We start from the raw sequence: 72,089 nt of genomic DNA, 5'->3' as shown, positions 1-72,089 counted from the left end.
TGCTGTGATTCTATACGTATTGTGATTCTATACGCATTGTGATTCTCAGGATTCTATACGTATCGTGATTCTATACGTATAGTGATTCTATACGTATTGTGATTCTCAGGATTCTAAACGTATTGTGATTCTCAGGATTCTATACGTATAGTGATTCTCAGGATTCTATACGTATAGTGATTCTATACGCATTGTGATTCTCAGGATTCTATACGTATTGTGATTCTATACGTATTGTGATTCTCAGGATTCTATACGTGTTGTGATTCTATACGTATTGTGATTCTCAGGATTCTATACGTATTGTGATTCTCAGGATTCTATACGTATTGTGATTCTCAGGATTCTATACATATTGTGATTCTATACGTATTGTGATTCTCAGGATTCTATACGTATCGTGATTCTCAGGATTCTATACGTATAGTGATTCTATACGCATTGTGATTCTCAGGATTCTATACGTATTGTGATGCTATACGCATTGTGATTCTCAGGATTCTATACGTATCGTGATTCTATACGTATAGTGATTCTATACGTATTGTGATTCTCAAGATTCTATACGTATCGTGATTCTATACGTGTAGTGATTCTATACGTATTGTGATTCTCAGGATTCTATACGTATTGTGATTCTATACGTATTGTGATTCTCAGGATTCTATACGTATTGTGATTCTATACGTATTGTGATTCTCAGGATTCTATACGTATTGTGATTCTCAGGATTCTATACGTGTTGTGATTCTATACGTATTGTGATTCTCAGGATTCTATACGTATTGTGATTCTCAAGATTCTATACGTATTGTGATTCTCAGGATTCTATACGTATCGTGATTCTCAGGATTCTATACGTATAGTGATTCTATACGCATTGTGATTCTCAGGATTCTATACGTATAGTGATTCTCAGGATTCTATACGTGCTGTGATTCTATACGTATTGTGATTCTATACGTATTGTGATTCTCAGGATTCTATACGTATTGTGATTCTCAGGATTCTATACGTATCGTGATTCTCAGGATTCTATACGTATAGTGATTCTATACGCATTGTGATTCTCAGGATTCTATACGTATAGTGATTCTCAGGATTCTATACGTGCTGTGATTCTATACGTATTGTGATTCTATACGTATTGTGATTCTCAGGATTCTATACGTATAGTGATTCTCAGGATTCTATACGTGCTGTGATTCTATACGTATTGTGATTCTATACGTATTGTGATTCTCAGGATTCTATACGTTTTGTGATACTCAGGATTCTATACATATTGTGATTCTCAGGATTCTATACGTATTGTGATTCTCAGGATTCTATACGTATTGTGATTCTCAGGATTCTATACATATTGTGATTCTATACGTATTGTGATTCTCAGGATTCTATACGTATCGTGATTCTCAGGATTCTATACGTATAGTGATTCTATACGCATTGTGATTCTCAGGATTCTATACGTATTGTGATTCTCAGGATTCTATACGTATAGTGATTCTATACGCATTGTGATTCTCAGGATTCTATACGCATTGTGATTCTCAGGATTCTATACGTATTGTGATTCTCAGGATTCTATACGTATTGTGATTCTCAGGATTCTATACGTATCGTGATTCTCAGGATTCTATACGTATCGTGATTCTATACGCATTGTGATTCTCAGGATTCTATACGTATTGTGATTCTCAGGATTCTATACGTATTGTGATTCTCAGGATTCTATACGTATCGTGATTCTATACGCATTGTGATTCTATATGCATTGTGATTCTCAGGATTCTATACGTATTGTGATTCTCAGGATTCTATACGTATTGTGATTCTCAGGATTCTATACGTATCGTGATTCTATACGCATTGTGATTCTATACGTATTGTGATTCTCAGGATTTTATACGTATCGTGATTCTATACGTATAGTGATTCTATACGCATTGTGATTCTCAGGATTCTATATGTATTGTGATTCTCAGGATTCTATATGTATTGTGATTCTCAGGATTCTATATGTATTGTGATTCTCAGGATTCTATACGTATCGTGATTCTATACGTATAGTGATTCTATATGCATTGTGATTCTCAGGATTCTATATGTATTGTGATTTTCAGGATTCTATATGTATTGTGATTCTCAGGATTCTATATGTATTGTGATTCTCAGGATTCTATATGTATTGTGATTCTCAGGATTCTATATGTATTGTGATTCTCAGGATTCTATACGTATCGTGATTCTCAGGATTCTATACGTATCGTGATTCTATATGCATTGTGATTCTCAGGATTCTATATGTATTGTGATTCTCAGGATTCTATACGTATCGTGATTCTCAGGATTCTATACGTATAGTGATTCTATATGCATTGTGATTCTCAGGATTCTATATGTATTGTGATTCTCAGGATTCTATACGTATTGTGATTCTCAGGATTCTATACGTATCGTGATTCTATACGCATTGTGATTCTATACGTATTGTGATTCTCAGGATTTTATACGTATCGTGATTCTATACGTATAGTGATTCTATACGCATTGTGATTCTCAGGATTCTATATGTATTGTGATTCTCAGGATTCTATATGTATTGTGATTCTCAGGATTCTATATGTATTGTGATTCTCAGGATTCTATACGTATCGTGATTCTATACGTATAGTGATTCTATATGCATTGTGATTCTCAGGATTCTATATGTATTGTGATTCTCAGGATTCTATATGTATTGTGATTCTCAGGATTCTATATGTATTGTGATTCTCAGGATTCTATATGTATTGTGATTCTCAGGATTCTATATGTATTGTGATTCTCAGGATTCTATACGTATCGTGATTCTCAGGATTCTATACGTATCGTGATTCTATATGCATTGTGATTCTCAGGATTCTATATGTATTGTGATTCTCAGGATTCTATACGTATCGTGATTCTCAGGATTCTATACGTATAGTGATTCTATATGCATTGTGATTCTCAGGATTCTATATGTATTGTGATTCTCAGGATTCTATACGTATAGTGATTCTATATGCATTGTGATTCTCAGGATTCTATATGTATTGTGATTCTCAGGATTCTATACGTATAGTGATTCTATATGCATTGTGATTCTCAGGATTCTATATGTATTGTGATTCTCAGGATTCTATATGTATTGTGATTCTCAGGATTCTATATGTATTGTGATTCTCAGGATTCTATACGTATCGTGATTCTATACGTATAGTGATTATATACGTATTGTGATTCTCAGGATTCTATACGTATCGTGATTCTCAGGATTCTATACGTATAGTGATTCTATACGCATTGTGATTCTCAGGATTCTATACGTATTGTGATTCTCAGGATTCTATACGTATAGTGATTCTATACGCATTGTGATTCTCAGGATTCTATACGCATTGTGATTCTCAGGATTCTATACGTATTGTGATTCTCAGGATTCTATACGTATTGTGATTCTCAGGATTCTATACGTATCGTGATTCTCAGGATTCTATACGTATCGTGATTCTATACGCATTGTGATTCTCAGGATTCTATACGTATTGTGATTCTCAGGATTCTATACGTATTGTGATTCTCAGGATTCTATACGTATCGTGATTCTATACGCATTGTGATTCTATATGCATTGTGATTCTCAGGATTCTATACGTATTGTGATTCTCAGGATTCTATACGTATTGTGATTCTCAGGATTCTATACGTATCGTGATTCTATACGCATTGTGATTCTATACGTATTGTGATTCTCAGGATTTTATACGTATCGTGATTCTATACGTATAGTGATTCTATACGCATTGTGATTCTCAGGATTCTATATGTATTGTGATTCTCAGGATTCTATATGTATTGTGATTCTCAGGATTCTATATGTATTGTGATTCTCAGGATTCTATACGTATCGTGATTCTATACGTATAGTGATTCTATATGCATTGTGATTCTCAGGATTCTATATGTATTGTGATTCTCAGGATTCTATATGTATTGTGATTCTCAGGATTCTATATGTATTGTGATTCTCAGGATTCTATATGTATTGTGATTCTCAGGATTCTATATGTATTGTGATTCTCAGGATTCTATACGTATCGTGATTCTCAGGATTCTATACGTATCGTGATTCTATATGCATTGTGATTCTCAGGATTCTATATGTATTGTGATTCTCAGGATTCTATACGTATCGTGATTCTCAGGATTCTATACGTATAGTGATTCTATATGCATTGTGATTCTCAGGATTCTATATGTATTGTGATTCTCAGGATTCTATACGTATTGTGATTCTCAGGATTCTATACGTATCGTGATTCTATACGCATTGTGATTCTATACGTATTGTGATTCTCAGGATTTTATACGTATCGTGATTCTATACGTATAGTGATTCTATACGCATTGTGATTCTCAGGATTCTATATGTATTGTGATTCTCAGGATTCTATATGTATTGTGATTCTCAGGATTCTATATGTATTGTGATTCTCAGGATTCTATACGTATCGTGATTCTATACGTATAGTGATTCTATATGCATTGTGATTCTCAGGATTCTATATGTATTGTGATTCTCAGGATTCTATATGTATTGTGATTCTCAGGATTCTATATGTATTGTGATTCTCAGGATTCTATATGTATTGTGATTCTCAGGATTCTATATGTATTGTGATTCTCAGGATTCTATACGTATCGTGATTCTCAGGATTCTATACGTATCGTGATTCTATATGCATTGTGATTCTCAGGATTCTATATGTATTGTGATTCTCAGGATTCTATACGTATCGTGATTCTCAGGATTCTATACGTATAGTGATTCTATATGCATTGTGATTCTCAGGATTCTATATGTATTGTGATTCTCAGGATTCTATACGTATAGTGATTCTATATGCATTGTGATTCTCAGGATTCTATATGTATTGTGATTCTCAGGATTCTATACGTATAGTGATTCTATATGCATTGTGATTCTCAGGATTCTATATGTATTGTGATTCTCAGGATTCTATATGTATTGTGATTCTCAGGATTCTATATGTATTGTGATTCTCAGGATTCTATACGTATCGTGATTCTATACGTATAGTGATTATATACGTATTGTGATTCTCAGGATTCTATACGTACAGTGATTCTATATGTATTGTGATTCTCAGGATTCTATACGCATTGTGATTCTCAGGATTCTATATGTATTGTGATTCTATACGTATAGTGATTATATACGTATTGTGATTCTCAGGATTCTATATGTATTGTGATTCTCAGGATTCTACATGTATTGTGATTCAACACTGGGATTTTATTGCGATTTGATGTTCCAAACATATTGCTCACCATATGTCTGCTGCAGAGGGACAAGAATGAGCCAAGTGTTGATCAGTCATGGAAATAAAAGTGCTGAAAACGAATTGACTCCCAACATAAAAAGAAGATGAAGAACAAAGCTATGAAGGAAAACCACTGTAGTTTTGGTGCAGGCACAGCCAACCAGCGCAAAACTAATATTAGGATACTGTCAAAACGTTAGGATACATCTTTAAAATATGTAACTGCATCAGTTCCCCCCCCCCCCCATCACTATCTAATGATTATGTGTAGTAGTCGTTTACTCATTAGCCTGACATAAATACACCTACCAACCTTCAAGACAGGTTTGAATCCAGAGCCCATTCAGAGGGGTTTGGTTCAAATACAGAAGACACATTTTTTTTGGAATGCATTCAGTTGTGCAACTGACTAGGTCTCCCCCTTTCCCTAATGATGATGTTTAGTCCTAGTAGGTTGTTCATTAGCCTAGAACACACACACACACACACAGGCTGCTAGCTTACAGCTGGACTTACATGTTTGTCTGTTGTGGTGCAGGCTTGGTCTAGTCCAGAGGGAGTGTCATCTCTCAGAATCGAGAGGTAGAGTAGTGACCTGGAGGGGGGCAGGAGAGAGGGGCCAGTCTTCCTTTGCTTGGTTGGTTGACGAGAGGGGTAGAGTAGTGACCTGGAGGGGGCAGGAGAGAGGGGCCAGTCTTCCTTTGGTTGGTTGGTTGACGAGAGGGGTGGAGTAGTGACCTGGAGGGGGGGCAGGAGAGAGTGGCTAGACTTCCTTTGGTTTGTTGGTTGATGAGGGGGGTAGAGGGGGTCTGAGAGAGAGAGAGCGAGCGAGAGAGAGAGAGAGATGTAGAAGGACAAGCAATCACAACACTGGTGGAGAGAGAAACAGAGACCAACCAGTCTTCGGTTGGTTGACGAGGGGAGTAGAGGGGGTCTGAGAGAGAGCTGTAGAGGGACAAGGAATCACAACACTGGTGGTGGGGGGGGAATATAGAGAAGAGAAGGGTTGTAGTGTGACTGTACGTCAGCCGTGTGTGTGGTGTGTCTAGAAGGCGTAGTGTACGGTGCATTTTGGAAAGTATTCAGACCCTATTAAATAAATGTAAAAAATGTCCTCTGCAATCTACACACAATACCTCATAACGACAGAAGCGAACAGGTTTTTAGACAATTTGTATAAAATTTTAAAAAATACAGAAACACCTTATTTACATAAGTAGTCAAACCGTTTGCTATGAGACTCGAAATTGAGCTCAGGTTTCCATTGATTGTCCTGTGGTAAATTCACTTGATTGGACATGATTTGGAAAGGCACACAACTGTCTATATAAAGGTCCCACAGCTGACAGTGCATGTCAGAGCAAAAACCAAGCCACGAGGTCGAAGGAATTGTCCATAGAACTCAGAGACTGATTATGTCAAGGCACAGATCTGGGGAAGGGTACCAAAACATTCTGCAGCATTGACAGTCCCCAAGAACAGTGGCCTCCATCATTCCTAAAATGTAAGAAGTTTGGAACCACCAAGACTTCCTAGAGCTGTCCGCCCGGCCAAACTGAGCAATCAGGGGAGAAGGGCCTTGGTCAGCGAGGTGACCAAGAACCCGATGGTTACTCTAACAGAGTTCCTGAGATCCTTTGTGGAGATGGGAGAACCTTCTAGAAGGACAACCATCTCTGCAGCATACTACCAGTCAGGCATTTATGGTAGAGTGGCCAGATAGAAGCTACTCCTCAATAAAATGCTCATGACAGCCCGCTTGGAGTTTGCCAAAAGGCACCCAAAGAACTCTCAGACCATTAGAAACAAAATTCTCTGGTCTGATGAAACCAAGATTGGACTCTTTGGCCTGAATGCCAAGGGTCACGTCTTGAGGAAACCTGGCACCATCCCTACGGTGAAGCATGGCAGTGGCAGCATCATGCTGTTGGGATGTTTTTCAGCGGCAGTGACTGGGAGACTAGTCAGGATTGTGGGAAAGATGAATGGAGCAAAGTACAGAGAGATCCTTGATGAAAACCTGCTCCAGGGCGCTCAGAACCTCAGACTGGGGCGAACGACCCTAAGCACACAACCAAGACAACGCAGGAGTGACTTTGGGACACGTCTTGAGTGACGTGAGTGACCCAGCCAGAGCCCAGACTTGAACCCGATCGAATATCTCTGGAGAAACCTGAACATAAATGTGCAGTGACGCTCCCCATCCAACCTGACAGAGCTTGAGAATATCTGCAGAGAAGAATGTGAGAAACTCCCCAAATACAGGTGTGCCAAGCTTGTAGCGTCATACCCAAGAAGATTCAAGGCTGTAATCGCTGCCAAAGGAGCTTCAACAAAGTACTGAGTAAAGGGTCTAAATAATGTGATATTTCAGTATCAATTTGCTAACATTTATAAAAAAAAATGTTTTTGCTTTGTCTTTATGGGGTATTGTGTGTAGATTGATGAGGAGAAAAAAATATTTAATCAATTTTTGAAAAAGGCTGTAACGTAACAAAATGTGGAAAAAGTCAAGGGGCCTGAATACTTTCTGACTACACTGACATTTGCATAGGCAAAGACAACAAGATGCAGAGCGTCTGTCTGTCATGATGAAACAGTGAAAACAAGTAGTCATGTCTCCATGTGACTAACAATCGTTGTAAATGAGAGCCTTTGTCTAAGTCTCTACCCACAGCAGAGAGAGACAGACAGGGTAAAGCAGGGGAATCAAACTCATTCCATGGAGAGCCTAGTGTCTGCTGGTTTTTGTTTTTTTTCCTTTCAATTAAGACCAAAACAACCAGGTGAGGGAGAGTTCCTTACTCATCAGTGACCTTAATTCATCAATCAAGTACAAGGGAGGAGCAAAAACCCACAGACACTCGGCCCTCCGTGGAATGACTAACACCTGTGGGGTAAAGCATGATGTTTTACTGCTTATGTTATTGGAGGAAAACACACACCATAATTGACAACAATGAAGCTAACACTGTCAAAACATTGGAACCCAATCTCACAGCAAGTGGGTCATTTTAGCTACGCACATTTCTCCAGACCATATAGGCCTCTACCCTCAAATAACATTAACTTTAAATAGTTTTAACTAGCTAGATAACCAATAGTCTGATTAATCAGGCTGTAATACACAATTAATTGGTATAAACAGCCTAAGACATTTGTGTGAAAAATCCTGTGTAAATGTTTCAGGATATTGGATAAAATTACATTAACTTACTCTACCGTTTGTCTGTGCAGTTGTCCTTCTGCTGCCCGAAATTTGAGACAAAATATCCACAGGAAATGACTGTTTAACTGACTTTTTGGGTTCAGTATATGGTTGGTAACGTGGTAAAGATGGTTACTCAGTTATTTGGTAAAAATTAGTTTTACATTGGATATTCAGTTCTCTTGTCAATAGCTACTGTTGTCTTGGGCAGTGGTTCCCCAACTGTGGAGGGGTCGCCACAGGTTATTTATTTATTTTAGGAACTCAGTCCAGCTTTAAAAACTTACTCTTGAAAATTGTCATCTCTAAATTGGGTAGTACATCATCAGTTCCTCTCGTCTTCTTAGTCATTACAGACCTTAGAGAACTATTTATAACTTGTCAGAAATGTCCAGATCAAGTAGCTCATGTCAGGTAACTTTTAGCCCATAGATAGTTATTTTTTTGTCACTCAAATATCACACGAATACACATTAGATATTGGGCAAATGTATAGAATGGTAAGAAATGTGTTTTACAACTGCTAAATATTATTTGCACGCCATGACAACATGTGTAGAATTGCAGGAAATAAAAATGAAAACCTGCAACAGTTTGGGACCCCTGGTCTAGAGATACAACAGCTAGTCATGATCGCTGTCAGCATTTTTCTGACAGCTCCGTACGTAAACACCCTTTCAGAATACAACTTGGACTGTGACGTTATTCTAGAAAAAAAAACTACGTCGTATTTCACGTGCTTTCAGCGCCACGGAGCGTAAAATACGCCCCAAACCAGGCGTAACTTCTGTCAAGAATACGGCCTACGGGGCTACAAACAAACAACCTAGCTAGCTACTAACGTTAGCCTGCTACCGTCCCCCAACTACCGTGCGCAATGACAACAGGGAGTGCCCATGCCCCTGAAAAACACCGTTAATGTACCACCAAGGAGCATAGATTACGAAAACACAAGATGTGCAATAAACTGCAAATCAGGTAACGTAAATACAGAGAATATTCATCTTCCCGTGCGCCCGCACCGGCGACAGGCCTGTGATAAGACAGTCCATGCCCCGCTAGGCACCTCGCGCACTGACACCAACCGAAATAATGCACCGAGTGTGGTTCTGAGTGTTTTATCGGATTCCTGAGATTGAATGCCTTCGTTTACCCTACCGGTATCGGTGGAGCGACACCCCAAAACACGTTTATTTACCTTTTTCTGTCGGTTGTCAGCGCGCGCAGGTCTTCCTAACCCCTGAATCCAGAACAAACAGCCCCGTTCGACGTCAGTGACGTCAGACGTAGGGGGAACGTCAGGACGTCATTCGGAGGAATGTCACCTCTCCACGAACGAATCCCCTCTGTCTCCCGGAACAGGCAATACCATGCAATAACTTCAAACACTGAAAATTATTATAGACAAATTCCCAATACACACTGGTCTGCATAAATGGCCATACATAGCATCACAATTAATTGCCCTATTTTCGCGTAACCACACACTGTCAATGGACTGGATAATTTGTGATAGATATTGTAACAATTGCATAATTTCACCTTCTATAAATCACATAATCTTATAAACTATAGGTTCTTAATACTCTTATAATAAACTCATGTTATGGTAAATTCTACCTTGAAGAAACGCAATTAATTCCACCTATAGTGGAGTGAGCCCTCCACCTAGTGGTCAATTAATCACAAGTATGGTAGTATCAGAGAGGAAAAGGCGAAGTGAGAGGTTTACTCCGCCCAAAATGTATACACGAAAATAATGCCACGAAGTGAGAAATGTTTGTTTGGAGGTCAATTAGTGTCGAATTTGGTCAACAAAACATGTAATTGCTCATTTGCTACGTGAGGCTTATTTGATCAAATAGAAGTTTGTTAATGGTTAAATTGTTCTTGAATGTACTGATATGGACGCACGTGGCAAAACATTTCTATTGGAGTTGTGCCTGTTGTCATAGCGATAGAAGACTCATCATGGATATAAACCGTTTTAGCATTGCCATTGAGGGCTTCCACCATTTTAAAGTAGCCACCTGGGGGGTGATTCCTATGAATTGGGAGCGGTCCGCTAATAAAGAACAAAAAAAGAACTACTTCATAATGGAGATAGCCTCAATGGCGCTGCTCATGCCCTCACAGACACTATAATGGCACAGATACAATGATGAATCTGCTATCTATCTCCATGGACTGTTGTTCACACATATTTCTGCCCTGACATTGGCTAAGAGGGTTTGGCCAGCAACCAAAATATCGCTGGTTTGAATCCCAGAGCCAGCAAGGTGGAAAAATCAGCCGTTCTGCCGATGAGCAAGACGGTTAACCCCCAGCAACTACTCCCGGGACGTGGATGTCGATTAAGGCAAGTGCCCACACATCTCTGATTCAGAGGGGTTGGGTTAAATGCGGAAGACACATTTCGGTTGAATGCATTCAGTTGTGCAACTGACAAGGTATCCCCCTTTCCCTTCCCACCTGATCTCGACTTCTCCCACCTGTCTTCCATCTTTAAAGCGGTCACTCAAATATCTTGTCAATATAATAGACAATCTTTGGTAGTATCAATCCTCTGAGTTCAGGTCTTTCAGATCAAAATTATAGGGACAGGCGGTGTCTGATCCTACACTGAACAAAAATAGAAACGCAACATGTAAATTGTTGGTCCTATGTTTCCTGAGCTAAAATAAAAGATCCCAGAAATGCTCCATAAGCACAAAAAGCTTAAATCTCTCAAGTTTTATGCACAAATTTGTTTACATCCCTGTTAGTGAGCATTTCTTTGCCAAGATAATCCATCCCCCTGACAGGTGTGGCATATCAAGAAGCTGATTAAACAGCATGATCATTACACCGGTGCACCTTGTGCTGGGGACAATAAAAGACCACTCTAAAATGTGCAGTTTTGTGACAACACCACACATTTCAGTTGAAGGCATTCAGTTGTACAATTGACTTAAGTATCTCCCTGTTTTAATGTCAAAGTTGTAAAAAAGAGAACCCCGTGGTGGAAGTGGGGTTATGGTGTGGACTGGCCTAAGCTATGGACAACGAACACAATTGCATTTTATCGTTGGAAATTTGAATGCAGAGATACCGTGACGAGATCCTGTGGTCCATTGTCGTGGCATTCCTCCGCTGCCGTCACCTCATATTTCAGTATAATGCAAGGCTCGTGTCGCAAGGCTCTGTTCACAGTTCCCGGAAGCTGAAAATGTTCAAGTTCTTCCGTGGCCTGCATACTCACCAGACATGTCACCCATTGAGCACGTTTGGGATGCTATGGATCGACGTGTGCAACAGCGTGTTCCAGTTCCCGCCAATATCCAGCCACTTCGCACAACCATTGTAAAGGAGTGGGACAACACTCCTCAGGCCACAATCAACAGCCTGATCACCTCTATGTGAAGGAGATGTGTTGCGCTGCATGAGGCAAATGGAGATCACACCAGATACGGACTGGTTTTATGATCTACGCCCCCTACTTTTCTTTTAAAGGTATCTGTGACCAACAGATGCATATCTGTATTCCCAGTCATGTGAAATTCATTCGGCCCTAATCTATGGATTTATTTCCATTCACTGATTTCCTCATATGAACTGTACATCAGTAAAATCTTTTAAATTGTTGCATGTATATTTTTGTTCAGTGTATTACACTTGATGCATACAGCCCACTTGATGCATACAGCCCACTTGATGCATACAGCCCACTTGATGCATACAGCCCACTTGATGCATACAGCCCACTTGATGCATACAGCCCACTTGATGCGTACAGCCCACTTGATGCGTACAGCCCACTTGATGCATACAGCCCACTTGATGCATACAGCCCACTTGATGCGTACAGCCCACTTGATGCGTACAGCCCACTTGATGCATACAGCCCACTTGATGCGCACAGCCCACTTGATGCGTACAGCCCACTTGATGCATACAGCCCACTTGATGCGCACAGCCCACTTGATGCATACAGCCCACTTGATGCGTACAGCCCACTTGATGCATACAGCCCACTTGATGCATACAGCCCACTTGATGCATACAGCCCACTTGATGCATACAGCCCACTTGATGCGTACAGCCCACTTGATGCGTACAGCCCACTTGATGCATACAGCCCACTTGATGCATACAGCCCACTTGATGCATACAGCCCACTTGATGCATACAGCCCACTTGATGTATACAGCCCACTTGATGCATACAGCCCACTTGATGCGTACAGCCCACTTGATGCGTACAGCCCACTTGATGCATACAGCCCACTTGATGCATACAGCCCACTTGATGCATACAGCCCACTTGATGCATACAGCCCACTTGATGTATACAGCCCACTTGATGCATACAGCCCACTTGATGCGTACAGCCCACTTGATGCATACAGCCCACTTGATGCATACAGCCCACTTGTTCCCTCCTTTTAGTTGATTCATGGTCGTCACAGTCAACAAGATTATATTATGCAGAATGCAGTGTTACATTAAGACGAGACCTTAAAGTAGCAGAAATAACTAAGCCTACTCCTGTTTCAGTAAAAAAGCCAAGGGATGGGACTGCAGAAATATAACCACTCAAATTCATAGAGCAATGGATGCATAGGACTGACCATCCATGATATCAAAATTATAGTTTTAAACATTGGAGTTTATATTTTGGATTCTGATAAGGTATGACAACTGAACTAAAAGCTCATGGAGGCGTTTAGAGATGTTCATGAATTAATGGGTACACGTTCATTTAGAAGTGATGTTCATGAATTAATGGGTACACGTTCATTTAGAAGTGATTTTCTTCATGAATTAATGGGTACACGTTCATTTAGAAGTGATGTTCATGAATTAATGGGTACACGTTCATTTAGAAGTGATTTTCTTCATGAATTAATGGGTACACGTTCATTTAGAAGTGATGTTCATGAATTAATGGGTACACGTTCATTTAGAAGTGATTTTCTTCATGAATTAATGGGTACATGTTCATTTAGAAGTCCAAAAATGTATGTAGTAACTGCCAAAAGCCCTTTTAAACAACACACTACTTTGATCAGGGAAAGGGGGATACCTAGTCAGTTAAACAACACACTACTTTGATCAGGGAAAGGGGGATACCTAGTCAGTTAAACAACAATGTATTCAACAAATGTCTTCCGCATTTAACCCAACCCATCTGAATCAGAGAGGTGTGGGGGGGCTGCCTTAAAATCGACGTCTTCAGCACCCAGGGAACAGTGGGTTAACGGTCTTGCTCAGGGGCAGAAAGACAGATTTTTGACCTTGTCAGCTCGGGGATTGGATCCAGCAACCTTCCGGGTTACTGGCCCAACGCTCTAACCACTGCCTGCCGCCATCCTGCTGCACCCAATGTGAATGCTTGGATTTACAGTGCCGTGTTAAGGTTGTCCTGAGCTTTTTAACCATGTGTGTAAAGAAATCATTTTTTATTCTAATCACATAATATTTTAAACAAAAAAAGCCCAGACTAATTTGATACAGAATTGGTCAGGAGATACGAATTGTAATTTAAACACTATTAGAATAATAGATCAGAACATCAGCCAGTCTGTTTGTGCGATCATGCCGACTATAATTCTTTGTCGTGTGTCTTGACAAACAGCAATGGAATTGTCAAGAGCACAAAGATCTGAGATCAGGCTAGAAGAAAATCAGCTCAAAACAAAGAAACCAAACCAACAGATAAACATTTTAAACATTTATTCTCATCTGTCCAAAAAAGAACATGGATGACAACAGCAACCGTCTGTAAAACTAAATCCTGCCCCGTCTTTCCATCTAAACACACCAACAAATACATTTCAAATAAGTTTTTGCACGTTTGGGAGGAGTCGATAAGAGACGAACCAATCAGCTCAGACTTCCTAGGAATCTAGCTATGACGGACAGGGGGTGCGTCCAGTAGTAATACCAGGTAGGGGGTGTGTCATATCAATAACACTAAGTTCACGGTCCTCTACCCACTGAAACATTGTCAAAATATCCCAACGCAGACCGACAGATTCAAAAGGCACAACAAAAAAAGTCTACTTACACAGAAGAGAAACTATATATGAAAACAGATGTATCAGAAGTATATTAGTGAGTATCGGTTCTGAATGGAGGGGGGGAGGTAAGTATAAATGAATCTGATTGGCTGTTTGTGGAAGGGGTAGAGTGGGATTGGCTGGACAGGGGAGAGAGGGCTGTATTAATTGGTCCAGAGGGAGGTCAAAGGGTCATTGAGGGTAAAGGTCACTCTATGACGACCACGTCAGCATCCTCGTCTTTCTTCTCTACCGCCACACCCTCATCCTCTCCTCCCACTCCTTCATCCTCCTCTTCCTCTCCCAGCTCTCCTTCCACTCCCTCATCCTCCTCTCCAAACTCATCTCCTACTTCAAACCCTTCCTCCTCTTCCTCTCCTACCTGCTCCAGCTCTCCCTCAGCCTCCCCCTCACCCTGCGTCTCCTCCTCACCCTGCGTGTCCCCGTCTCCTCCCGCTGGCTTCTCTACTTGCGCCTCTTCCTCCCCTGCATCTGCTACCGCCACTCCCCCCTCCTCCATCTTCTCCTCCTCTACCCCATCAGCCCCGGTGGCCTCCTGCGATGTCTCTGGCCCCGCCTCTTCCTTGGTGGTCTCCGCCAGGCTCTCATTGGTCAGCTCAGCCTCTGACACCTCCATAATCATTGAGTCCTCTGGGTCCTGGTCGTCCTGGTTACCGAGGAAGGGGTTCTCACCCTGCAGAGAGGAAGGGCAGGGTCAGAGAGAGATTGTGAGTGAGTGAATGAGTGCGTGAGGCACAGAGTCAGTGTTTCTAAGGTGGGGGGGAGGGGTTCTGTGTGAGATAGGCGTTTGTGTACCTTGAGGTAACTCTCCAGCTTCTTTCCGATGATTTTGTGGTTGAGGATGCTGCGAGCCACTGACAGACTGGCCCTCTTAGACTGCTCCATCATACCCTGGGGTCACGTAGGAAGCAAAGGTCACACAGGAGTCAGTGGGGGAAAGGTCAGGGAGGGCAGAGCAAAAAAGTTTAATTAAAAAAGTACTTGTTCCTTCAAATCTTCTGTATCCAACCAAGCAGGGTTTATATTGTATAGAGCATCCCTGCCAATCTCAACCAAGCAGGGTTTATATTGTGTAGTGCTCCCTGCCAATCTCAACCAAGCAGGGTTTATATTGTGTAGTGCTCCCTGCCAATCTCAACCAAGCAGGGTTTATATTGTATAGTGCTCCCTGCCAATCTCAACCAAGCAGGGTTTATATTGTATAGTGCTCCCTGCCAATCTCAACCAAGCAGGGTTTATATTGTATAGTGCTCCCTGCCAATCTCAACCAAGCAGGGTTTATATTGTATAGTGCTCCCTGTCAATCTCAACCAAGCAGGGTTTATATTGTGTAGTGCTCCCTGCCAATCTCAACCAAGCAGGGTTTATATTGTATAGTGCTCCCTGCCAATCTCAACCAAGCAGGGTTTATATTGTGTAGTGCTCCCTGCCAATCTCAACCAAGCAGGGTTTATATTGTGTAGTGCTCCCTGTCAATCTCAACCAAGCAGGTTTATATTGTGTAGTGCTCCCTGCCAATCTCAACCAAGCAGGGTTTATATTGTGTAGTGCTCCCTGTCAATCTCAACCAAGCAGGTTTATATTGTGTAGTGCTCCCTGCCAATCTCAACCAAGCAGGGTTTATATTGTGTAGTGCTCCCTGCCAATCTCAACCAAGCAGGGTTTATATTGTATAGTGCTCCCTGTCAATCTCAACCAAGCAGGGTTTATATTGTGTAGTGCTCCCTGCCAATCTCAACCAAGCAGGGTTTATATTGTGTAGTGCTCCCTGCCAATCTCAACCAAGCAGGGTTTATATTGTGTAGTGCTCCCTGCCAATCTCAACCAAGCAGGGTTTATATTGTATAGTGCTCCCTGCCAATCTCAACCAAGCAGGGTTTATATTGTGTAGTGCTCCCTGCCAATCTCAACCAAGCAGGGTTTATATTGTGTAGTGCTCCCTGCCAATCTCAACCAAGCAGGGTTTATATTGTGTAGTGCTCCCTGCCAATCTCAACCAAGCAGGGTTTATATTGTGTAGTGCTCCCTGCCAATCTCAACCAAGCAGGGTTTATATTGTGTAGTGCTCCCTGCCAATCTCAACCAAGCAGGGTTTATATTGTGTAGTGCTCCCTGCCAATCTCAACCAAGCAGGGTTTATATTGTATAGTGCTCCCTGACAATCTCAACCAAGCAGGGTTTATATTGTATAGTGAGCTGGTCTCATCCTGCCCTACAGTCACTATACACTGAGCTGTGTAGTGACCTGGTATCAGTCACTATACACTGAGCCGTGTAGTGACCTGGTATCAGTCACTATACACTGAGCTGTGTACTGACCTGGTATCAGTCACTATACACTGAGCTGTGCAGTGTACTGACCTGGTATCAGTCACTATACACTGAGCTGTGCAGTGTACTGACCTGGTATCAGTCACTATACACTGAGCTGTGTACTGACCTGGTATCAGTCACTATACACTGACCTGGTATCAGTCACTATACACTGACCTGGTATCAGTCACTATACACTGAGCTGTGTAGTGACCTGGTATCAGTCACTATACACTGAGCTGTGTAGTGACCTGGTATCAGTCACTATACACTGAGCTGTGTAGTGACCTGGTATCAGTCACTATACACTGTGCTGTGTACTGACCTGGTATCAGTCACTATACACTGCGCTGTGTACTGACCTGGTATCAGTCACTATACACTGCGCTGTGTACTGACCTGGTATCAGTCACTATACACTGAGCTGTGTACTGACCTGGTATCAGTCACTATACACTGAGCTGTGTACTGACCTGGTATCAGTCACTATACACTGAGCTGTGTACTGACCTGGTATCAGTCACTATACACTGAGCTGTGTACTGACCTGGTATCAGTCACTATACACTGAGCGGTATACTGACCTGGTATCAGTCACTATACACTGAGCGGTATACTGACCTGGTATCAGTCACTATACACTGAGCTGTGTACTGACCTGGTATCAGTCACTATACACTGAGCTGTGTACTGACCTGGTATCAGTCACTATACACTGAGCCGTGTAGTGACCTGGTATCAGTCACTATACACTGAGCCGTGTAGTGACCTGGTATCAGTCACTATACACTGAGCGGTATACTGACCTGGTATCAGTCACTATACACTGAGCTGTGTAGTGACCTGGTATCAGTCACTATACACTGAGCGGTGTACTGACCTGGTATCAGTCACTATACACTGAGCTGTGTACTGACCTGGTATCAGTCACTATACACTGAGCTGTGTACTGACCTGGTATCAGTCACTATACACTGAGCTGTGTACTGACCTGGTATCAATCACTATACACTGAGCGGTATACTGACCTGGTATCAGTCACTATACACTGAGCGGTATACTGACCTGGTATCAGTCACTATACACTGAGCTGTATACTGACCTGGTATCAGTCACTATACACTGAGCTGTGTACTGACCTGGTATCAGTCACTATACACTGAGCTGTGTACTGACCTGGTATCAGTCACTATACACTGAGCTGTGTACTGACCTGGTATCAGTCACTATACACTGAGCGGTATACTGACCTGGTATCAGTCACTATACACTGAGCGGTGTACTGACCTGGTATCAGTCACTATACACTGAGCCGTGTAGTGACCTGGTATCAGTCACTATACACTGACCTGGTATCAGTGTATACACTGAGCTGTGTAGTGACCTGGTATCAGTCACTATACACTGAGCTGTGTAGTGACCTGGTATCAGTCACTATACACTGAGCTGTGTAGTGACCTGGTATCAGTCACTATACACTGAGCTGTATAGTGACCTGGTATCAGTCACTATACACTGAGCTGTATACTGACCTGGTATCAGTCACTATACACTGAGCTGTATACTGACCTGGTATCAGTCACTATACTGTATAGCTGTATACTGACCTGGTATCAGTCACTATACTGTATAGCTGTGTACTGACCTGGTATCAGTCACTATACACTGAGCTGTGTACTGACCTGGTATCAGTCACTATACACTGAGCTGTGTACTGACCTGGTATCAGTCACTATACACTGACCTGGTATCAGTCACTATACACTGAGCGGTATACTGACCTGGTATCAGTCACTATACACTGAGCTGTGTACTGACCTGGTATCAGTCACTATACACTGAGCTGTGTAGTGACCTGGTATCAGTCACTATACACTGAGCTGTGTACTGACCTGGTATCAGTCACTATACACTGAGCTGGGTACTGACCTTGCGGTTGAAGTTGTGGTCGGGGGACTTGAGGTGTTTCTGTATGACGTAGAACTGCATGGGGATGAAGAGGTCACAGGCTGCACAGTGGGCTGCCTCCACCTTCTTCATGAAGTGCTCCATACCCAACTCTGTTACGGAGGAGGGAGAAACAGGGAAACAGTTGGACCAGCAGAGAAGAGAAACACAGGAGAAAACCTTTACAAATCCACCCTGTTCCACAGAAGAGTAACACACAGTACGTACGCAACACACAGTACGTACGCAACACACAGTACGTACGCAACACAGTACGTACACAACACACAGTACGTTCGCAACACACAGTACGTACGCAACACACAGTACGTTCGCAACACACAGTACGTTCGCAACACAGTACGTACACAACACACAGTACGTTCGCAACACACAGTACGTACACAACACACAGTACGTACACAACACACAGTACGTACACAACACACAGTACGTTCACAACACACAGTACGTTCACAACACACAGTACGTTCACAACACACAGTACGTTCACAACACACAGTACGTTCACAACACACAGTACGTACACAACACACAGTACGTACACAACACACAGTACGTTCACAACACACAGTACGTACACAACACACAGTACGTACGCAACACACAGTACGTACGCAACACACAGTACGTACGCAACACACAGTACGTTCGCAACACACAGTACGTTCGCAACACACAGTACGTACACAACACACAGTACGTACACAACACACAGTACGTACGCAACACACAGTACGTACACAAAACACACAGTACGTACACAACACACAGTACGTACGCAACACACAGTACGTACGCAACACACAGTACGTACGCAACACACAGTACGTACGCAACACACAGTACGTACACAAAACACACAGTACGTACACAACACACAGTACGTACGCAACACACAGTACGTACGCAACACACAGTACGTACGCAACACACAGTACGTACGCAACACACAGTACGTACGCAACACACAGTACGTACGCAACACACAGTACGTACACAACACACAGTACGTACACAACACACAGTACGTACGCAACACACAGTACGTTCACAACACACAGTACGTACACAACACACAGTACGTACGCAACACACAGTACGTACGCAACACACAGTACGTACACAAAACACACAGTACGTTCACAACACACAGTACGTTCACAACACACAGTACGTACGCAACACACAGTACGTACGCAACACACAGTACGTACGCAACACACAGTACGTACACAACACACAGTACGTACGCAACACACAGTACGTTCACAACACACAGTACGTACACAAAACACACAGTACGTTCACAACACACAGTACGTACGCAACACACAGTACGTTCGCAACACACAGTACGTTCGCAACACACAGTACGTTCGCAACACACAGTACGTTCGCAACACACAGTACGTTCGCAACACACAGTACGTTCGCAACACACAGTACGTACGCAACACAGTACGTTCGCAACACACAGTACGTTCGCAACACACAGTACGTTCGCAACACAGTACGTTCGCAACACACAGTACGTTCGCAACACACAGTACGTACGCAACACACAGTACGTACGCAACACACAGTACGTACGCAACACACAGTACGTACGCAACACACAGTACGTTCGCAACACACAGTACGTTCGCAACACACAGTACGTACGCAACACACAGTACGTACGCAACACACAGTACGTACGCAACACACAGTACGTACGCAACACACAGTACGTACACAACACACAGTACGTACGCAACACACAGTACGTACACAACACACAGTACGTACACAACACACAGTACGTACGCAACACACAGTACGTACACAACACACAGTACGTACGCAACACACAGTACGTACGCAACACACAGTACGTACGCAACACACAGTACGTTCACAACACACAGTACGTACACAACACACAGTACGTACACAACACACAGTACGTACACAACACACAGTACGTACACAAAACACACAGTACGTTCACAACACACAGTACGTACGCAACACACAGTACGTTCGCAACACACAGTACGTACACAACACACAGTACGTACGCAACACACAGTACGTACGCAACACACAGTATGTACACAAAACACACAGTACGTTCACAACACACAGTACGTACACAACACACAGTACGTACACAACACACAGTACGTACACAACACACAGTACGTACGCAACACACAGTACGCACGCAACACACAGTACGTACACAAAACACACAGTACGTTCACAACACACAGTACGTACACAACACACAGTACGTACGCACACAACACACAGTACGTACGCAACACACAGTACGTACGCAACACACAGTACGTTCACAACACACAGTACGTACGCAACACACAGTACGTTCACAACACACAGTACGTTCACAACACACAGTACGTACACAACACACAGTACGTACACAACACACAGTACGTACACAACACACAGTACGTACGCAACACACAGTACGTACGCAACACACAGTACGTACGCAACACACAGTACGTTCACAACACACAGTACGTACACAACACACAGTACGTACACAACACACAGTACGTACGCAGCTGTCTGATCTTAAAATCAGCAGCAACAAACAGCTGTCTGATCTTAAAATCAGCAGCAACAAACAGCTGTCTGATCTTAAATCACCAGTTTATTCACTGGTATTTTCATTGGTGGGAAAGTTAAAATGCATTATGTCACAATAGCCTGCTATTAGCGACAAACGGAAACCCTGGTAGACACCACAAACACACGGCTGTCCTTACGCCTGGTGAGGTCCTGTTCCTTGTAGACTTGACAGATGGCAGCACAGTGGTTCTCCATCTGACTGGTCCTCTGCTCCGTCTTCTTATACTTGTTGTTCAGGTACTCCTGGTGTGGACACACACAGTAAGAGGGGGGGGCCGCTCAAAACACACGGTAATCTTACAGAAGATTGAGTGAATGTCCCCATCTGCATGGGTCTGCCTGTGTGTGTGTGTCCATCTGCATGGGTCTGCCTGTGTGTGTCCACCTTTGATTGGGTGTGTGTGTGTGTCTTCCTTTGTGTGTGTGTGTCTGCCTTTGATTGGGTGTGGGTGTGTGTGTGTGTGTATGCCTGTGTGTTCGCCTTTAATTGTGTGTGTGTGTGTGTGTGTGTGTGTGTGTGTGTGTCTTCCTTTGTGTGTGTGTGTCTTCCTTTGTGTGTGTGTGTCTGCCTTTGTGTGTGTGTGTGTCTGCCTTTGATTGGGTGTGTGTGTGTGTGTGTGTGTGTCTGCCTGTGTGTCCGCCTTTGATTGTGTGTGTGTCTACCTGTAAGAAGTCTGTGGTGGGTTTGGACAGCTGACTGGACAGGAACTTGAAGTGATCTTTGTGGAACTTGCTCTCCAGGTGGGCCGCCATGTCCTCGTGGTAGAACGAACGGAACTTACACACCGAGCACGCAAACGTCACCCTGTCGACCACACAGAACAACCGTCAGACCACAAGCCTGCCGGCCCAATCAGAGGCAGCTATGTTGGACGGTGTGGTGAGTGAAACTACGGCTAAGTGGTTAGTGTTGAGTAACGCATTATCCCCCCCCATCCATTCACAGAGACAGAGGAAAGACTACAGGAGGTCATTCTGCCCTCAGAGAATATTTAGGAAAAGAAGGAATGAGAGGAGACAGAGGGAGGTGGGAGAGAGCGGGAGGTGGGAGAGAGCGGGAGGTGGGAGAGAGCGGCAGGTGGGAGAGAGCGGCAGGTGGGAGAGAGCGGCAGGTGGGAGAGAGCGGGAGGGAGGTGGGAGAGAGCGGGAGGGAGGTGGGAGAGAGCGGGAGGGAGGTGGGAGAGAGCGGGAGGGAGGTGGGAGAGAGCGGGAGGGAGGTGGGAGAGAGGTGGGCGAGAGCGTGAGGGAGGTGGGCGAGAGCGTGAGGGAGGTGGGCGAGAGCGGGAGGGAGGTGGGCGAGAGCGGGAGGGAGGTGGGCGAGAGCGGGAGGGAGGTGGGCGAGAGCGGGAGGGAGGTGGGCGAGAGCGGGAGGGAGGTGGGCGAGAGCGGGAGGGAGGTGGGCGAGAGCGGGAGGGAGGTGGGCGAGAGCGGGAGGGAGGTGGGCGAGAGCGGGAGGGAGGTGGGCGAGAGCGGGAGGGAGGTGGGCGAGAGCGGGAGGGAGGTGGGCGAGAGCGGGAGGGAGGTGGGCGAGAGCGGGAGGGAGGTGGGCGAGAGCGGGAGGGAGGTGGGAGAGAGCGGGAGGGAGGTGGGAGAGAGCGGGAGGGAGGTGGGAGAGCGGGAGGGAGGTGGGAGAGAGTGGGAGGGGAGAGAAGACAGGTCATTCTGCCCTCTCTGAGAACATAGAGCCCTCAGAGTTTTCACCACTTGACTTGTTCCACACTGTGTTTCAGCCTGAATTTAAAACGGATGACATTTATTATTGTCACTGGCCTGCTGCACACAATGCCCCATAAATGTCATAGTGGAATGATGTCTCATGAAATTTTTTACAAATGTATTTAAAATGAAAGCTGAACTATCTTGGGTCAATAAGTATTCAAGCCCTTTGTTATGGCAAGCCTAATTAAGTTCAGGAGTAAACATGTGCTTAACAAGTCACATAATAAGTTGCATGGACTCAGTGTGGAATAATACTGTTGCACAGTAAATGATTTTGAATGACGACCTCGTCTCTGTTCCCCACATGTACAATTATCTGTAAGGTCACTCAATCGCACAGTAAATTTAAACCACAAAGACCAGGGAGGTTTTCCAATGCCTCAAGGGGCACCGATTGGTCGAGAGAAAAAAAAAAGCATATGCTGAATATCCCTTTGAACAGGGTGAAGTTATTAATTACACTTTGGAAGGTGTATCAATACATCCAGTCACTACTAAGATAAAGGCGTACTTCCTAACGAGGAAGGAAACCGCTCAGGGATTTCACCATGAGGCCAATGGTGACTTTTACAGTCACAGAACTTAATAAGAGGAAACTGAGCATGGATCAACAAAACGTTACTCCATAATATTAACCCAACCGAAAAAGTGAAAAGGAAGCCTGAACAGAATTAAAATATTCCATAAATATGCATCCTGTTTGCAACAAGGCACTAAATTAATACAAATTGTGGCAAAGCATTTCACTTTTTTGTCCTGAATACAATGTTGTTTGGGACATATCCAACACATTATGGAGTACCACCCTCCATATTTTCAAGCACAGTGGTGGCTGCATCATGTTATGGGTATGCTTGTATTAAGGACTGGGGAATTTTTCTGGATAAAAAGAAACGTAATGGAGATAAGCACAGGCAAAATCCTCGAGGGAAATTGGTTCAGTCTGCTTCCAACAGACTGGGAGAGGAAATCACCTTTCAGCAGGACAATAACCTAAAACACAAGGCCATATCTACAGTGGAGTTGCTTACCAAGAAGACTGAATGTTCCTGAGTCACAGTTTTGACATAAATCTGCTTTCAAATCTATGGCAAGACCTGAAAATGGTTGTCTAGCAATGATCAACAAGCAAGTTGACAAAAGGTTATTCTAACATGTAATGGACAAAACAAAAACAAAAAATTATCAATTTTAAGCCCACTTTGTAACAGAATGTGGAAAAAGTCAAGGGGTATGAATCCTCTCTGAAGGCGCCTTAGTGACATCACATTCTGTTATAATGATCAGTGGTTTTATTGGTGTATTTAGGAAAAGATTCCATATAAAAACTCTGACCTCTGAGAAAGAGAAGAGAGAGAGGAGAAGATATGTAAAGGACAGACAGAAAAGGAAGAAAATTAGACTAAGAAATTAATGATTAAGATGTATTTTGTAATAACTGACCTCTGGGTTTGACTTTTGGGTGTTAGTGTGACCCCTGACCTTTCCAGGAAGCCGCCCCTCTTCCTCCTGTTTTTGGGGACCTTGTCCTGGGGAGGAGTCTGTTTCCCTGTCTGGAGCTTCTTCTTCATCTGAGAGATCTCCTCCTGCATCGACACCACTGGGGAGAGAGGAGAGGTTACAGTTGGAGAGGAAGACCGATGGAGAGATGAGGCGAAGAGAGGAGGGGAGACGGGGGGGAAGGAGAGGGGGGGAAGGAGAGGGGGGAAAGAGGAGGAGGGGGCGACGGGGAAAGAGGAGGAGGGGGAGACGGGGAAAGAGGAGGAGGGGGAGACGGGGAAAGAGGGGGAGACGGGGAAAGAGGGGGAGACGGGGAAAGAGGGGGAGACGGGGAAAGAGGGGGAGACGGGGAAAGAGGGGGAGACGGGGAAAGAGAGGAGGGGGAGACGGGGAAAGAGAGGAGGGGGAGACGGGGAAAGAGGAGGAGGGTGAGACGGGGAAAGAGGAGGAGGGTGAGACGGGGAAAGAGAGGAGGGTAGACGGGGAAAGAGAGGAGGGTAGACGGGGAAAGAGAGGAGGGGAGACGGGGAAAGAGAGGAGGGGAGACGGGGAAAGAGAGGAGGGGAGACGGGGAAAGAGAGGAGGGGAGACGGGGAAAGAGAGGAGGGGAGACGGGGAAAGAGAGGAGGGGAGACGGGGAAAGAGAGGAGGGGAGACGGGGAAAGAGAGGAGGGGAGACGGGGAAAGAGAGGAGGGGAGACGGGGAAAGAGAGGAGGGGAGACGGGGAAAGAGAGGAGGGGAGACGGGGAAAGAGAGGAGGGGAGACGGGGAAAGAGAGGAGGGGAGACGGGGAAAGAGAGGAGGGGAGACGGGGAAAGAGAGGAAGGGAGACGGGGAAAGAGAGGAAGGGAGACGGGGAAGGAGAGGAAGGGAAATAGCGAGGGAAAGGGAGAGAAGGTTTCCATGTTGGAGGGGAATGGAAAGAGGGAGGAGGTGACAGGGAAGCGGGCAAGGGAGAGAAGCAAGGAGAGGGGCGGTCTATTGAAAATGACATCTAGAGTTGTGAAACGTCACCCAGCTTGAATAAAAGAAGAGCGGAGCAGGAAAGAGAGACTGTCGGTAGGTTTGCATTGACCCAGGTTCATTTGACAAAAGCAATAAGGCAACAAAAAAATCTAAATACAGAAACGGCAGCTATAGGAGAAATGTTCTCCGCTCAACAATCTCTCTGTAGTCCAACTTTCTTTACAGCGGGAAACTTTTCCACAAGTAAAATTTAAGGTATGAGGGGCATGTGATGTCATCACGTAACAAACTATAAGCTAGACTCCACATTTAATTCTAAACACTTGTTAAATCAAGCTTACTTAAATATTTCAATTTCTATTATTTTCACTGCATCAAGGATAGCGTACACAGATGTTTCCGCTTTTGCAGCCTTCAGTGTTTAGGTAAAAAAAAAAAATAATCTTCAAAACAGCATTTGTAGAGAACAACCAATGAGCAACAAGTGCTTCTAATCAGGTTTGCCACTCATCTGCCAATCAGGGACGAGGCATCTCTGGTCTTCCTGTTTCACCATCCAATTATTCCAGATCTACAGGAGTGCAAGTTTCACCATGGCGACACTTTGGCACATGAGAATTATTAGAATATGGCTCATTAGTAAATTATTACATTCTGTCCATGCTGGCTTTCGGAGGCTACCTGAGACAAGAAACAGATAGGTGGGAAGGCAGACTAAAAAGATCATGGAAACACCTCCAAGACACTAGATGGGAATGTGTTGTTTGTTTCTATGACAACACAGTTCAATGGAAACGCACCGTAGCAGGCTATTGTCCCATCTCATTACAATGTTTTCTAAATGTCCACTAATTATCATTACTTTAAAATCACTGGGCAAGTTCATAGAGACAATTTATAGTCGTTTTGTGAGGAGAACAGGGGCCAGATGAAGAGAGGAGGAAGAGGAGAACAGGGGCCAGTTGATGAAGAGAGGAGGAAGAGGAGGAGAACAGGGGCCAGTTGATGAAGAGAGGAGGAAGAGGAGGAGAACAGGGGCCAGTTGATGAAGAGAGGAGGAAGAGGAGGAGAACAGGGGCCAGTTGATGAAGAGAGGAGGAAGAGGAGGAGAACAGGGGCCAGTTGATAAAGAGAGGAGGAAGAGGAGGAGAACAGGGGCCAGTTGATGAAGAGAGGAGGAGAACAGGGGCCAGTTGATGAAGAGAGGAGGAAGAGGAGGAGAACAGGGGCCAGTTGATGAAGAGAGGAGGAAGAGGAGGAGAACAGGGGCCAGTTGATGAAGAGAGGAGGAAGAGGAGGAGAACAGGGGCCAGTTGATAAAGAGAGGAGGAAGAGGAGGAGAACAGGGGCCAGTTGATGAAGAGAGGAGGAAGAGGAGGAGAACAGGGGCCAGTTGATGAAGAGAGGATAGTAGATCTAATAACAGAGGAGATGAATCCATCTTACCTTTCTCTCCATCAGCTGGGGCTTTGGTTGCCTGGAGAGGAGAGAAACGAAATGAGTACTGACACAGACACACACGGTCACACAGATGTGTTAGTTAAGTCACAGCAGCTCCTCACCTCATTTTCTTCACCGTTGTTCTCTGCTGGTTCTGTCAGAGAGAGAGACAGAAAGACAGTCAGGTCAGACAGTGCATAGGGGTAGTTACTGTGTGTGGACATTGTCGTGTCTGTTCTGTGTGGTACCTTCAGCGGTCTCTCCACCTGCGCTCTCTGTCTTGTTCATCTTGGACTCTGGTTCATCTGCTGCGGTCAGAGTCTGTTTTCTCTTCTTCTGACCGTCACGCTGACCACCACCAGGCTGCTGCTGCTGCTGGGGGACATCATCATCACATTGATGACGTGGCCAGTGACACTGCGTCTTCAAAGTCAAATATCTTCAAAACGTGATTGCTGACATGCAAAACATTTTGGGACTATCAGTAGACTAATAAAAACTTTTTTTCCATCTTTAAACTTGGATCCCTTAACCATTACTATAATAGACTTTTCTCAAAAGGAACTTTCCAATAGATTCTCAAAAGGAACTTTCCAATAGATTCTCAAAAGGAACTTTCCAATAGATTCTCAAAAGGAACTTTCCAATAGATCCTCAAAATGAACTTTTAGTGGACTCCCTGACATATCTCCACTATTACCATAAGGCCTCCATCAGGGGCAGAACCAGGCAAAATAAAAACAGAAAATAAAACCCAGAGAACGGACATTATAATGGAGTTTGGTCCAGATCTCTGCTGGGTGGTGTTGGTAGGGGCCACTATTTCTTGGAGCAGGGCAGTTTCCTTTCAATGGGAAAGGGACAGTTCGGTTCAATCAGAGGCATTTGTGGCTATATTGAATAGGGACTGGGGGCGATAGTACGATGACCAAACTATGAGTTTGGGGGGGTAGTTGTCATGTCAATTATATCCACGCCTCCCCAGGCCCTTAGCACTGTAGGCAGGGTAGGGGAGCGTTTAGGGGGTACGGGGGTTGATGAACAGGGGTGGGGGGGTTGGTAGGTAGGTCATCATGCCCTGCTGTGGGGCTGGCAGACTGGCGGGCAGTACGGTAGGGTACTTACTCGGTTGAGGGGCCTCTTGCGCCCGCGCTGGTGGCCTCCCTGGGGGCCCCCTCCAAAGTGGCGCCCTGGGAAGTCCTGGTGCCCAGGGACCCGGCCCTGTTGAGCGGACTGGTGGAAGGCCCCGGTCTGGGGGGGCATGCGGTGACCCAGGAGGGATGGGAGCTTGCCCCTACCCCCAGGGGAGTGACCGCCACCTCCCCGGCCTCCTCCTCTCCCACCCATCCTACCACCACCTCCACCCATGGGAGTGGGGTCGGATCTGCGGCCTCCAAACCCTCCGCGGCCTCCCCCCCTCCTCGGGGAGCGCTGGCCTGCTCCGGCCCAGCTTCCTCCTCCTTGGCCACTGGAGAAGGAGTCTCTCATGTTCTGCCGCTGCATCTTAGCAGCTCCGTAGGAGGAGGAGCTGTCAAAGCCTGAGCCTAGACCACCACCTCCTCCGAAGCCTGAAGCTCTTTGGGTCATGTCCCCTCGGCCATCGCCGTAACCATAGCTACCGGATCTGTAGAGATCCCGGGAGGGGAGGGAGGAGGGACCCCGCGAGTCGAAGGACTCGTATTGGTCAAACCTGCGAAAAGGGGGAGGGAGGGAGTGGTAGAACGAGCAGAGAGTGAGGGAGGGAATCTCTCTTCCCCTCCTTTTACTCCTCTCTCTCTATGACATGTTTCCCCCCAAGATGATGAGCCACATTAGTGATGTCATAATGAGGCAGAATGTTTCTGCCAATCCCAACGCTGCTGAGTCTTGATGTAGGCATTCATGGCAGGAAGGCTTTTCTCTGTCAACATTTGGTTTACACACATTTGAGCATTCCCCATTTCTCATCCACCCCACCCTTCTCTCTGAGGTCAAAGGGGGGGTTGGTTGGTACCCCAGTAGTGGGGGAGGGGGGGTTTACTCCCTTTCTAGTCAAGATGAGGTCTCACTGTGTGGGGACAGAGCTGGAGCTGTACAGAATATCAGGGTTGGTTCATGGGTCACAGACAGACAGACAAGAGCAGCCTTATAGAAACAGGACTGTTCCATGTGGCAAATTGCATGTGGGGGTGATTAGACTGTACCACAATACAGAGGGGGCGGGGGGGGGGGGGCACATTTAGTTGGTGTTTGTTGTGCATTTACAGGGTGGGGCCTCAGCCAAAATATGACCTTGGTTGTTGTCACCGGCATTCGTTCTCTCCCTCCTCCCCCCTCGAGCAACCTCCCGCTCAGACACAGAGAGTCAGGATGAGGTGGACATGTTGGTGTATTTGTCTGAGTCAGATAGAGCAGACAGGGGAGTGCATTTGGGGGATCTGTGGGTGCTGCACTTCTACATCCATGACACAGGGGGAATACTATAACGACCTGCTGCTGACTTCCGTGTGTCTGGGAACTATGCCTGTGGTGGTGAGGGATCTACCTGGGTATATGAATGGGAATCCATAAGCATGACAGTATAATGAAGACAAACCAACTACACCCAGGACAGCATACGGGGTGGAAGGAGCCAGGTAGAGGCTCATATCTCTAGTTCTGGGTGGGAGGAGCCAGGTAGAGGCTCATATCTCTAGTGCTGGGTGGGAGGAGCCAGGTAGAGGCTCATATCTCTAGTTCTGGGTGGGAGGAGCCAGGTAGAGGCTCATATCTCTAGTGCTGGGTGGGAGGAGCCAGGTAGAGGCTCATCTGGATAGTTACTATCGTTACTTCAACAACAGTTAAAAACCCTTAACTACAGCTAGCTACTTTCTGGTTTAGACTAAACCTACTTGTGTTACCCAAACTAACGGACTGGAATCGGAGAAACAGACTACTTATCCTTAACATGTCATGTTTCAGCAAAATGAAGCAATACGTATCCTTGAGGTCTGAAAATCCCCTTTAAATCAAAACATTGCCCCAACCGAAATACATTGGATATTTACCCTGTAACCCTTACCGTTACATCCTAGCCGTGTCCAGGGGGAGGGGCTAGCTAAGGAGGGCGGGGACAGGAAATATGTGGGTGGTATGTAGTGATTACAGGGAGAGGCTGTGGCAGCAGCATTGTGAGGTGATTAAAGCGGGAAGAGAGAGGCTGTGGAGCAGCATTGTGAGGTGATTAAAGCAGAGAGAGAGAGGCTGTGGAGCAGCATTGTGAGGTGATTAAAGCAGGGAGAGAGAGGCTGTGGAGCAGCATTGTGAGGTGATTATAGCAGGGAGAGAGAGGCTGTGGAGCAGCATTGTGAGGTGATTAAAGCAGGGAGAGAGAGGCTGTGGAGCAGCATTGTGAGGTGATTAAAGCAGGAAGAGAGAGGCTGTGGCAGCAGCATTGTGAGGTGATTAAAGCAGGGAGAGAGAGGCTGTGGAGCAGCATTGTGAGGTGATTAAAGCAGGGAGAGAGAGGCTGTGGAGCAGCATTGTGAGGTGATTAAAGCAGGGAGAGAGAGGCTGTGGCAGCAGCATTGTGAGGTGATTAAAGCAGGGATAGAGAGGCTGTGGCAGCAGCAATGTGAGGTGATTAAAGCAGGGAGAGAGGCTGTGGAGCAGCATTGTGAGGTGATTAAAGCAGGGAGAGAGAGGCTGTGGAGCAGCAATGTGGTGATTCAAGCAGGAAGAGAGAGGGTGTGGCAGCATTGTGAGGCGATTGAGGTGTGAAGAGAAAGGAGGATTGATATGGAAAACAGCTAGCTGCAGATGTGTGGAAAACACAGGAGAGGCGCAGGTCAGATGATTGAGAGTGTGTATGTATAGTGTTGGAAAGGCAGACTACACAACTGTGTGAAGGTGCGTGATTGATCTTGAGGGCAAAGACGGGTGTGTGTGGCGAGTTGAAACCAGGGGAGAGTTAAGGTGTTAGCTTGCTTCAGTTTGGCTGGTGCTAGCTATAATAGTGGGCTAGGCGAACTGAACGAGTGTGGTCGCATACTCCCTTAAAAGACCTTCGCTTGAAAAATGAGAAACGCGACAATAGTCTGTCCATTTTGAGGCGCCGTAGCCAGTATACACTCCCTCAAAATAGTCAAGAGTTAATCTAATAACTCATGGAATATCAAATGTTTACGTTTTTTTTGCAAAGGAGATCATAGTCAATTTTACATGTAACTAAGATGTCTTGTGCAGTATTTCTCAATGAAAGAATTTGCTTGAAAACCAATCATTATCTCTCGTTGAATGACAAAGACTTTCCTGAAGAATCAACACTGTTTGACAGAACAACCCAGGGGGAAATGTACCGAAGACCACAAAAATGTCACAATGTCGTCATGATATATGCACGAGCTGTTCCGGACACTTTGGGCTGAGAAGCATGTGGACACCTTTACCAGCCAGGGGGAAAAAAGTGTGTGCATGTCAGCTAGAGATCTGTGTGTGTTACCTGTCGCTGCGCCCCCCACCCTTCATGCCTCCCTCCAGCTGGGTCAGCATGTCAAGGCGTTGGTTGATCTTAGCGATGACAGCGTCTGCACTGGTCCCCGTCGACAACAGAGAGCTCCCAGAGAGACCCCTCTTGTGCCCCCCTCCGTAGCCCCCCATCCCTGACATGGAGTCCTTGTAGCCCCCTCCATACGGGTCATAGTTGTCTGAGCCTCGGGGGAGAGCAGAGATGATTTTAAGGTGAGGATCACACAGTTTACAGGCAGGGGTATAGAGGTGTAGCTAGCTAGCTACCTGAATGGAAATGAGCCAAATCATAGGCTACCTCGTTTAAATTCCAATAATTTTGATATGGGCGCCTTTGGCTAAGTGCATTTTGTAAATATGATAAGTCAACACAATCAATTATGTTTAAAGCACAGGAGGCTGCTGAGGGGAGGACGGCACACAATGTCCAGGAACAGAGCGAAAGGAATGGCATCACACCTGGAAACGATGTGTTTGATACGTTCCACTAATTCCACTCCAGCCATTACCTTGAGCCTGTCCTCCCCAAGCAAGGTGCCAGCTAACATTCTGTGGTGTAAAGTGTTACTGTATATTCAACTAAAACCGCTGGCACATATTCTTGGGCAATTCAGATATGTAATGTTCTAGACTGGTGTTAACAGGTTCAGTACGTTCTCTCTCTCTCTTACCTCGGCTCCCCGACCCTCCTCCCCAGCTCGAGTATCCTCCTAACAGATTAAAGAGAGGTTTCAAATTAAAGGGTTATCCACAAGCACTCCAAAACGGGTTGTATAACGCAATGTGGCATATCAGAATAACGTACACACGCGTAGCATAGCTAGCTAATGAATTCACACGGGTGAACCTTTGACAACAAATAAACTAGTTAGCCCGCTAACTTACCTGTAAGCTAACATCTAGCTAGCTAGCCAACTAACTTCGCTAGCTAACGTTAGTTAACTAGTCGGCAACCTTGCAATTTTACAAACCGTTTGGTAAACAAAAAAACATTAGCTATACCGCTAACGGTGGCAATCATAACTTGTTAGTACGTTAACGTTAGTTACATTCACGTGAAGGGCTGTGGGGAACGTATTCTCTGGAGGGGGAATGTGGAAAAACGGCATATGGCGGCCATTTTCTTAACGCTATTGTGAGTTCAAGTCGTGGCAGACGGACTCCATTTTAATGAGATTACACACCAAGACTGTGGCGTTCTCTTTCGATATAAACCACAGCTAGCTACGTATTACATGCATTACCGGTTCTGTAAAATGACCATGTATAACGTACAAAATAACGTTACTATTTTAGCTTGCTAGCAATCTTGAATGGCTAGCTAACGTTAGCTTGTAAGTAATAAGCTAGCTAGCTGACATTAGTAATATAACATCTTGAACATGAATAACCTAGTGAAAATATAAACCCATTTTAATATTTTTTGATACATACCTGAACTGTAGCCACGGCCTTCCATAATTTGATGATATGTTATTGTTGTTGACGGATTTTTAAAAATATATATAAAGCTAGCTACTGTAGCCGTTAGCAAAACCAGGAGCAACGGACACAGCAGTGGGCGAATATGTTTAGCTAGGGTCACCAAACGACACCTCCTCGTTTCTCCCATTGGGTCATCCGAAAGCAGGACGCCACTCCCCATACCACTATTGGCTGATCAGAAAACTCTACACTGTAATTGGTTATCCAGTCTGTCAGTTAACAAAAGCGAGTGACGGTACAACGATTTTTCTAATCAGTTACTGGGAATAATCATCATTTTTCTTTAACATATTTTATAGATTTCCCTAATGAAAAAATATTAGAAATGAGTAGTATGCTACAAGCCTGGACAGCAGTGAATGAAACAGTCAGAGTGCACACAACATGTACATACAAATAAATACGTTTTTTTTTCGTTTTTTTTCTTGCATCCAAGGCACAATATACATATACAATAGAACTGGTTACAGGTAACTATGCGTCATTATTCAACCATAGTCAATACCATAGTCAATATGACATTTTTATTATTATTATTATAAACTGGTTGTTTGGATCCTGGATCCTAATTGGACGAGCGGTGTTCCAGCGCCTATGCCTGCTAACAGTTTCATATGAATTATCATTGTGCCATCATAAGAATGTCATCATGTTCAAGTTGATGTCCGAATCATCTCTTGTACTTATCTCAACTCGCACATATATTCCCTCTTGCTCTAGCCTGGCATTAAGTTTGGTTTATACAATGACATTGTTGAATACTACTTTCTGATTGGCTTGAAGGGCATTGTAGAGCGTGCTTTATTTAAGCAATAAGAGGAGGTGTGGTGTATGGCCAATATACCACGACTAATGGTTGTATTTAGGAACGCGGAGTGCATGGACACAGCCCTTAGCCGTGGTATATTGGCAATATATCACAAACCCCAGAGGAGCCTTATTGCTATTATCAACTGGTTGCCAACGTAATTAGAGCAGTAAAAATAAATGTTTTATCATACCCATGGTATACTGTGATATACCATGGCTTTCAGCCAATCAGAATTCAGAACACACCTTCCACCTCCTTCATTATTTTCCATGGAATGCATAGCCCCTCATTGATTATCCCTTACATAACAGGGTTATGAGCCTTGCTGTCTCCCTGCCCGATCTCAGAAACAATGTTTCCCTTTAGAATTTCCAGCTCTGTATGGTTGTGCCTCGTGCGGTGGAGGAGATCTTTGTGGACTATACTCAGCCTTGTCTCAGGGTAGTAAGTTGGTGGTCAGTTGATTTCCCTCTGCTGGTGTAGGGGCTGTGCTTTGGCAAAGTGGGTGGAGTTATATCCTGCCTGGTTGGCCCCGTGTGTTCCCCCCCCCCCCCCCCCCCCTCCCCCTCTGAATATTTTCTGAATGCAGTGTATCTCCTTGTGGAAGAATTAAATTGTATGATTTGGAGTATCAAATAACATTTGAATGAAAATATGTTAATTCATTGTTATTTTAATATGTTGGTATAAAAGCAATTAGGAACACGAGGCAGTGCTGTATTCATGATACATCAGGCAGACGAGGCAGTGCTGTATTTATGATACATCAGGCACACGAGGCAGTGCTGTATTCATGATGCATCAGGCACACGAGGCAGTGTCAGAGGAAAGCCCATGAAACTGTCATAGACTCCTGCCACCCAAGACATGTTTTCTCTGCTACCGCATGACAACCGGTACCGGAGCGTCAAGTCTAGGACCAAAAGACTCCTTAACAGCTTCTACCCTCAAACGATAAGACTGCTGAACAACTGATCAAATGGCCACCGGACCATTACATTGATGTACTGGGCCGTACGCACTACCCTCTGTAGTACGCACTACCCTCTGTAGTCCGCACTACCCTCTGTAGTACGCACTACCCTCTGTAGTACGCACTACCCTCTGTAGTACGCACTACCCTCTGTAGTACGCACTACCCTCTGTAGTACGCACTACCCTCTGTAGTACGCACTACCCTCTGTAGTCCGCACTACCCTCTGTAGTCCGCACTACCCTCTGTAGTACGCACTACCCTCTGTAGTCCGCACTACCCTCTGTAGTACGCACTACCCTCTGTAGTACGCACTACCCTCTGTAGTCCGCACTACCCTCTGTAGTACGCACTACCCTCTGTAGTACGCACTACCCTCTGTAGTACGCACTACCCTCTGTAGTCCGCACTACCCTCTGTAGTCCGCACTACCCTCTGTAGTACGCACTACCCTCTGTAGTACGCACTACCCTCTGTAGTCCGCACTACCCTCTGTAGTCCGCACTACCCTCTGTAGTCCGCACTACCCTCTGTAGTCCGCACTACCCTCTGTAGTCCGCACTACCCTCTGTAGTCCGCACTACCCTCTGTAGTCCGCACTACCCTCTGTAGTACGCACTACCCTCTGTAGTCCGCACTACCCTCTGTAGTACGCACTACCCTCTGTAGTACGCACTACCCTCTGTAGTACGCACTACCCTCTGTAGTACGCACTACCCTCTGTAGTCCGCACTACCCTCTGTAGTCCGCACTACCCTCTGTAGTCCGCACTACCCTCTGTAGTCCGCACTACCCTCTGTAGTCCGCACTACCCTCTGTAGTGCCTTGCGGTCGGAGGCCGAGCAGTCGCCATATGTGCAGCTGTAGAACCGTTTGAACAGCTGTAGAACCGTTTGAAGATCTGAGGACCCATGCCAAATATTTCTCTCCTGAGGGGGAATAGGTTTTTGTTGTGCCCTCTTTACAACTGTCTTGGTGTGCTTGGACCATGTTAGTTTCTTGGTGATGTGGACACCAAGGAACTTGAAGCTCTCAACCTGCACAGCTACAGCCCTGTCGATGAGAATGGGGGCGAGCTCGGTCCTCCTTTTCCTGTAGTCCACAATCATCTCCTTTGTCTTTATCACGTTGAGGGAGAGGTTGTTGTCCTGGCACCACACGGCCAGATCTCTCACCTCCTCCCTATAGGCTGTCTCGTCGTTGTCGTTGATCAGGCCTACCACTGTTGGTCATCGGCAAACTTAATGATGGTGTTGGAGTCATGCCTGGCCGTACAGTCATGAATGAACAGGGAGTACAGGAGGGGACTGAGCACGCACCCCTGAGGGGCCCCCGTGTTAAGGATCAGCGTGGCGGATGTGTTGTTACCTACCTTTACCACCTGGGGGCGGCCCATCAGGAAGTCCAGGATCCAGTTGCAGAGGGAGGTGTTTAGTCCCAGGGTCCTTAGCTTAGTGATGAGCTTGGAGGGCACTATGGTGTTGAACGCTGATCTGTAGTCAATGAATAGAATTCTCACATAGTTGTTCCTTTTGTCCAGGTGGGAAAGGGCAGTGTGGAGTGCAATAGAAATGGCATCATCTGTGAATCTGTTGGGGCGGTATGCAAATTGGAGTGGGTCTAGGGTTTCTTGGATAATGGTGTTGATGTGAGCCATGTCCAGCCTTTCAAAGCACTTCATGGCTACAGACGTGGGTGCTACTGGTCGGTAGTCATTTAGGCAGGTTAACTTAGTGTTCTTGGGCACAGGGACTATGGTGGTCTGCTTGAAACATGTTGGTATTACAGACTCAAGACAGGGAGAGGTTGAAAATGTCAGTGAAGACACTTGTCAGTTGGTCAGCGCATGCTCGGAGTACACGTCCTGGTAATCCGTCTGGCCCAGCGGCCTTGTGAATGTTGACCTGTTTAAAGGTCTTACTCACATCGGCTGCGGAGAGCGTGATCACACAGTCGTCCGGAACCAGCTGATACTCTTTTTGAAAAATTGTCGAAAACATTTTTAAATAATTAGAGAGAAAAAAAGAATACAGCAATATATAGTCATAGTAACAAATAACTCAATGTTACTTATATCATTTTGATCAGACGCACATATACACACATACTTACTTGTACTACAATTTCAGCATCTTCAGCATTCTTTACTTTGTGTTTTCTCATTTTGGACAGATTTGTAAAAGCCAGTCGTCCTGGATAAATGGCCGACTCAGTAATCACAAAAATATTACATGACCAAATCAAATTTTATTGGTGAACATACACGTGGTTAGCAGATGTTATTGGTCACATACACATGGTTAGCAGATGTTATTGGTCACATACACATGGTTAGCAGATGTTATTGGTGAACATACACGTGGTTAGCAGATGTTATTGGTCACATACACATGGTTAGCAGATGTTATTGGTCACATACACATGGTTAGCAGATGTTATTGGTCACAGACACATGGTTAGCAGATGTTATTGGTGACATACACATGGTTAGCAGATGTTATTGGTGACATACACATGGTTAGCAGATGTTATTGGTCACATACACATGGTTAGCAGATGTTATTGGTGACATACACATGGTTAGCAGATGTTATTGGTGACATACACATGGTTAGCAGATGTTATTGGTTACATACACATGGTTAGCAGATGTTATTGGTCACATACACATGGTTAGCAGATGTTATTGGTCACATACTCATGGTTAGCAGATGTTATTGGTGAACATACACGTGGTTAGCAGATGTTATTGGTGAACATACACGTGGTTAGCAGATGTTATTGGTCACATACACATGGTTAGCAGATGTTATTGGTGAACATACACGTGGTTAGCAGATGTTATTGGTCACATACACATGGTTAGCAGATGTTATTGGTCACATACACATGGTTAGCAGATGTTATTGGTCACAGACACATGGTTAGCAGATGTTATTGGTCACAGACACATGGTTAGCAGATGTTATTGGTGACATACACATGGTTAGCAGATGTTATTGGTCACATACACATGGTTAGCAGATGTTATTGGTGACATACACATGGTTAGCAGATGTTATTGGTGACATACACATGGTTAGCAGATGTTATTGGTTACATACACATGGTTAGCAGATGTTATTGGTCACATACACATGGTTAGCAGATGTTATTGGTCACATACACATGGTTAGCAGATGTTATTGGTGACATACACATGGTTAGCAGATGTTATTGGTCACATACACGTGGTTAGCAGATGTTATTGGTCACATACACGTGGTTAGCAGATGTTATTGGTCACATACACATGGTTAGCAGATGTTATTGGTCACATACACATGGTTAGCAGATGTTATTGGTCACATACACATGGTTAGCAGATGTTATTGGTAACATACACATGGTTAGCAGATGTTATTGGTCACATACACGTGGTTAGCAGATGTTATTGGTCACATACACGTGGTTAGCAGATGTTATTGCGAGTGTAGCGAAATGCTTGTGAAAAAATAGTTATTCCCAGTTATATGTAATAACACATAACATTTTCTTGGCTAACAATGTAAGAAATAATACATGAACAAAAAAAATACTGCAAAGTTTCCTAAGAACTAGAAGTGAGGCGGCCCTCTACGTTGGCGCCACCTTTAGACAGCAGACAGCAGTACATAAATAAATCACATTTTCCTTGGAATAACCATTTAGTTTAACAAAACGGCAATAAAAATCTCAATCAAGTAGTTGGTGTTCTATTTTCTTACATGCATGCAAGGTACACAGGGACAGAATAGAGTCGGTTAAATATCCTTCATGGGTTACTATAAAAACACCATGAATTGACCCATGTTTCACAACACAGACATGATAGTAATAGTGTATACATTGAAACTGTAAGAACACATTTAGTTTGATCCCTAAACATCCCATAAAAAATGGTGAAGATAAAAAATAAATAAATGAAAGGGCAATAGACCAACAATACTCAACGGGATATAAGATCATGGTTTCAACACAATTAAAAAAAAAAGCATTTAAATGTTTCTTCCAAGAGAAACAAGTACTTGTACGAAACCCCTCCCGAGTAGGAGGGGAGCCTGCTTCTCATTGGTCGACACACACAACTAATCAACTAGATCGCCACCACCTGAAAGAGGTGGGGCTATCCCTTTAAATTACATGCAGTCATTAGTTATCTCTCAACCAAACAGCACAGACCACTCAGAGGTGCATTTGCCTGTGGTGAGCGGTCTGCCTGTGGTGAGCGGTCTGCCTGTGGTGAGCGGTCTGCCTGTGGTGAGCGGTCTGCCTGTGGTGAGCGGTCTGCCTGTGGTGAGCGGTCTGCCTGTGGTGAGCGGTCTGCCTGTGGTGAGCGGTTGGCCTGTGAGCGGTTGGCCAAGGTATGTAGATTGATATTTTCTTCCTGTTTGGTTGTTGTGCACTTCTCTTATTGGCTCATTTTGTAACACTAGCATGCGGAGTCCTTCATTTGGCTATGTTTGCCCTTTTATTTACCAGGTGCTTCTGTTTTGCATCAACATTGTGTTTTTGTTTGTTCCTTGACATTGCCATCATTTTGTTAACAGTTACACCGTCTGAACACTACGAAGGCCAAAGATACACATCTATTCAATAAAAGGTCAAAGGTCCACCCTCTCTTTCTGTTCATGCAGACATACCCACTGTGTTACCTCTCAGCCATCCCGCCCAGACTTTAATCTATTTTACACTTCAGAACTATCCCATCTAGGAATTTCTTTGTGGTAACCAGATCTGTACTTATCTTAGGAGGCTTTCTGTTTTCCACCCCTCTCCTGTCCAGTATGCTGTCTATTGTGATACCATTGGAAGTTCTTTGCTAATTCTACTCCTGCCAGTCCCGCTACTCCTGTTCCTGCTATTATTGCTACTCCTGCTGGTACTCCCAATGCTAGTCCTGCAACTCCTACTGCTGACCCTGCTACACCTGCCATACCTGCTGCTACTACCAATGCTAGTCCATCTACCCCTGCAAGTGCTACCAATGCTACGCCTGCTACTCCTACTAGTACTCCCAATACTCCTTTTATTTCTTCCAATGCTGGTCCGACTGCTGCTCGCGTTACTTCTGTTGGTACTACCAATGCTGGTCCGGCTCTTCCTCTTGATCTCGCTAGCTTTGCTATTCCCAATGCTGGTCCGGTTGCTACTGTTGGTTCCACTAGGTCTGTTGGTCCCGCTACTCTCACTACTCCTGAGAGTATTAACAATGTAATGGCTGCCGCCAGAAGAGCTGCTGCTGTAGCGCCCCAAGTTGTAGACCTGCTCTTTATCTTCTGGGCTGTGATGTCTCTCTGAGCATTCTGCTCCATCTGGGCTGTGATGTCTCTCTGAGCGTTCTGCTCCATCTGGGCTGTGATGTCACTCTGAGCATTCTGCTCCATCTGGGCTGTGATGTCACTCTGAGCATTCTGCTCCATCTGGGCTGTGATGTCACTCTGAGCATTCTGCTCCATCTGGGCTGTGATGTCACTCTGAGCATTCTGCTCCATCTGGGCTGTGATGTCACTCTGAGCATTCTGCTCCATCTGGGCTGTGATGTCACTCTGAGCGTTCTGCTCCATCTCATTGGTGTAGTGCCCCACTTTATTCACCTCCACCATCTCTTCTATCTTCTCCAGCAGCTCTGTGACCTGATTGTGGGCCTCCCTATCGTCATTATTAAATGAGTGATATCTGCCTCCACAGCTGTCGATGAGTGTCTGTAGGTTTTGGTTCTGTTTCACGTAGTCATTCACTGTGTTTCCTCTGAGACGGGGTGAATCTGCACAGGTGACTAATATCATGGTGTAGTCTGAGGCATCTTGTCCGACGGTCTGCTGGATCCACTTCAGTGTTCCTCTCGTCCTCTGTCAACCTTACCCCCAGCCGAATCACCAGCAGGAACACACGGGGACCCGGGACTGTCTTGTCCATGATGCATCTGGCTATCTCGCTTCTCCTGTCCTCGCCGAGTCCTGGGGTGTCCAACACTTCAATCTTCCTCCCATTTGCCTCCCTACTCTGTTTCTCGCATGCCTTGGTGACTGAGTCCACTTTAAAGGCCTCTCTCCCAAGGATGGTATTTCCTGTGGCACTCTTCCCTGCTCCAACTGGACCAAGCAGAACAATCCTCAGATCAGTTAGTTATTTGGTTCTTCAGACACTATAGAAGAAACAGTTACAGACAGACTTTGAAGGTACACTATACAGATATCACTCTGCCATTTCCTGGTTGATAAATTGTGATCGTCAGCCTAGTTTCAGATTGTGACAAAACAAGTGTGTGTAGTGTAGATCAACGGGGTGGGCGACTCCAGTCCTCAAGGGCCTGATTGGGGTCACACTTTTGCTCCATCCCTAGCAAACAACAGCTGATTGACCAGAATCACTGTGCCGTCTACACTGCTGTGAAATATATTTTCTCTAAACATTGTATTTCCAGCTGTTTTTAAGCTGCTGTACGAAACAAAGTAAAAGATGCGAAAATGAAACTTCAGCCAGGGAAGCCTAGAAATAGGACCTATCTACCGCTTCTTGGACTTGCTTCCAATGAGAATGACAGATCTATAAGTCAAATTTCTATGTGAATTTGGGTGTGGTCTCCCAAAAAGTGACATATTGCACCTTTTTTAATAGACTTCATGTCCTTTGTTTATCAGCAATATTCAGTGCAAAACAAAGGCATTAAAACAATGTATTTCCCCTGACTGTGGACTTGCCAGAATATGGTGTTAAGATAAATGTAAGCACCCTTTATTATTATTGTTATTATTAATAATAATAATAATATTGTTCTCACATGTACAAGTGTGTATTGGCTTTTTACATTTTTTTTCTTCATATCTCACCCTGAGAGTGGGGGCAAGGGATCAGCTATTATCTCAGGTGACCCTGGAGCAACTAGGTGAGAAATCTGATGTGCCCTAGTCAGCACGGGGATTGGAAGCTGTTACTTTTTTGTTACTGGCCCAATGCTCTGAACCGCTAGGCAGCCTGCCACCTGATGTGTGTGAAAAGAGAACACTGCTCAGTCAATACTTACTGTGGGGAGGTACTGAAATGCTAGCTCTCCTCTTCCTCTCCACTGTTGATATAAAAACAAAGCACATTGTACTGACAACATGCTCTAGTAGATTAAAAATAGATTTCAGAACTTCTCCACAACCCTGACAGACTTACCTGTACCAGACGGAGATGCCATATCTTTCTCCTGGTGGACGCTCTGAAATTACAAACATCTTTGACCATCCTATAGTAATCATATCGATTTACACATTCAGTTACTTTAACAATGTGTTCCACGTCACAGCCATCTCTTCGACACAATGAGGAGTATCCAATGTAGGTTGTAACACAACCTGCCCAGTAGATGGCAAGATGTATCGTAGACCTATTCAAACTGAAAGTAGTGACATCACGGATTGTGTAATCTTGATTTATTTTTGTATGTTGCAGTACAGCATGAACAAGATATACAACTGTCTCAATATGATCCTAAATGACACAGTATTATTGTTAAGTTTAAATATATTATTTTTATGGAACGCTGCAGTAGCCTATGGTTACCGCGGGAGCAGATGACACATCTAAACGTTACCTCTGTCTTCAAATGAACAAAGTGGCTGTAGGATCTTCTATCCACCCGACTCCGAAACGAAATGAATCCCCACAAAGTCGATTTTCTGTCAACGCATTGAGTCTGAATACAGGGGACATGGGAGGTTCACATTTATTTCCTGTATAACGTTAACCCGTAATGGAATCTCAGACATGTTTGATCATGGTGCATCTAACGCCACACCCATTTTAATAATGGTACAATAAAATATTTATATTTAAAATGCATGCAAGGCACAATAGACAAATGAAATGTAATGTTATTTTAAAAACGCCATGAAATGACCCATGTTTCACAACACAAACATAAGAGTAACATTTACATTGTAACTGTAAGAACACGTTTTTTGGGGGCCCCGTTAAAAAAAAGTATGACGATAAATAAGAGGGAGACTGATTTTAATAAGTACTCAAGTTCCTTCCATAAAGGTATATTTATGTTTGTATCATTTGAACATGTACATTTTACATTAGTCTCAACTAGAGAAACAAACACAATTCTGAAAACGATATCCTCTCAAGTAGTTTAATAGTTGTTAACCAGCTCTGTACTACCTTTTCAGAGGCTTTCTCTTTTCCACCCAGCTCCTTGTAGATTTCGGTGTACGTTTTTGAAAAATCTCTGCAAATGCTACTGCTGTTACTGCTGCTACTCCTGCTATTCCTGCTGGTTTTCCCAAAGCCAGTAGTGATACTCCTACTATTCCTGCTGGTTTTCCCAAAGCCAGTAGTGATACTCCTACTATTCCTGCTGGTTTTCCCAAAGCCAGTAGTGATACTCCTGCTATTCCTGCTGGTTTTCCCAAAGCCAGTAGTGATACTCCTGCTATTCCTGCTGGTTTTCCCAAAGCCAGTAGTGATATTCCTACTATTCCTGCTGGTTTTCCCAAAGCCAGTAGTGATACTCCTGCTATTCCTGCTGGTTTTCCCAAAGCCAGTAGTGATACTCCTGCTATTCCTGCTGGTTTTCCCAAAGCCAGTAGTGATACTCCTGCTATTCCTGCTGGTTTTCCCAAAGCCAGTAGTGATTTTCCTACTATTCCTGCTGGTATTCCCAAAGCCAGTAGTGATACTCCTACTATTCCTGCTGGTATTCCCAAAGCCAGTAGTGATACTCCTACTGTTGCTGGTACGCCTTCTGTTACTCCTACTCCTGTTGCTCCTCCTAGTACGCCTTCTGTTACTCCTCCTAGTACGCCTTCTGTTACTCCTGTTGCTCCTCCTAGTACGCCTTCTGTTACTCCTGTTGCTCCCGTTGCTCCTCCTGGTACTCCTAATGGTAATCCCAAAGCTAGTAGTGATACTCCTACTGCTGCTCCTGCTAGTATACCTTCTGTTACTCCTCCTGCTGCTGCTCCTGCTAGTATACCTTCTGTTACTCCTCCTGCTGCTCCTGCTCTTTATCTTCCTGCTTCTGCACCTTTTCCTCCTGCTTCTGCACCTACTCCACCTCCTCCTGCTGCTGCACCTTTTCCTCCTGCTGTTTCAGTAGTGTCTGAAGCTGTCCTCTTCCTCCTCCTGCTGCTGCACCTTTTCCTCCTGCTGTTTCAGTAGTGTCTGAAGCGGTACTCTTCCTCCTCCTGCTGTTTCAGTAGTGTCTGAAGCTGTCCTCTTCCTCCTCCTGCTGCTGCTGCTCCTCCTGCTGTTTCAGTATTGTCCGAAGCTGTCCTCTTCCTCCTGCTCCTCCTCCTGCTGTTTCAGTAGTGTCTGAAGCTGTCTTCTTCCTCCTGTAGAACTTATTCATCATCTAATGCATTACAACCACTACTCCGCTAATACAGCTTCATCTAATGCATTACAACCACTACTACACTAATACAGCTTCATCTAATGTATTACAACCACTACTCCACTAATACAGCTTCATCTAATGCATTACAACCACTACTCCACTAACACAGCTTCATCTAATGCATTACAACCACTACTCCACTAATACAGCTTCATCTAATGCATTACAACCACTACTACACTAATACAGCTTCATCTAATGCATTACAACCACTACTACACTAATACAGCTTCATCTAATGTATTACAACCACTACTCCACTAATACAGCTTCATCTAATGCATTACAACCACTACTACACTAATACAGCTTCATCTAATGCATTACAACCACTACTACACTAATACAGCTTCATCTAATGCATTACAACCACTACTACACTAATACAGCTTCATCTAATGTATTACAACCACTACTCCACTAACACAGCTTCATCTAATGCATTACAACCACTACTCCACTAATACAGCTTCATCTAATGCATTACAACCACTACTCCACTAATACAGCTTCATCTAATGCATTACAACCACTACTCCACTACTCCACTAATACAGCTTCATCTAATGCATTACAACCACTACTCCGCTAATACAGCTTCATCTAATGCATTACAACCACTACTCCACTAATACAGCTTCATCTAATGCATTACAACCACTACTCCACTAATACAGCTTCATCTAATGCATTACAACCACTACTCCACTAACACAGCTTCATCTAATGCATTACAACCACTACTCCGCTAATACAGCTTCATCTAATGCATTACAACCACTACCACACTAATACAGCTTCATCTAATGCATTACAACCACTACTCCACTAATACAGCTTCATCTAATACGTTACAACCACTACTCCACTAATACAGCTTCATCTAATGCATTACAACCACTACTCCACTAATACAGCTTCATCTAATGCATTACAACCACTACTCCACTACTCCACTAATACAGCTTCATCTAATGCATTACAACCACTACTCCGCTAATACAGCTTCATCTAATGCATTACAACCACTACTCCACTAATACAGCTTCATCTAATGCATTACAACCACTACTCCACTAATACAGCTTCATCTAATGCATTACAACCACTACTCCACTACTCCACTAATACAGCTTCATCTAATGCATTACAACCACTACTCCACTAATACAGCTTCATCTAATGCATTACAACCACTACTCCACTACTCCACTAATACAGCTTCATCTAATGCATTACAACCACTACTCCGCTAATACAGCTTCATCTAATGCATTACAACCACTACTCCACTAACACAGCTTCATCTAATGCATTACAACCACTACTCCGCTAATACAGCTTCATCTAATGCATTACAACCACTACCACACTAATACAGCTTCATCTAATGCATTACAACCACTACTACACTAATACAGCTTCTGCTACTCCGTCTTACTGACTGACTGGGGAAACCACTGGGATTATCTATGGACAACGTCTTCCTGAGAAGATGTGTTCTGGGTCCAGGAAACTGGCCCCCAGTAAGACACTGGTAACACTGGCATGCTTAGTACCACGGTTTAACAACATGTCTTCCATTATCAAATTTATAGAGGTGGTAAAATAATTAGGAAAAGGAGCTAGGAAAGGAAGAAAGAGAGCTAGGATTATGCAAAGAGTTGATGTGTGTGTGTGGTCGGGATTCTCCACGGCCAGTAGTATTGATTTCAGTGCCAGGCCAGTTGTAGTGACAGACAATCTGCTGTGGGTCTGCAGCCTGGATGCATGTTGTTCAGATGGGAATCTCTTCTACACACTGAGTGACAGTTGAGGGGAATCAAATGTAGTAACACAACCTGCCCAGTAGATGGCAATATGTACTGTAGGCCTACGCAAACTCAAAGCAGTGACATCACGGATTGTGTAATCTTGATCATTGTTTTTATGTTGCAGAACAGAAATGAACACAAGATATAAAACTGTCTCAATTAATATAATCCAAAATGACAAAATATTATTATTGTTAGAAGTTGAAATAATGACACAGATGCTCTTTTTTTAATGGAACACTGCAATAGCCAAGGATTACTGCAGGGGACAAATCTAAGCATTATGTCAGTTTGCCTTCAAATTGACCGTGGCTGTAGGATCTTCTATCCAACCGACTCCGGAGAGAAATGGATCCCCACAACGTCCATCTATCTATGTGTTGAGTCTGATTTACAGGGGACATGGGAGGTTCACATTAGTTTCCTCTATAACCCGTAATGGAATCTCATACCTGTTTGCTATTGGTGCATCTAACGCCACACCCATTGACTAACGGTACACAAAATGTCAATAAAATATCAATTTTTTTTATACTTATATTGCATGCAAGGAACAATAGAATTTGTCTATTTAATCAGTGATTTATCCTTCATTGGTTACTTTAAAAACACCATGAAATTACCCATGTTTCACTACACAAACATGATACTAACATTTATTCACATTGCAACTTAAAGAATGTTTTTTTTGGGGGGGTCCCTAAACGGTCCATTGAAAAAATGATGATAAATAAAAGGGGGAGACTGATTTTAAAAAGTACACAAGTTCCTTCCATAAAGGGATATTGATGTACGTTTGTTTTATATTTTGAACATGTACATTTTACATTACATTAGTCTTAACTAGAGAAACAAACATATGATATCCTCTCATGTAGTTTAGTTGTTGTTTAACCAGATCTGTACCACCTTTTCAGAGACTTTCTCTTTTCCATCTGCCTTTTGTAGATTTAGGCGTACATTTTTGAAAAATCTCTGCAAATGCTACTCCTGCAACTGCTGCTACTCCTGCTCCTGCTATTCCTGCTGGTATTCCCAAAGCTAGTACCAATACTCCTGTTGCTGCTCCTCCTGCTACTCCTCCTAGTACTGCTGCTACTACACCTTCCCCTGCTCCTCCTCCTGCTGCTCCTTCTCCTGCTACTCCTACTAGTACTGCTGCTAGTACACCTTCTGTTGCTCCTGTTGCTGCTTCTCCTGCTTCTCCTTCTCCTTCTCCTGCTACTACTGCTAGTACACCTTCTGTTGCTGCTTCTCCTTCTCCTGCTGCTCCTTCTCCTCCTAGTACTGCTGCTAGTACACCTTCTGTTACTCCTGCTTCTCCTTCTCCTGCTACAACTCCTAGTACTGCTGCTAGTACACCTTCTGTTGGCCCTGTTGCTACTCCTCCTAGTACTGCTGCTAGTACACCTGTTGCTCCTGTTGCTGCTACTCCTTCTCCTCCTGCTACTCCTTCTAGTACTGCTGCTAGTACACCTTCTGTTATGCATGCTGCACCTCCTCCTCCTGCTGCACCTCCTCCTGCTGCTCCTCCTCCTGCTGTTTCAGTAGTGTCTGAAGCTGTCCTCTTCATCCTTTGGACATCTTCACATTGTATCGTCACAGACTCAGAAGAGAACTCTTCTATTAACACCTCTTTGGTGTTTCCGGTTGCACTCATCCCTGCTCCAGTCTTCCCCAGCTGAATGATCCCCAGACCAGATACTGAAAAAGACCGTTAGACAACAAACTTTAAAAGACATGTATTTTCCTTGGTTATCATCCCTGTATGTAGTGGAGGTGAGTTGGACTCAAGCTCTACTGGTGAGGTACTACCTGAAGCATAAACTACGTGTCACCTTCAACTTGAGACAGAATGTCCTCTTGGCCTAATGGTTAAGGTGTTGGTTTTATATGCGGGAGACCAGGGTTCAGATCTGACTGGTGACACAGATGTCAAGTGGAGAGGACACCACTAAACATATGTAGAGGGAACCAATCAATACTTACTTACTGTTAGGGGACCGATCAATACTTACAGTCAGGGGAGATATAAAAAGAGGACTGTAGGCTCTGCTCAAACATCACAACACTGACGCATGGTGGGCGACTCTGAAATGACATCACCTTGTCAGTGAACCGACCGTACCTGTATCATAATTCTGCTTCATCTAATGCATTACACCCACTACTCCACTAATACAGCTTCATCTAATGCATTACAACTACTACTCCACTAATACAGCTTCATCTAATGCATTACACCCACTACTCCACTAATACAGCTTCATCTAATGCATTACAACCACTACTCCACTAATACAGCTTCATCTAATGCATTACAACCACTACTCCGCTAATACAGCTTCATCTAATGCATTACAACCACTACTCCGCTAATACAGCTTCATCTAATGCATTACAACCACTACTCCGCTAATACAGCTTCATCTAATGCATTACAACTACTACTCCACTAATACAGCTTCATCTAATGCATTACAACCACTACTCCGCTAATACAGCTTCATCTAATGCATTACAACTACTACTCCACTAATACAGCTTCATCTAATACGTTACAACCACTACTCCGCTAATACAGCTTCATCTAATGCATTACAACTACTACTCCACTAATACAGCTTCATCTAATGCGTTACAACCACTACTCCACTAATACAGCTTCATCTAATACGTTACAACCACTACTCCGCTAATACAGCTTCATCTAATGCATTACAACCACTACTCCGCTAATACAGCTTCATCTAATGCATTACAACCACTACTCCACTAATACAGCTTCATCTAATGCATTACAACCACTACTACACTAATACAGCGTCATCTAATGCATTACAACCACTACTCCACTAATACAGCTTCATCTAATGTGTTACAACCACTACTCCACTAATACAGCTTCATCTAATGCATTACAACCACTACTCCACTAATACAGCTTCATCTAATGCATTACAACCACTACTCCGCTAATGCATTACTACTCCACTAATACAGCTTCATCTAATGCATTACTACTCCACTAACACAGCTTCATCTAATGCATTACAACCACTACTCCACTAATACAGCGTCATCTAATGCATTACAACCACTACTCCACTAATACAGCTTCATCTAATGCATTACAACCACTACTCCACTAATACAGCTTCATCTAATGCATTACAACTACTACTCCACTACTCCACTACTCCACTACTCCACTAATACAGCTTCATCTAATGCATTACAACCACTACTCCGCTAATACAGCTTCATCTAATGCATTACAACCACTACTCCACTAATACAGCTTCATCTAATGCATTACAACCACTACTCCACTAATACAGCTTCATCTAATGCATTACAACCACTACTCCACTAATACAGCTTCATCTAATGCATTACAACCACTACTCCACTAATACAGCTTCATCTAATGCATTACAACCACTACTCCACTAATACAGCTTCATCTAATGCATTACAACCACTACTACACTAATACAGCTTCTGCTACTCCGTTTTACTGACTGACTGGGGAAACCACTGGGATTATCTATGGACAACGTCTTCCTGAGAAGATGTGTTCTGGGTCCAGGAAACTGGCCCCCAGTAAAGACACTGGTAACACTGGCATGCTTAGTACCACGGTTTAACAACATGTCTTCCGTTATCAAGTTTATAGAAAAAAGATATATTTATATTTATATATTTATATTTATAGGAAAAGGAGTTGCGTGTGGTGTGGATTCTCCACAGCCAGTAGTACTGGTGTTAGTGATCGACAATCTGCCGTGGGTGTGCGGATGGGTGCACGTTGTTCAACACCCGATGTCACAGGAAGGCCATAAAGATCAACAAGGACAACAACCACCTGAGCCACTGCCTGTTCACCCCGCTATCATCCAGAAGGCGAGGTCAGTACAGGTGCATCAAAGCTGGGACCGAGAGACTGAAAAACAGATTCCATCTCAAGGTCATCAGACTGTTAAACAGCAGTCACTAACATTGAGTGGCTGCTGCCAACATACAGACTCAAATCTCTGGCCACTTTAATAAATTGACTTAATAAAAGGAATCACTAGTCACTTTAAATAACACCACTATAATAATGTTTACATACCCTACATTACTCAACTAATATGTATATACTGTACGCTATACCATCTACTGCATCTTGCCTATGCCGTTCGGCCATCGCTCATCCATATATTTATATGTACATATTCTTATTCATCCCTATACGTTTGTGTGTATAAGGCAGTTGTTGTGAATTTGTTAGATATTACTGCATTGTCGGAACTAGAAGCATAAGCATTTCGCTACACTCGCATTAACATCTGCTAACCATGTGTATGTGACCAATAAAATGTTATTTGAACATCTCTTCTACACACAATGACAGTTCAGAGGGGAATCCAACGTAGTAACACAACCTGCCCAGTAGATGGCAATACGTATCGTAGGCCTATTCAAACTGAGAGGAGTGACCAGTAAGTTCTAATTCATCATTCTATGGCAGTGACATCACAGATGTTGTATTTCTGATTGGGTATTCTGTAGTACAGCGTGAACACAAGATAAGAAAATGTCAAAATTGAATGATTCTGGATTGCAAAATATTATCAAAGTATTGTTAGAACATCTGCACATTATTTCATTTTTTTGTTTTAATGGAACGCTGGAGTAGCCTCGGATCACCGCGGAAGCAGATAACAAATGTAAACGTCACCTCTGTTTTGCATTCAAATTGACAACGTGGTTGCAGGATCTTCTATCCACCCGACTCCGGATCGAGTTGAATCCCCAAAACCGGACTTTTCTGTCGACTGGTGCACCTAGTGTGGATACAGGTGAAAGCTGCAGACTGGCAGGTTCACATGGTCTTATGGGTTACACACGGAAACCAAATCTCCAATCACCTGTTTGAACATGCAGAAAAGTGGGCGTGTCTATCAGTCCGAGCATAAAGTGTCAGCAGTTGCTGTGTTAACATGTTTTATCTCCCTGTGACGGATATCAAACTCTCCTTATAAGAACGGTACACGTCAAACTATTTGGTACTTTATGTGTTTATACTTGCATGCAAGGCACAATATACAGATATAACCAGTGACCGGTAACCATACTTCCTTATTATATATTTTAACCATGAAATGACCCATGTTTCACCACAGAGACATAATAGTAACATTATTTACATTGAAAGTGTAACAACATTTAGTTTGGTCCCTAAACATCCCAATAAAGATGAAGATCAATAGCCTGACGTTAACAGGTACACCGCAACAGGTTCCTGTCATTATTCTAACGAGAGAAACAAGCGTGCCCTGCCATACAACGCTCTCTTCCCCGTCAAAGAGTCATCTCTAACATATATAACTGGCCCCATATACGGGGGAAGAGTCATCCCTAACATATATAACTGGCCCCATATACGAGGGAAGAGTCATCCCTAACATATATAACTGGCCCCATATACGGGGGAAGAGTCATCCCTAACATATATAACTGGCCCCATATACGGGGGAAGAGTCATCCCTAACATATATAACTGGCCCCATATACGGGGGAAGAGTCATCCCTAACATATATAACTGGCCCCATATACGGGGGAAGAGTCATCCCTCACATATATAACTGGCCACATATACGGGGCGTGAGAATGAAATGTGCAAGAGTTTAGAACACGGAATAAGAATGTGGGTATAACCAATGGAACTCTGGAATGTAGAATGTGGGTACAACCAATGGAACTCTGGAATGTAGAATGTGGGTACAACCAATGGAACTCTGGAATGTAGAATGTGGGTACAACCAATGGTACTCTGGAATGTAGAATGACACTTCTGTTCTAGTCAGTCATCTTCGAGGCACTTGGACATTGATTATCATTTCATGACCCAGGCATATCACATTGACCTCCGTAGTGTTGTGGGTCGAGCAGGCCGCCATTGTTGAGGTCGGAGATGAAAGGTCATTGTGCTTAAGAGGTGCTTCCTGTGGTGAGCGATGTGGTTCTCTTGGCTGCGTTTTCCTCCACGGTGAAAGTGTAGTTGTACTGTAAACACACAACATGGTTAACACACTACAACAGACCCCACAGTAACACAACATGGTTAACACACTATGACGGACCCACAGTACCACAACATGGTCGACACTACGATGGACCCCACAGTACCACAACATGGTCGACACTACGATGGACCCCACTGTAACACATTCAATACCATGCCCACTGGGGTGGCAGGGTAGCCTAGTGGTTGGACTAGTAACCGAAAGGTTGCAAGATTGAATCCCCGAGCCGACAAGGTACAAATCTGTCGTTCTGCCTCTGAACAAGGCAGTTAACCCACTGTTCCTAGGCCGTCATTGAAAATAAAAATGTGTTCTTAACTGACTTGCCTAGTAAAATAAATACATAAACACACACACCTCATTTTCAATGTCCTGGACAGACTTGATGCGAATGTTGTTCAGAGTGTTTGTTGGAGTCTAGGAGGAGAGAAAGACACAGTTTAGACTCGTGGTATTTCAGAGTGTTTGTTGGAGTCTAGGAGGAGAGAGAGACAGTTTAGACTCGTGGTATTTCAGAGTGTTTGTTGGAGTCTAGGAGGAGAGAGAGACAGTTTAGACTCGTGGTATTTCAGAGTGTTTGTTGGAGTCTAGGAGGAGAGAGAGACAGTTTAGACTCGTGGTATTTCAGAGTGTTTGTTGGGGTCTAGGAGGAAAGAAAGAGAGTTTAGACTCATGGTATTTCAGAGTGTTTGTTGGAGTCTAGGAGGAGAGAGACAGTTTAGACTCATGGAGGAGAGAGAGAGAGTTTAGACTCATGGTATTTCAGAGTGTTTGTTGGAGTCTAGGAGGAGAGAAAGACACAGTTTAGACTCATGGTATTTCAGAGTGTTTGTTGGGGTCTAGGAGGAAAGAGAGACTGTTTAGACTCATGGAGGAGAGAGAGAGTTTAGACTCGTGGTATTTCACCACTGGGAGTAAAAGTAGTCCCTGTCACTTTACCAGTAAAACGATGGCAGTTGGTATTTCAACTTACCGTGCCGTTCGTTTGGGTCTTGAACTTGGGGTGTAGAGTGAAGGGAACACCATCTATGGCTGGAGAGGGAGGGAGAGAAGAGAGATGGAGGGGAAAGAGATGGAGGGAAGAAAGAGTGAGAGAGAGGAATGGTGGGAGGAGAGGGAGGGTGGAGAGGTATTTGGTATTTTGGTAGGATCCCCATTAGCTGTTGTAAAATCAGCAGCTACACTTCCTGGGGACCACACAACATGAAACATTACATAATACACTTCCTGGGGACCACACACAACATGAAACATTACATAACACACTTCCTGGGGACCACACAACATGAAACACTACATAATACACTTCCTGGGGACCACACAACATGAAACATTACATAATACACTTCCTCTGGACCACACAACATGAAACACTACATAATACACTTCCTGGGGACCACACAACATGAAACACTACATAATACACTTCCTGGGGACCACACAACATGAAACATTACATAATACACTTCCTCTGGACCACACAACATGAAACACTACATAATACACTTCCTGGGGACCACACAACATGAAACACTACATAATACACTTCCTGGGGACCACACAACATGAAACACTACATAATACACTTCCTGGGGACCACACACAACATGACACATTACATAACACACTTCCTGGGGACCACACAACATGAAACATTACATAATACACTTCCTGGGGACCACACACAACATGACACATTACATAACACACTTCCTGGGGTCCACACAACATGAAACATTACATAATACACTTCCTGGGGTCCACACAACATGAAACATTACATAATACACTTCCTGGGGACCACACAACATGAAACATTACATAATACACTTCCTGGGGACCACACAACATGAAACACTACATAACACACTTCCTGGGGTCCACACAACATGAAACATTACATAATACACTTCCTGGGGTCCACACAACATGAAACACTACATAACACACTTCCTGGGGTCCACACAACATGAAACATTACATAATACACTTCCTGGGGACCACACAACATGAAACATTACATAATACACTTCCTGGGGTCCACACAACATGAAACATTACATAATACACTTCCTGGGGACCACACAACATGAAACACTACATAATACACTTCCTGGGGACCACACAACATGAAACACTACATAATACACTTCCTGGGGACCACACACAACATGACACATTACATAACACACTTCCTCTGGACCACACAACATGAAACATTACATAATACACTTCCTGGGGACCACACAACATGAAACACTACATAATACACTTCCTGGGGACCACACAACATGAAACACTACATAATACACTTCCTGGGGACCACACACAACATGACACATTACATAACACACTTCCTGGGGACCACACAACATGAAACAATACAGAACATTAATAGACAGGAACAGCTGAAGGACAGACCTACATACATGGTCAATACACTACAACGGACCAGGGATATATATATATATCCCTGGTCCATTTAGCCTCAAATAAATAATGAATATGAGTGGAGTGAGTGAGTGAGAGAGTTATATATGTAGAGGTCGACCGATTTTTCAACAACGATTATTGGAGGACCAAAAAAAGCCGATACCGATTAATCTGACCTTTTTTTTTTTTACATTTATTTGTAATAATGACAATTACAACAATACTGAATGAACACTTATTTTAACTTAATATAATAGATCAATAAAAATCCATTTAGCCTCAAATAAATAATGAAACATGTTCAATTTGGTTTAAATAATGCAAAAACAAAGTGTTGGAGAAGAAAGTAAAAGTGCAATATGTGCCATGTAAGAAAGCTTACGTTTCAGTTCCTTGCTCAGAACATACGAAAGGTGGTGGTTCCTTTTAACATGAGTCTTCAATATTCCCAGGTAAGAAGTTTTAGGTTGTAGTTATTATAGGAATTATAGGACTATTTCCCTCTATACCATTTGTATTTCATTAACCTTTGACTATTGGTTGTTCTTATAGACACTTTAGTATTGCCAGTGTAACAGTATAGCTTCCGTCCCTCTCCTCGCCCATACCTGGGCTCGAACCAGGAATACATCGACAACAGCCACCCTCGAAGCAGCGTTACCCATGCAGAGCAAGGGGAACAACCACTCTAGTTTGAAACGCTATTAGCGCGCACCCCGCTAACTAGCTAGCCATTTCACATCGGTTACACCAGCCTCATCTCGGGAGTTGATAGGCTTGAAGTCATAAACAGCGCAATGCTTGACGCACAACGAAGAGCTGCTGGCAAAACGCACGAAAGTGCTGTTTGAATGAATGTTTACGAGCCTGCTGCTGCCTACCACCGCTCAGTCAGACTGCTCTATCAAATCATAGACTTAATTATAACATAACACACAGAAATACGAGCCTTAGGTCATTAATATGGTCGAATCCGAAAACTATCATCTAGAAAACAAGACGTTTATTCTGTCAGTGAAATACGGAACCGTTCTGTATTTTATCTAACGGGTGGCATCCATCAGTCTAAATATTCCTGTTACATTGCAACCTTCAACGTTATGTCACAATTACGTAAAATTCTGGCAAATTAGGTGGCCCAAACTGTTGCATATACCCTGACTCTGCGTGCAATGAACTAAAGAGAAGTAACACAATTTCACCTGGTTAATATTGCCTGCTAACCTGGATTTCTTTTAGCTAAATATGCAGGTTTAAAAATATATACTTCTGTGTATTGATTTTAAGAAAGGCATTGATGTTTATGGTTAGGTAAACATTGGAACAACGATACGCACCACATCGATTATATACAACACAGGACACGCTAGGGAAACTAGTAATATCATCAACCATGTGTAGTTAACTAGTGATTGATTGATTGTTCTTTATAAGATAAGTTAGCTAGCTAGCTAGCAACTTACCTTGGCTTCTTACTGCATTTGCGTAACAGGCAGGCTCCTCGTGAGGCAGAGCGTTGGACTAGTTAACCGTAAGGTTGCAAGATTGAATCCCCTGAGCTGACAAGGTAAACATCTGTCGTTCTGCCCCTGAACAAGGCAGTTAACCCGCTGTTCATAGGCAGTCATTGAAAATAAGAATGTGTTCTTAACTGACTTGCCTAGTTAAATAAAGATTAAATAATGGAGTAAATTATTATTATTATTTTTAAACATTTGTCCAAATCGGTGTCCAAAAATACAGATTTCTGATATTTATGAAAACTTGAAATCGGCCATTCCGATGAATCGGTCGACCTCTAGTAGAGAGAGTAGAGGTAGAGGAAGGTAGGTAGAGAGAGTAGAGGTAGAGAGAGAAAGGTAGGCAGAGAGAGGGAGGTAGGTAGAGAGAGGAAGGTAGGTAGAGAGAGGGAGGTAGGTAGAGAGAGGGAGGATAGGTAGAGAGAGGAAGGTAGGTAGAGAGAGGGAGGATAGGTAGAGAGAGGGAGGATAGGTAGAGATAGGAAGGATAGGTAGGTAGAGAGAGTAAGGTAGGTAGAGAGAGTAAGGTAGGTAGAGAGAGTAAGGTAGGTAGAGAGAGTAAGGTAGGTAGAGAGAGTAAGGTAGCTAGAGAGAGGGAGGATAGGTAGGTAGAGAGAGTAGAGGTAGAGAGAGAGAGTAGAGGTAGAGAGAGTAAGGTAGGTAGAGAGAGTAAGGTAGGTAGAGAGTAAGGTAGGTAGAGAGAGTAAGGTAGGTAGAGAGAGTAAGGTAGGTAGAGAGAGGAAGGTAGGTAGAGAGAGGAAGGTAGGTAGAGAGAGAGAGAGAGAGAGTAGAGGTAGGTAGAGAGAGTAGAGGTAGAGAGAGTAGAGGTAGAGAGAGAGTAAGGTAGGTAGAGAGAGAGAGAGAGAGTAGAGGTAGGTAGAGAGAGTAGAGGTAGAGAGTAGAGGTAGAGAGAGTAGAGGTAGAGAGAGTAGAGGTAAAGAGAGTAGAGGTAGAGAGAGAGTAAGGTAGGTAGAGAGAGAGAGAGAGAGTAGAGGTAGGTAGAGAGAGTAGAGGTAGAGAGAGAGAGTAGAGGTAGAGAGAGTAAGGTAGGTAGAGAGAGTAAGGTAGGTAGAGAGTAAGGTAGGTAGAGAGAGTAAGGTAGGTGGAGAGAGGAAGGTAGGTAGAGAGAGGAAGGTAGGTAGAGAGAGAGAGAGAGAGAGTAGAGGTAGGTAGAGAGAGTAGAGGTAGAGAGAGTAGAGGTAAAGAGAGTAGAGGTAGAGAGAGAGTAAGGTAGGTAGAGAGAGAGAGAGAGAGAGTAGAGGTAGGTAGAGAGAGTAGAGGTAGAGAGAGTAGAGGTAAAGAGAGTAGAGGTAGAGAGAGTAGAGGTAAAGAGAGTAGAGGTAGAGAGAGAGTAAGGTAGGTAGAGAGAGAGAGAGAGAGAGTAGAGGTAGGTAGAGAGAGTAGAGGTAGAGAGAGTAGAGGTAAAGAGAGTAGAGGTAGGTAGAGAGAGTAGAGGTAGGTAGAGAGAGAGGAATGTAGGTAGAGAGAGAGTAGAGGTAGAGAGAGAGTAAGGTAGGTAGAGAGAGTAGAATGTAGGTAGAGAGAGAGTAGAGGTCAAGAGAGAGTAATGTAGGTAGAGAGAGAGTAGAGGTAGAGAGAGTAGAGGTAGAGAGAGAGGAAGGTAGGTAGAGAGAGAGGAAGGTAGGTAGAGAGAGAGGAAGGTAGGTAGAGAGAGGTAGGTAGGTAGAGAGAGGTAGGTAGGTAGAGAGAGGGAAGATAGGTAGAGAGAGAGGGAGGATAGGTAGAGAGAGGTAGAGAGAGTCAGTACATCAGTCTTTATAACATGTACAGTAGCTGTCTCTTTTCTAGAAGTGTTTTTTGGTCAACCTGAGATGCCGTAGATGTTGCTGCTGTCAACCACTTTGTCCACAGCATCGTTCAATTGGAGGTTGCTGCGGCGATGGCTGAGCTTCCTGCCAGGGGGCATGGGTGGAGCGTTGCTATGGAGACAGGGAGACCCAAGTCAGTCTGTGGAATTCTGAGTAGAGGTTTACCATCACTCTCACCTGGCTCTGAGATCCATCTGGCCACAGAGAGAGAGGTTTACCATCACTCTCACCTGGCTCTGAGATCCACCTGGCCACAGAGAGAGAGGGTTACCATCACTCTCACCTGGCTCTGAGATCCACCTGGCCACAGAGAGAGAGGGTTACCATCACTCTCACCTGGCCACAGAGAGAGAGAGGGTTACCATCACTCTCACCTGGCTCTGAGATCCACCTGGCCACAGAGAGAGAGGGTTACCATCACTCTCACCTGGCCACAGCGAGAGGGTTACCATCACTCTCACCTGGCCACAGAGAGAGAGGGTTACCATCACTCTCACTTGGCTCTGAGATCCACCTGGCCACAGAGAGAGAGGGTTACCATCACTCTCACCTGGCTCTGAGATCCACATGGCCACAGAGAGAGAGGTTTACCATCACTCTCGCCTGGCTCTGAGATCCACCTGGCCACAGAGAGAGAGGGCTACCATCACTCTCACCTGGCTCTGAGATTAACCTGGCCACAGAGAGAGGGTTACCATCACTCTCACCTGGCCACAGAGAGAGAGGTTTACCATCACTCTCACCTGGCCACAGAGAGAGAGGTTTACCATCACTCTCACCTGGCTCTGAGATCCACCTGGCCACAGAGAGAGAGGGTTACCATCACTCTCACCTGGCCACAGAGAGAGAGGGTTACCATCACTCTCACCTGGCCACAGAGAGAGAGGGTTACCATCACTCTCACCTGGCTCTGAGATCCACCTGGCCACAGAGAGAGAGGGTTACCATCACTCTCACCTGGCTCTGAGATCCACCTGGCCACAGAGAGAGAGGGTTACCATCACTCTCACCTGGCCACAGCGAGAGGGTTACCATCACTCTCACCTGGCCACAGAGAGAAGGTTACCCTCACTCTCACCTGGCCACAGAGAGAGGGTTACCATCACTCTCACCTGGCTCTGAGATCGACCTGGCCACAGAGAGAGAGGGTTACCATCACTCTCACCTGGCTCTGAGATTCACCTGGACACAGAAAACGAGGGTTACCATCACTCTCACCTGGCCACAGAGAGAGAGGGTTACCATCACTCTCACCTGGCCACAGAGAGAGGGTTACCATCACTCTCACCTGGCTCTGAGATTCACCTGGCCACAGAGAGAGAGGGTTACCATCACTCTCACCTGGCCACAGAGAGAAGGTTACCATCACTCTCACCTGGCCACAGAGACAGGGTTACCATCACTCTCACCTGGCTCTGAGATCAACCTGGCCACAGAGAGAGAGGGTTACCATCACTCTCACCTGGCTCTGAGATTCACCTGGCCACAGAAAACGAGGGTTACCATCACTCTCACCTGGCCACAGAGAGAGAGGGTTACCATCACTCTCACCTGGCCACAGAGAGAGAGAGTTACCATCACTCTCACCTGGCCACAGAGAGAGAGGGTTACCATCACTCTCACCTGGCTCTCAGATTCACCTGGCCACAGAGAGAGAGGGTTACCATCACTCTCACCTGACCACAGAGAGAGAGGGTTACCATCACTCTCACCTGGCCACAGAGAGAGGGTTACCATCACTCTCACCTGGCCACAGAGAGAGAGGTTTACCATCACTCTCACCTGGCCACAGAGAGAGAGGTTTACCATCACTCTCACCTGGCTCTGAGATCCACCTGGCCACAGAGAGAGAGGGTTACCATCACTCTCACCTGGCTCTGAGATCCACCTGGCCACAGAGAGAGAGGGTTACCATCACTCTCACCTGGCTCTGAGATCCACCTGGCCACAGAGAGAGAGGGTTACCATCACTCTCACCTGGCCACAGCGAGAGGGTTACCATCACTCTCACCTGGCCACAGAGAGAAGGTTACCATCACTCTCACCTGGCCACAGAGAGAGGGTTACCATCACTCTCACCTGGCTCTGAGATCGACCTGGCCACAGAGAGAGAGGGTTACCATCACTCTCACCTGGCTCTGAGATTCACCTGGACACAGAAAACGAGGGTTAACATCACTCTCACCTGGCCACAGAGAGAGAGGGTTACCATCACTCTCACCTGGCCACAGAGAGAGGGTTACCATCACTCTCACCTGGCTCTGAGATTCACCTGGCCACAGAGAGAGAGGGTTACCATCACTCTCACCTGGCCACAGAGAGAAGGTTACCATCACTCTCACCTGGCCACAGAGAGAGGGTTACCATCACTCTCACCTGGCTCTGAGATCGACCTGGCCACAGAGAGAGGGTTACCATCACTCTCACCTGGCTCTGAGATTCACCTGGCCACAGAAAACGAGGGTTACCATCACTCTCACCTGGCCACAGAGAGAGAGGGTTACCATCACTCTCACCTGGCCACAGAGAGAGAGAGTTACCATCACTCTCACCTGGCCACAGAGAGAGAGGGTTACCATCACTCTCACCTGGCTCTCAGATTCACCTGGCCACAGAGAGAGAGGGTTACCATCACTCTCACCTGACCACAGAGAGAGAGGGTTACCATCACTCTCACCTGGCCACAGAGAGAGGGTTACCATCACTCTCACCTGGCGACAGAGAGAGGGTTACCATCACTCTCGCCTGAACACAGAGAGAGGGTTACCATCACTCTCACCTGGCCACAGAGAGAGGGTTACCATCACTCTCACCTGGCCACAGAGAGAGGGTTACCATCACTCTCACCTGGCCACAGAGAGAGAGGGTTACCATCACTCTCACCTGGTCACAGAGAGAGAGGGTTACCGTCACTCTCACTTGGCCACAGAGAGAGAGGGTTACCATCACTCTCACCTGGCCACAGAGAGAGGGTTACCATCACTCTCACCTGGCCACAGAGAGAGAGGGTTACCATCACTCTCACCTGGCCACAGAGAGAGAGGGTTACCGTCACTCTCACCTGGCCACAGAGAGAGAGGGTTACCGTCACTCTCACCTGGCCACAGAGAGAGGGTTATCATCACTCTCACCTGGCCACAGAGAGAGAGGGTTACCATCACTCTCACCTGGCCACAGAGAGAGGGTTACCATCACTCTCACCTGGCCACAGAGAGAGGGTTACCATCACTCTCACCTGGCCACAGAGAGAGAGGGTTACCATCACTCTCACCTGGTCACAGAGAGAGAGGGTTACCGTCACTCTCACTTGGCCACAGAGAGAGAGGGTTACCATCACTCTCACCTGGCCACAGAGAGAGGGTTACCATCACTCTCACCTGGCCACAGAGAGAGAGGGTTACCATCACTCTCACCTGGCCACAGAGAGAGAGGGTTACCGTCACTCTCACCTGGCCACAGAGAGAGAGGGTTACCGTCACTCTCACCTGGCCACAGAGAGAGGGTTATCATCACTCTCACCTGGCCACAGAGAGAGAGGGTTACCATCACTCTCACCTGGCCACAGAGAGAGGGTTACCATTAGGGGTTATAGTCAGAGAGATGTCCTGTGTAGGTCCCACATGGTTAATAGAAGTTAACCAGGCCAGTAGCCACACACCAAGATCTGAGTCTCTCACCTGAGAGCTACCTGGACAGCAGGTGTATAGTACCTGGGTCTGAGAGGTAACAGTCTCACCTAACCTAGTCTCACCTGGGTGGGAGGTCTAAGGTAACAGTCTCACCTAACCTAGCCTCACCTGGGTGGGAGGTCTAAGGTAACAGTCTCACCTAACCTCACCTGGGTGGGAGGTCTAAGGTAACAGTCTCACCTGGGTGGGAGGTCTAAGGTAACAGTCTCACCTGGGTGGGAGGTCTAAGGTAACAGCCTCACCTGGGTGGGAGGTCTAAGGTAATAGCCTCACCTGGGTGGGAGGTCTAAGGTAACAGCCTCACCTGGGTGGGAGGTCTAAGGTAACAGTCTCACCTGGGTGGGAGGTCGAAGGAAACAGTCTCATCTGGGTGGGAGGTCTAAGGTAACAGTCTCACCTAACCTAGTCTCACCTGGGTGGGAGGTCTAAGGTAACAGTCTCACCTGGGTGGGAGGTCTAAGGTAACAGCCTCACCTGGGTGGGAGGTCTAAGGTAATAGCCTCACCTGGGTGGGAGGTCTAAGGTAACAGCCTCACCTGGGTGGGAGGTCTAAGGTAACAGCCTCACCTGGGTGGGAGGTCTAAGGTAACAGTCTCACCTAACCTAGCCTCACCTGGGTGGGAGGTCTAAGGTAACAGTCTCAGCTGGGTGGGAGGTCTAAGGTAACAGTCTCACCTGGGTGGGAGGTCTAAGGTAACAGCCTCACCTGGGTGGGAGGTCTAAGGTAACAGTCTCACCTAACCTAGCCTCACCTGGGTGGGAGGTCTAAGGTAACAGTCTCACCTGGGTGGGAGGTCTAAGGTAACAGTCTCACCTGGGTGGGAGGTCTAAGGTAACAGCCTCACCTGGGTGGGAGGTCTAAGGTAACAGCCTCACCTGGGTGGGAGGTCTAAGGTAACAGCCTCACCTGGGTGGGAGGTCTAAGGTAACAGTCTCACCTGGGTGGGAGGTCTAAGGTAACAGCCTCACCTGGGTGGGAGGTCTAAGGTAACAGCCTCACCTGGGTGGGAGGTCTAAGGTAACAGTCTCACCTGGGTGGGAGGTCTAAGGTAACAGTCTCACCTGGGTGGGAGGTCTAAGGTAACAGTCTCACCTGGGTGGGAGGTCTAAGGTAACAGTCTCACCTGGGTGGGAGGTCTAAGGTAACAGCCTCACCTGGGTGGGAGGTCTAAGGTAACAGTCTCACCTAACCTAGCCTCACCTGGGTGGGAGGTCTAAGGTAACAGTCTCACCTGGGTGGGAGGTCTAAGGTAACAGTCTCACCTGGGTGGGAGGTCTAAGGTAACAGCCTCACCTGGGTGGGAGGTCTAAGGTAACAGCCTCACCTGGGTGGGAGGTCTAAGGTAACAGCCTCACCTGGGTGGGAGGTCTAAGGTAACAGTCTCACCTGGGTGGGAGGTCTAAGGTAACAGCCTCACCTGGGTGGGAGGTCTAAGGTAACAGCCTCACCTGGGTGGGAGGTCTAAGGTAACAGCCTCACCTGGGTGGGAGGTCTAAGGTAACAGTCTCACCTGGGTGGGAGGTCTAAGGTAACAGTCTCACCTGGGTGGGAGGTCTAAGGTAACAGTCTCACCTGGGTGGGAGGTCTAAGGTAACAGTCTCACCTGGGTGGGAGGTCTAAGGTAACAGTCTCACCTGGGTGGGAGGTCTAAGGTAACAGTCTCACCTGGGTGGGAGGTCTAAGGTAACAGTCTCACCTAACCTAGTCTCATCTGGGTGGGAGGTCTAAGGTAACAGTCTCACCTAACCTAGTCTCACCTGGGTGGGAGGTCTAAGGTAACAGTCTCACCTAACCTAGTCTCACCTGGGTGGGAGGTCTAAGGTAACAGTCTCACCTGGGTGGGAGGTCTAAGGTAACAGTCTCACCTGGGTGGGAGGTCTAAGGTAACAGTCTCACCTGGATGGGAGGTCTAAGGTAACAGTCTCACCTGGGTGGGAGGTCTAAGGTAACAGCCTCACCTGGGTGGGAGGTCTAAGGTAACAGCCTCACCTGGGTGGGAGGTCTAAGGTAACAGTCTCACCTGGATGGGAGGTCTAAGGTAACAGTCTCACCTGGGTGGGAGGTCTAAGGTAACAGTCTCACCTGGGTGGGAGGTCTAAGGTAACAGTCTCACCTGGGTGGGAGGTCTAAGGTAACAGTCTCACCTGGGTGGAAGGTCTAAGGTAACAGCCTCACCTGGGTGGGAGGTCTAAGGTAACAGTCTCACCTGGGTGGGAGGTCCAATGTAACAGTCTCACCTGGGTGGGAGGTCTAAGGTAACAGCCTCACCTGGGTGGGAGGTCTAAGGTAACAGTCTCACCTGGATGGGAGGTCTAAGGTAACAGTCTCACCTGGGTGGGAGGTCTAAGGTAACAGTCTCACCTGGGTGGGAGGTCTAAGGTAACAGTCTCACCTGGGTGGGAGGTCTAAGGTAACAGTCTCACCTGGGTGGGAGGTCCAAGGTAACAGTCTCACCTGGGTGGGAGGTCTAAGGTAACAGCCTCACCTGGGTGGGAGGTCTAAGGTAACAGTATCACCTGGGTGGGGGGTCTAAGGTAACAGCCTCACCTGGGTGGGGGGGTCTAAGGTAACAGTCTCACCTAACCTAGCCTCACCTGGGTGGGAGGTCTAAGGTAACAGTCTCACCTGGGTGGGAGGTCTAAGGTAACAGTCTCACCTGGGTGGGAGGTCCAAGGTAACAGTCTCACCTGGGTGGGAGGTCTAAGGTAACAGTCTCACCTGGGTGGGAAGTCTAAGGTAACAGTCTCACCTGGGTGGGAGGTCTAAGGTAACAGTCTCATCTGGGTGGGAGGTCTAAGGTAACAGTCTCACCTAACCTAGTCTCGCCTGGGTGGGAGGTCTAAGGTAACAGCCTCACCTGGGTGGGAGGTCTAAGGTAACAGTCTCACCTGGATGGGAGGTCTAAGGTAACAGTCTCACCTGGGTGGGAGGTCTAAGGTAACAGTCTCACCTGGGTGGGAGGTCTAAGGTAACAGCCTCACCTGGGTGGGAGGTCTAAGATAACGGTCTCACCTAACCTAGTCTCACCTGGGTGGGAGGTCTCATCTAACCTAGTCTCACCTGGGTGGGAGGTCTCACCTAACGTAGTCTCACCTGGGTGGGAGGTCTAAGGTAACAGTCTCACCTGGGTGGGAGGTCTAAGGTAACAGTCTCACCTGGGTGGGAGGTCTAAGGTAACAGTCTCACCTGGGTGGGAGGTCTAAGGTAACAGCCTCACCTAACCTAGTCTCAACTGGGTGGGAGGTCTAAGGTAACAGTCTCACCTGGGTGGGAGGTCTAAGGTAACAGTCTCACCTGGGTGGGAGGTCTAAGGTAACAGGCTCACCTGGGTGGGAGGTCTAAGGTAACAGTCTCACCTGGGTGGGAGGTCTAAGGTAACAGCCTCACCTGGATGGGAGGTCTAAGGTAACAGTCTCACCTAACCTAGTCTCACCTGGGTGGGAGGTCTAAGGTAACAGTCTCACCTGGGTGGGAGGTCCAAGGTAACAGTCTCACCTGGGTGGGGGGTCTAAGGTAACAGTCTCACCTGGGTGGGAGGTCTAAGGTAACAGTCTCACCTGGGTGGGAGGTCTAAGGTAACAGCCTCACCTAACCTAGTCTCAACTGGGTGGGAGGTCTAAGGTAACAGTATCACCTGGGTGGGAGGTCTAAGGTAACAGCCTCACCTGGATGGGAGGTCTAAGGTAACAGCCTCACCTGGGTGGGAGGTCTAAGGTAACAGTCTCACCTGGGTGGGAGGTCTAAGGTAACAGCCTCACCTGGATGGGAGGTCTAAGGTAACAGTCTCACCTAACCTAGTCTCACCTGGGTGGGAGGTCTAAGGTAACAGTCTCACCTGGGTGGGAGGTCCAAGGTAACAGTCTCACCTGGGTGGGGGGTCTAAGGTAACAGTCTCACCTGGGTGGGAGGTCTAAGGTAACAGTCTCACCTGGGTGGGAGGTCCAAGGTAACAGTCTCACCTGGGTGGGAGGTCTAAGGTAACAGCCTCACCTGGGTGGGAGGTCTAAGGTAACAGTCTCACCTGGGTGGGAGGTCTAAGGTAACAGTCTCACCTGGGTGGGAGGTCCACGGTAACAGTCTCACCTGGGTGGGAGGTCTAAGGTAACAGTCTCACCTGGGTGGGAGGTCTAAGGTAACAGTCTCACCTGGGTGGGAGGTCCAAGGTAACAGTCTCACCTGGGTGGGGGGTCTAAGGTAACAGTCTCACCTGGTTGGGAGGTCTAAGGTAACAGCCTCACCTAACCTAGTCTCACCTGGGTGGGAGGTCTAAGGTAACAGTCTCACCTGGGTGGGAGGTCTAAGGTAACAACCTCACCTGGGTGGGAGGTCTAAGGTAACAGTCTCACCTGGGTGGGAGGTCTAAGGTAACAGTCTCACCTGGTTGGGAGGTCTAAGGTAACAGTCTCACCTGGTTGGGAGGTCTAAGGTAACAGCCTCACCTAACCTAGTCTCACCTGGGTGGGAGGTCTAAGGTAACAGTCTCACCTGGGTGGGAGGTCTAAGGTAACAGTCTCACCTGGGTGGGAGGTCTAAGGTAACAGTCTCACCTGGGTGGGAGGTCTAAGGTAACAGTCTCACCTGGGTGGGAGGTCTAAGGTAACATCTTCACCTAACCTCGGCTCACCTGGGTGGGGGGGCCTAAGGTAACAGTCTCACCTGGGTGGGAGGTCTAAGGTAACAGCCTCACCTGGGTGGGAGATCTAAGGTAACAGTCTCACCTGGTTCTGAGGGGCAGTGGAGGAAAGGTCAGGCCCAGGGATAGATACCTGACTGAACAGCTACCTGACTGAACAGCGACCTGGCTGAGCGGCTACCTGGCTGAGCGGCTACCTGGCTGAACAGGTGAGGGTGCACTGTACATGGGTCTCAGGGGTAGTTACTGGGGTCTGAGGAGGTAGTTACTGGGGTCTGAGGAGGTAGTTACTGGGGTCTGAGGAGGTAGTTACTGGGGTTTGAGGAGGTAGTTACTGGGGTTTGAGGAGGTAGTTACTGGGGTTTGAGGAGGTAGTTACTGGGGTTTGAGGAGGTAGTTACTGGGGTCTGAGGAGGTAGTTACTGGGGTCTGAGGAGGTAGTTACTGGGGTCTGAGGAGGTAGTTACTGGGGTCTGAGGAGGTAGTTACTGGGGTCTGAGGAGGTAGTTACCTGGGTCTGAGGAGGTAGTTACCTGGGTCTGAGGAGGTAGTTACCTGGGTCTGAGGAGGTAGTTACCGGGGTCAGAGGGGGTAGTTACCTGGGTCTGAGGAGGTAGTTACCGGGGTCTAAGGGGGTAGTTACCTGGGTCTGAGGAGGTAGTTACCTGGGTCTGAGGAGGTAGTTACCGGGGTCTGAGGAGGTAGTTACCTGGGTTTGAGAAGGTAGTTACCTGGGTCTGAGGAGGTAGTTACCTGGGTCTGAGGAGGTAGTTACTGGGGTCTGAGGGGGTAGTTACTGGGGTCTGAGGGGGTAGTTACTGGGGTCTGAGGGGGTAGTTACCTGGGTCTGAGGAGGTAGTTACCTGGGTCTGAGGGGGTAGTTACCGGCGTCAGAGGGGGTAGTTACCTGGGTCTGAGGGGTAGCGGAGGGGGGTTCTGGTCCAGCGAGAGCTGACGGAGGTCAAGGCTGAGGCTGCGAGGCTTTGCCTGGGGTAGAGGGCTGGAGAAGGGCCCCTTCTTACACCACATCACATAGCCATGCATGTCCCTGAGACAGACAGGACAACGCACCAGTTAGGACAGACACACCGACCCCTGATCTCCCAGACACACCGACCCCTGATCTCCCAGACACACCGACCCCTGATCCCCCAGACACACCGACCCCTGATCCCCCAGACACACCGACCCCTGACCCCCCCAGACACACTGACCCCCCAAACACACCGACCCCTGACCCCCCAGACACACCGACCCCTGACCCCCCCAGACACACCGACCCCTGACCCCCCAGACACACCGACCCCTGACCTCCCAGACACACCGACCACTGACCTCCCAGACACACCGACCTCTGACCTCCCAGACACACCGACCCCTGATCCCCCAGACACACCGACCCCTGATCCCCCAGACACACCGACCCCTGATCTCCTAGACACACGACCCCTGACCCCCCAGACACACCGACCCCTGATCTCCCAGACACACCGACCCCTGACCTCCCAGACACACCGACCCCTGATCCCCCAGACACACCGACCCCTGATCCCCCAGACACACCGACCCCTGATCTCCCAGACACACCGACCCCTGATCTCCCAGACACACCGACCCCTGATCTCCCAGACACACCGACCCCTGATCTCCCAGACACACCGACCCCTGATCTCCCAGGCACACCGACCCCTGATCTCCCAGACACACACTGAGAGTAGCTCAATGGAGGATCTTCACTCAAATGTTGTTCTTTTGTCCTGGACCAAGCTACATTAGTGGGATGTCTGTGTGTGTCTATCTGTGTCACTCTCTTTGTGTGTGTGTGTCTATGTGTGTGTGTGTGTGTGTGTGTCTATCTGTATCACTCTCTTTGTGTGTGTGTGTGTGTGTCTATCTGTGTCACTCTCTGTGTGTGTGTGTGTGTGTGTCTATCTGTGTCACTCTCTGTGTGTGTGTGTGTGTGTGTGTGTGTGTGTGTGTGTGTGTGTCTGTGTGTCTGTGTGTCTGTGTGTCTGTGTGTGTGTCTGTGTGTCTGTGTGTGTGTGTCTGACCCCAAGCAGGTGTAGTGTTGCAGCATCCTCCTAGTCTTAGCAGTCAGTTTGATGTCCAGTACAGCAGTCTCCACACCGCCCACTGGCACCATGCGGACACACACACGCTTCTTCTTAGACACGGAGGCCCCTGGACACACACACACACACACACACACACACATTTTTGAATACTTAAAAAAAAATCCAGTTAAAAATGGAGATTCAGAGGGAATATAGAGGAACGTTCCTATAGATGTCTGGTCTAAGCCATCCAGAACATAATCAGACATGGATCACGTTGTATGAAACATGACAAAAACCACCTGAACAACTACTGTCCTACTAAAAACAACTACTGTCCTACTAAAAACAGCTACTGTCCTACTAAAAACAACTACTGTCCTACTAAAAACAACTACTGTCCTACTAAAAACAACTACTGTCCTACTAAAAACAACTTCTGTCCTACTAAAAACAACTTCTGTCCTACTAAAAACAACTTCTGTCCTACTAAAAACAACTTCTGTCCTACTAAAAACAACTTCTGTCCTACTAAAAACAACTTCTGTCCTACTAAAAACAACTTCTGTCCTACTAAAAACAACTTCTGTCCTACTAAAAACAACTTCTGTCCTACTAAAAACAGTCAGTAGTCGCTTGTTAATAAATGAGTTATGAAAATTTTCAGAGTATCTGTAAAGCATGTCTGTGTTTCTCCAGGTGTTCAGGCGGGCAGCAGGTACTCACTAGGCTCCAGGTGTTCAGGTATGTAACAGTACCCATGAGGAACAGTCTCCTTGTCTGAGATCACCTGGACATCTGATACTACCATACCACCTGACATGTCCTAGAGAGGGGGAAGATGTAATTTAGGGACGTGGCTGTCTGAGTCCACGAGTCCACGTGTGTGTGTGTGTGTGTGTCTGAGTGTGTGTGTGTGTGTCTGAGTCTGAGTGTGTGTGTGTGTGTGTGTGTCTGAGTCTGAGTCTGAGTCTGAGTCTGAGTCTGAGTGTGTGTGTGTGTGTGTGTGTGTGTGTGTGTATATAACACACCTTGCTGTAGCAGAGGTAGTAGCCAGCCTTCATGGCGAAGCTCCGTGTGAAGTTTGCAGCAGCTCCATCCTCAGTTATACTGATCTAGACAGAGACAGAGGGGAGAGAGAGGGGAGAGAGGAGAGAGACAGAGAGAGGGGAGAGAGACAGAGAGAGACAGAGAGAGGGGAGAGAGACAGAGAGAGGGGAGAGAGACAGAGAGAGGGGAGAGAGACAGAGAGAGGGGAGAGAGAGGGGAGAGAGACAGAGAGAGGGGAGAGAGACAGAGAGAGGGGAGAGAGACAGAGAGAGGGGAGAGAGACAGAGAGAGGGGAGAGAGACAGAGGAGAGAGACAGAGAGAGGGGAGAGAGACAGAGAGAGAGAGGAGAGAGACAGAGAGAGGGGAGAGAGACAGAGAGAGGGGAGAGAGACAGAGAGAGGGGAGAGAGAGACAGAGAGAGGGGAGAGAGAGGGGAGAGAGAGACAGAGAGAGGGGAGAGAGACAGAGAGAGGGGAGAGAGACAGAGAGAGGGGAGAGAGACAGAGAGAGGGGAGAGAGACAGAGAGAGGGAGAGAGAGACAGAGAGAGGGGAGAGAGAGACAGAGAGAGGGGAGAGAGACAGAGAGAGGGAGAGAGAGAGAGAGAGAGGGAGAGAGAGAGAGAGAGAGAGGGGAGAGAGAGACAGAGAGAGGGGAGAGAGACAGAGAGAGGGGAGAGAGAGACAGAGAGAGAGGGGAGAGAGAGACAGAGAGAGAGGGGAGAGAGACAGAGAGAGGGGAGAGAGACAGAGAGAGGGGAGAGAGAGACAGAGAGAGGGGAGAGAGACAGAGAGAGGAGAGAGAGACAGAGAGAGGGGAGAGAGACAGAGAGAGGGGAGAGAGACAGAGAGAGGGGAGAGAGAGACAGAGAGAGGGGAGAGAGACACAGAGAGGGGAGAGAGACAGAGAGAGGAGAGAGAGACAGAGAGAGGGGAGAGAGACAGAGAGAGGGGAGAGAGAGACAGAGAGAGGGGAGAGAGACAGAGAGAGGGGAGAGAGACAGAGAGAGGGGAGAGAGACAGAGAGGGGAGAGACAGAGACACACAGAGGGTGAGAGGGAGAGACAGAGGGTGAGAGAGAGAGAGAGAGAGAGCGAGAGAGGGTAAGACGCTACACACAATATTGAGAATTATTGACCTCTCCTCTATGAGCCATGCCTTTATGTAGTCTGACCTCTTACTGTCTCCTCTATGAGCCAAGTCTGTATGTAGTCTGACCTCTTACTGTCTCCTCTATGAGCCAAGTCTGTATGTAGTCTGACCTCTTAATGTCTCCTCTATGAGCCTTTATGTAGTCTGACCTCTTACTGTCTCCTCGATGAGCCTTTAATGTAGTCTGACCTCTTACTGTCTCCTCTATGAGCCAAGCCTTTATGTAGTCTGACCTCTTACTGTCTCCTCGATGAGCCAAGCCTGCATGTAGTCTGACCTTAAATTATCTCAATCTATTTCCTACTTTTTCTACCTGTATCCCTCCCTCTTCCCTGACTCCCTTCCTACCAGGTTGAAGTCTTTGGGACAGGTGCTGCTGTTGGAGGCCCAGGCCACTGCCGTCACCGGCCTGTTGTGGGCGCCACCACCGTGCTCCATCAGAGACATCTGGAGAAGAGGAGAGGGACGGGAAGGGAGAGAAGAGAACAAAGGGGGAGGAGAAAAGGGGGAGAAGATAAGGGGACTAGAACCGGGCAGAGGAGGTTATTATGACGGTTGTTCATGAATAAATTATCTGAAGAATTGTCAACACTGCGACGTTCTCCATTTCTCCCAACAACCACTGCTCTATCAGACAGAACATCGTGGCGCAACTATCATATGGTACAGCTGTGAAAACATACAATTATTTTTGCCAGATTTCCATATTGATATTTGGCTTTGCTAGCATAACAAAGGAATGGTTGTTTTGACGGGTAACTGCCAACATCCAGTCAATAAATAAAACTAGCAAACCACTGTGAAACTAGTTAAAAACGGTGATTTGATCACTAAACCCCGGTATAAACGTTAGCTATAAATGGCCCATTGTTAGGAAAATAGCTAACCAAGCTAGCTAACATTTGTTTGCCAGGTGAGTCAAACATATTTTTTCCTTCGCGTTTCGGAGAGTTCAGTCAGTTTTCAAAAATCCTCGTAAAAACACGGTACTTACTCTGTTTTTCGTTTCAACCTTTCTCGCTTTACACCGTAGATGAAGTCAGGTAAACAACTTTTTAGAGGCGAGCAAGAACTTCTTATGACTTTTCCTCGTCTCCTTTCCAGGAAATACAGGAGATTCTATGACTACTATTCCCATCAAGCACCGGGACATGCCAAATGATTACGCCAGCACTGCCGAAGAGGATGAGCTGGTGTTTCACCTCAGCGCCAGATGGCGCTACTGTCCTGAAATAATATTGTTGGACGCGTCCTTGCTATCTCCCTTTACTCGTTACTGTAATCTATGCAAAGGGTCTAAGTGCTTTGGGATTTAATTGTGTGATTTACGGTTGGTGTTTGGAGAAGGAGAGATAGAGAGAGAGGAGGAAAGAGAATTCGACCCAACCAAATCATGACAACTATAATATAATTACTTGACACATTGGAAAGAATTAACCAAAAAACAGAGCAAACTGGAATGCAATTCGGCCCTAAACAG

General features: G+C 45.8%; 4 protein-coding genes across 20 annotated transcripts in view; all 4 read right to left on the bottom strand.

The window, feature by feature from the left end:
- Positions 1–9,936, bottom strand: part of LOC110516202 (bromodomain-containing protein 4) — a 61,902-nt gene extending 51,966 nt beyond the window's left edge. For 4 of the 8 annotated variants that reach the window (XM_036948860.1, XM_036948859.1, XM_036948866.1 and 1 more), the window contains exons 1-2: positions 9,779–9,936; positions 5,889–6,110 (exon numbers count right to left, since the gene is read on the bottom strand). The gene's annotated coding sequence lies outside the window, so the exon portion shown is untranslated. The other 4 variants (XM_036948861.1, XM_036948863.1, XM_036948862.1 and 1 more) reach the window with 4 other exon arrangements.
- A 4,343-nt stretch (positions 9,937–14,279) lies between these two features.
- LOC110517298 (A-kinase anchor protein 8-like) lies at positions 14,280–33,270 on the bottom strand. 7 transcript variants are annotated; one of them, XM_036948858.1, is made up of 13 exons: positions 33,114–33,270; positions 32,351–32,389; positions 31,654–31,864; positions 28,320–28,884; positions 27,443–27,569; positions 27,317–27,348; positions 27,201–27,231; positions 24,770–24,887; positions 22,232–22,373; positions 21,706–21,811; positions 18,884–19,014; positions 15,437–15,532; positions 14,280–15,314 (listed from the first exon to the last, which is right to left on the bottom strand). In XM_036948858.1, exons 1-13 carry the CDS (start codon positions 33,136–33,138, stop codon positions 14,829–14,831), a joined length of 2,109 nt encoding a protein of 702 aa, XP_036804753.1. In that variant the 5' UTR covers positions 33,139–33,270; the 3' UTR covers positions 14,280–14,828. The 7 variants fall into 7 exon arrangements, with proteins under 7 accessions (XP_036804753.1, XP_036804747.1, XP_036804748.1 ...); XM_036948852.1 differs by having other exon boundaries at positions 24,731–24,887; positions 33,114–33,269; XM_036948853.1 differs by having other exon boundaries at positions 24,731–24,887; positions 27,443–27,566; positions 33,114–33,269.
- Positions 33,271–38,350: 5,080 nt separating this feature from the next.
- LOC110518985 lies at positions 38,351–43,584 on the bottom strand. The gene is made up of 5 exons (XM_036948851.1): positions 43,124–43,584; positions 42,549–42,650; positions 42,131–42,173; positions 41,994–42,035; positions 38,351–41,114 (listed from the first exon to the last, which is right to left on the bottom strand). The coding sequence occupies exon 5, from the start codon at positions 40,753–40,755 to the stop codon at positions 39,715–39,717; it is 1,041 nt and encodes a 346-aa protein (XP_036804746.1). The 5' UTR covers positions 40,756–41,114; positions 41,994–42,035; positions 42,131–42,173; positions 42,549–42,650; positions 43,124–43,584; the 3' UTR covers positions 38,351–39,714.
- Positions 43,585–46,949: 3,365 nt separating this feature from the next.
- mvb12a (multivesicular body subunit 12A) lies at positions 46,950–71,755 on the bottom strand. 4 transcript variants are annotated; one of them, XR_005036798.1, is made up of 11 exons: positions 71,604–71,754; positions 70,958–71,056; positions 69,440–69,523; positions 69,135–69,234; positions 68,406–68,535; positions 67,262–67,402; positions 58,030–58,142; positions 53,223–53,281; positions 52,607–52,666; positions 50,901–52,229; positions 46,950–47,878 (listed from the first exon to the last, which is right to left on the bottom strand). XR_005036798.1 is itself a non-coding variant. In XM_036948849.1 (10 exons), the coding sequence occupies exons 2-10, from the start codon at positions 71,054–71,056 to the stop codon at positions 52,155–52,157; spliced, it is 861 nt and encodes a 286-aa protein (XP_036804744.1). In that variant the 5' UTR covers positions 71,604–71,754; the 3' UTR covers positions 50,821–52,154. The 4 variants fall into 4 exon arrangements, 2 of the variants coding, with proteins under 2 accessions (XP_036804744.1, XP_036804745.1); XR_005036799.1 differs by having other exon boundaries at positions 70,958–71,132; positions 71,604–71,719; XM_036948849.1 differs by lacking the exon at positions 46,950–47,878 and having other exon boundaries at positions 50,821–52,229.
- Positions 71,756–72,089: the final 334 nt, after the last annotated feature.

Source organism: Oncorhynchus mykiss, chromosome 17 (assembly GCF_013265735.2).
Source record: "Oncorhynchus mykiss isolate Arlee chromosome 17, USDA_OmykA_1.1, whole genome shotgun sequence".
NCBI lineage: Eukaryota > Metazoa > Chordata > Actinopteri > Salmoniformes > Salmonidae > Oncorhynchus > Oncorhynchus mykiss.
The sequence above is the reverse complement of the archived record's forward strand: the minus strand, read 5'-3'. Positions and strand labels throughout refer to the sequence as shown.

Bases quoted from the DNA above. Each gene is read 5' to 3' on its own strand.
- LOC110517298 (XM_036948852.1), bottom strand. From the start codon at position 33,138: ATGGAAGGCCGTGGCTACAGTTCAG. The intron at 28,885-31,653 runs GTAACACACACA...CCCTTTTCGCAG, and splicing joins GGTGGGGGGCGCAGCGACAG to GTTTGACCAATACGAGTCCT. The intron at 27,570-28,319 runs GTAAGTACCCTA...GATGTCCCCCAG, and splicing joins GCAAGAGGCCCCTCAACCGA to CAGCAGCAGCAGCCTGGTGG.
- LOC110518985 (XM_036948851.1), bottom strand. From the start codon at position 40,755: ATGATATTAGTCACCTGTGCAGATTCACCCCGTCTCAGAGGAAACACA.
- mvb12a (XM_036948849.1), bottom strand. From the start codon at position 71,056: ATGTCTCTGATGGAGCACGGTGGTGGCGCCCACAACAGGCCGGTGACG. The intron at 53,282-58,029 runs GTTGACCAAAAA...CTCCCTCTCCAG, and splicing joins CAACATCTACGGCATCTCAG to CCATAGATGGTGTTCCCTTC. The intron at 52,230-52,606 runs GTGTGTGTGTTT...GTGTGTTTACAG, and splicing joins TCCAGGACATTGAAAATGAG to TACAACTACACTTTCACCGT.